This window comes from Equus caballus, chromosome 20 (genome assembly GCF_041296265.1).
Source record: "Equus caballus isolate H_3958 breed thoroughbred chromosome 20, TB-T2T, whole genome shotgun sequence".
Lineage (NCBI taxonomy): Eukaryota > Metazoa > Chordata > Mammalia > Perissodactyla > Equidae > Equus > Equus caballus.
The window spans coordinates 14,884,451-14,956,539 of record NC_091703.1 but is presented as its reverse complement, the minus strand read 5'-3'; the positions used below and the strand labels follow the sequence as shown (position 1 = coordinate 14,956,539).

General features: G+C 42.7%; 1 protein-coding gene and 1 long non-coding RNA gene across 2 annotated transcripts; both read left to right on the top strand.

The window, feature by feature from the left end:
- The first annotated feature begins 33,376 nt into the window (after positions 1 to 33,376).
- MCUR1 (mitochondrial calcium uniporter regulator 1) lies at positions 33,377 to 53,609 on the top strand. The gene is made up of 9 exons (XM_023624473.2): positions 33,377 to 33,901; positions 38,678 to 38,797; positions 41,916 to 42,019; positions 42,535 to 42,636; positions 43,538 to 43,579; positions 44,862 to 44,933; positions 47,157 to 47,210; positions 49,315 to 49,429; positions 50,288 to 53,609. Exons 1-9 carry the CDS (start codon positions 33,496 to 33,498, stop codon positions 50,341 to 50,343), a joined length of 1,071 nt encoding a protein of 356 aa, XP_023480241.2. The 5' UTR covers positions 33,377 to 33,495; the 3' UTR covers positions 50,344 to 53,609.
- A 10,117-nt stretch (positions 53,610 to 63,726) lies between these two features.
- Positions 63,727 to 71,715, top strand: LOC138919359 (uncharacterized). The gene is made up of 4 exons (XR_011429513.1): positions 63,727 to 63,999; positions 64,215 to 64,340; positions 64,424 to 65,775; positions 67,580 to 71,715. It is a non-coding gene; the product is annotated as an uncharacterized lncRNA (long non-coding RNA).
- The last annotated feature ends 374 nt before the right edge of the window (positions 71,716 to 72,089 follow it).

Here is a 72,089-nt window from a genome sequence, read left to right as displayed (position 1 = left end):
TAGCATAAATATTACCTTATCCAAAACCCACTTACATTTCAATTCTTTTACATCCAACTAGATGCAATGTGCTTACACTACTGGTCAGAACAGGCCATTTTCACCTGGAGACTGAGGGGAAGACATATGACAAGCCATTTGTAAGTTGTGTCAAAACGTTGCGTCGAAATGAAGAAACACTATTTTGATTGCTTAGCAATATTTCAGACAAACATCCCTGGCACTTAACCCACCTGATCCTCACTCCGTGTCTGAGCCTTCCCCATGCCCTTACCCCACATCAGAATAACTGCATCAAATTGTAAAAACTCTGTCATCATCAGTTTTCACCACAGACATGCAGCTATCTCTCATCTTCACCTCAATGTCCACCCCATCCATTCCTCACACTCACTCTCCCCACGATGATGGAAAGAAGCTCAAGGAAAAGTGTGTGTCCAGACAGGGCGAGACATCAGGTGTCCATATTAACAGGAAACTGTAGCAGCCACTTGGTGCCCCGTGTCCCAACCCCTTGACGCAGCTCTGATTTTGGTCACAACTGCAGTAGATAGTTCCTGCTAGGTTAGACTAATACCACGGAGCCCACCCAAGCCCTCAGCGCCAGTCTCCATGTCTTCTCTCAACTCTTGGAGCCCACTTGGCCCTCTTGAAAATGTGGCCTGGACACACAGGGCAATGAACACTCCTAGCGCAACCCTCAGCCACTGGAGCATGACAGAGCTGGTGGTGAATAACGCCCCACGGTCTCATCCTGCAGAGAGACGATGCTGGGAGGCTGCCTGTCCTCCGCTCAGGTCCGGGTGGAACTGAACCCCCATCACCTGGATAACTCGCTCCTGTAACAGCTTTCTCTCTTTCCTGGTCCACCTCTCTCCACCCCTTCTTTCCTGTTTCCCAGAATCACTGCTCCCTCAAGTCTTTGATTCTGGCTCAACTTTCAGAAGACCCCAAACTGTGATGGTAATTTTTTTCAAAACCTGCATGTTTTGTGTTAGCTTTTTTTTTTTTTTTTTTGATGGTAGTAGCCTTGAAGGCTGTGTCAAAATGAGTCTACATCAAAATGGCCAGGCCGAATGGCCTTGTGGAAATGTTCTAGACTCATATCAAAAAGTCTTATTTGTAAGATGTTGGGTTGTTTTGGTTGTGCCTGTGTGTACTTTAGGCCACACAACACTAGTTATTTTCTGCAGTGTGGTATCGTTGTGACCTGAAAAAGAGTCCATACAATTTTTATTTTGCTCAGTGGTTCTGCATCAGCATAGGGACGGTAAAGTAAATCCCACAATAAAACGTGTGCTCATGTGTGTATTTGTGAGTGTATGTGTAGATACTACTAGTGTAGTTTCAGTACTAGGACAGGGGTTTTTTTAAGGTAGCTCTAAGTTTTAGCGGAAGTCATAAAAAGAGGCAAATAATATTTGCCTTGAAAAGTCCTTGGATACCATCTTATCCCATTTTATAGGTGTGGAAGCTCAAGCCCAGAGAAGTTAAGCAACACACTCAAGGCATCTCATAGGAAGAATGATAAAATTGGGATCAAAACCCACTGATTCTGAATCTAAGCCCAGTGATTGTTCATTTATACCACATTATAAAAGACTTCAAACATAATAAAGGGGCCAATTATTTAAATAACGATGATAATAACATCACTCATTGGATGCTCACTGTGCACTTTAAGTACTTCACCTACGCAATTTCATTTAGTTTGCACAGTCTTAAGTACTGATATCATCCCCATTTTGCAGATGAGGAAACTGAGGCATAGAAAGATTGGGTAACCTGTCCACAGGCACAGGACTATAAGTGATAGGATCAGGCCTCAAACTCAGCATGCCTGGCTCTAGAAGTTTAACCCTTATGCTCAAGTGAAAATTCATCCCATAATTCCTTAGTTTTATAAACGTATATTTTTTCATATATAATCAGTCATCGTCTCTGAGAGAACAGGAAAAAGTTTTAAAGTATAATTATCTTTTCTAGTTTCACAGAACTATGGCAGTGACGTGCTTTCTTGGGAAAAGGCCAGGGCTGAACCACCACACAGATGGTGCCTTCTCTTCCCGCCAGTGTGGTGACAGCAATTCTGGCCACAGTCACACCTCCATCTGGAGGAAGGGCTGGTGCTCTTTCTTCCTTCTTCGCACAGACTCCAAAATTCCTGAAGTTTCTTAGAAGAGATGCCTCATTTAATACAGACTTAATGTCTGATGCCTACAGTGGCTACTTCACAGAGATCTTCTTTGATGAGCAACTGCCAAAAAAGGCATTTTATGAAGACAAAACATAGTCAAATTTAGGAAATGTGGTATCCAGGTTCACCAGTATCAAATGGTTACAGTTATGTCCACCTGGATTATATTCTCAAAGCACAATAATTTATTCAGATTCCATATAGTTCTCTAAATTATACACCTGAAATAGAAAAGACACAAATATCCCGGAGTCTATTACAAACATGTTGATAAAGGAAAGAAAAGCACGAGCAAAGTATAATCTATTCTTTTTCTAACCATATTACAAGCCACTAAAGAATGCATTTATGCTACTGATAATAGAAATGGTAATAATAATCATAAAAAAACAAGCTTGAATATACACAAAAAGGAAAAGTTCATCCATGGCCAAATAAATGGCTATTTCCCCACTCAGTACTGCAAAAAAAAATCACTGTATTAATCAAAGAAGATTCCTTAGTCTGAGAAGCACAATACTGCAGCAGACAAGGGCACAAAATGGCAAATGAGGCGTCATTATAGTTTTGAAAGAGAATTTTATGGTGACTGAAATCCCTCACCTCCTTATACAACAGCATAATATTAAAGAATGAACAGCTTTGCTTAAAAAAAATTGTTGAGTGGGCAACACAATTACCATACTTAAAAGTGTTTGTGTTTTTGGGTTGACCTGGTGGCATAGAGGTTAAGTTTGCACACTCCTCTCTGGTGACCCGAGGTTCACTGGTCAGATCCTGGGTGCAGACCTACACACCACTCATCGAGTCATGCTGTGGCAGCGTCCCACATACAAAGTAGAGGAAGATTGGCACAGATGTTAGCTCAGCAACAACCTTCCTCAAGCAAAAAGAAAGAGGAGGGTGAGCAACAGATGTTAGCTCAGGGCCTATCTTCCTCACCAAAAAAAAGAATTTGTGTTTTATTTATCATAACATTGAGTGATAAGTGTGAAAAAAGTATCTAACTTTTGACTTATAACACATTCAGTTAATTAAGAAATAAAATTTGCAGTAAGCATACCACTGTTGATTCAACTGTATCACTAGAAACCCACATAACAGAGTTACAAGGCAGTTAAAAATTCAAGGAAAAAGTTCAACAAACAAAAGTAATTGAAAATAATTCCAGGTGGTATTTTTATAGTTCCAAGAACAAGAAAGAGGTTCCATTTCTTCTTCTTTCTAATTCTTTCAAATTCCACAGCTGCTTCCATGCCTCTCATCTTTTTTTTTTTAAGATTTTATTTTTTTCCTTTTTCTCCCCAAAGCCCCCAGGTACATAGTTGTATATTCTTAGTTGTGGGTCCTTCTAGTTGTGGCATGTGGGACGGCGCCTCAGCATGACTCGATGAGTAGTGCCATGTCCACGCCCAGGATTCAAACCAACAATACACTGGGCCGCCTGCAGCGGAGCACGAGAACTTAACCACTCGGCCGCGGGGCCGGCCCCCATGCCTCTCATCTTCTTCTCACTCCCCATTTTCCCATGAAAGTCTGCCAGACACCATTCCCTTAAGGCGTGTCTTTCCTCCTTCTCTCCTTGTCTAGAAGCTCCTCCTTCCTGGCCAAACCCTGCCTCCCACCAAGTTCCTTGGTAAAGAATATTCTTCTCTCGTGAGAATTTTCTGTTGAATAAAATTCTTCACATACTTACAACATCGTAATAAAAAACTAATACTACTGATTTTTTAAAAAAACTATTCGGTGAGCAATACAATTATTTTACTTAAAAGTATTTGCGTTTTCTTTATAACATTGAGTGATAAATGTGAAAAAGGTAAAAATTATGTATAAGGGAAGTCTTCCTAATGATAGAGTAATAACCATCATAGGAGTAGAAAAACATTTTTTTAAACTGAAAATTAGATATAATAAAATATTGGATTTGCTCAGTGGTATTTTGTTTGTACAACTAGGCACTTATAATAAAAGCAATATCTTGACATTGAAATGCCTACAGGAAAAGCCACTTTTTAAAAATTGTTCTTCTATAACTCTGTAACTCCTAACCTTCCTTTTCTCACTAAACTATTATAACTGTGTAGGATTTGACGCCTCTCTATTTGCATCTTGCTGTCGTGTAAAACAGAGAGATATTGGGGATATCAACTTGCTGCCATCTGGGACTATTCGATATGAGTGGTCACTCAGTCTGATATTTTGGAAATATATGACTTCTCCACAATAAATCTGGGTTTAAAAATGACAGACAATGGTTGTGATCATCGAATGAAGCAAATTTTTGTAGCCTGGAAGCCATCCAGGTGGTTTTTTCCCATCAAAGGAACATTTCACAACTTGTCATTTCTCTTTTCAAACTCCAAAACCTCCCTCTCAGATCCGCACTCTCTGAAGTGACCTTGTTTCCCATTTTACCGAGAAACAGAAGAGTCAGAAGACTTCCTCCTGCTGCCACCACAAGGACCTGAGTCACGACGTCTGCTCTCTGTTTCCCTCCTCCTGTTGTGAACAAACTTGGAAGGGTGACCATGCCTCCTGCCTGCCCTGTGGATCCTCTCCCTTCTCCAGCGTGGGGGCCCAGCATCTGTCCCATATCACTCCTGCAGCTGCCATTTCTCCCTCTCTAGAGAATCTTTCTCATTCACTTACAAACGTACTGTCATTATTCACATTTAAAAAAAATTAAAAAGTTTCTCTTGACCCCACTTAACCCTCCAGCTTCCACCTCATTTCTCTGTTCTCTTTACAGTATGACTGTTTGAAAGTGTTGCTGTAATTGCTGTCTCCAGTTTTTCTCCTCCCCTTCTTATGAAACCCCCTCCAATCTGGCCTTTGTCTGTCATTCCACTAAAGAAGAATTCTTGTCAATCTCATTAATGACCTTCATGGTGCTAAAGCCAATGGTAAATTCTCAACCCTCACCTCGCTTGACCCATCAGAATGGTTTGACCCTGCTGATCTCTCCCTCCTTGACACTTCCTACAGTACGCCCTCCTGGTTCTCCACCTCGTTCAGGCTGCTCCTTCTCAGTTTCCTCGCCAGCTGGCCTGCCTCAGAGCTCAGACCTTGAACCTCTCCTCTTCTCTGTCTGCATTCACTCTCTTGGCCATCTCATGAGGCTCATAGCTTTAAAAGACATCTGCTGGCTGTCCAGGCCTTTCCCTTGAACACCAAACTCATATCCACCTACTTCCACAGCATCTCCACTTGACTTCATCACAAACTCGACAGATCCAGAAACAACTGCTACCCCACATTCCTCCAAACCTGCTCCTCTCACCATCAGCCCCGTCTCAATAAAAAGCAACTCCATCCTACTTTTTCCAACCTTAGAGTCGATCTTGACTTCTTTCTTTCTCTCACAGTACTCATCCAAATGAAGCCAACAGCCAATTTTGTTGCTCCTACTGTCAAAATACATCCAAAATCTGACCATTTCTTACTACATCCACTGCAACCTGACCAGTTCTCAACAGCATCCTTTCTTCCCCGGATTACTACAGTATCCTGCAAGCTGGGCTCCCTGCTTCCCACTACAATCTATTCACTACCCAGCAGACAGGGAGCTACCTTTAAAGGTGAGTCAGATCATGTCATCCTTCTGCCCAATACCATCCAGTGACTTCCCCTCTCACTCAGATGAAAGCCCAACTCTTTGCAGGGGTCCACAAGGGCCTCTCTAATCTGATCTGCTGCTAACTCTTCCCTCATACTCTCTTCCCCTCACACCGGCCTCCTTACTGTTCCTCACACAAACCAAGCACTCTCCTACCTCAGGGCATTTGCACTTGCTGTTCTCTGAACTTGGGATTCTCCTCTGATATTTACTAGATTCTTTCCAACACTGACCTTAGAGTCCTGCTCAAAAGCTACCTCATCAATGTGGCCTTCCCTGATTGCTTTCATATAAAATAGCAAGTTTCCTCCCCACCTCCCAGGATTGTCTATTTCTTTTGATCATCTTTATTTTTCTCCACATCTGTCATCACCTGTCATATTTGTTTGTCTATGGCTTCTCTCTCTCATCTAGAGTGTAAGATCCATCAAGGCAGGGTCTTGTCTATTTTGTTCACTGATGAATCGTTAAGACCTAGAACAGCTCCTGACTGGTTGTTGAAAGAATGGGCAAAAGAATGAAAGGATGAACCATACATTTTCCTAATAACATAGAGAAGAAAAATTGCTCTAAACCAATAAAAATGTGCACCACTAGGGTGATGTAACATGATTGATAAAATAATAGTAAATTTTTAGAGAAAAAAAAATTTTATGGTTTTCTTTCTTTCTTTTTTTTTTTTTGCTAAGGAAGATTCACCCTGCTAACATGTGTTGCCAATCTTCCTCTTTTTGCTTGAGGAAGATTCACCCTGAGCTAACATCTGTGCAAAACTTTCCCTCTTTTGTATGTGGGTCACTGCCACAGCATGGCCACCAACGAGTGGTGTAGGTTCATGCACAGGAACTGACCCTGGGCTGTTGAAACAGAGCACATCAAACTTAACCGTGAGGCCTTTGGGGCCCGACCTTGGAGAAAAATTTTTGAAAGACTGATTAACGTCATTCTAAAGCTGTCCAGAAATTCACTGACTATAAGAATGGCACAATAAAATACACAGAAATAAAAGATAATGAATTAGAACAATATACAGTGACCTGAAGATTTGTCCATGATATAACGTTAAGTGAGAAATCAAACTATAAAGTAACAAGGTTAACATCATTCCATTTTTTTTTTTTTTGAGGAAGATTAGCTCTGAGCTAACATCTGCTGCCAATCCTCCTCTTTTTGCTGAGGAAGACTGGCCCTGAGCTAACATTTGTGCCCATCTTCTTCTACTTTATATGTGGGATGCCAAACGGTGCCATGTCCACATCGGGGATCCGAACCAGCGAACCCAGGGCTGCTGAAGTGGAATGTGCGAACTTAACTGCTGCACCACCGGGCCATCCCCCATCATTCCATTTTTTTAAGTTTCAACGACTACAATACATAAATATATGATTTTTGACCATAGGGAACATAACTTCAAGACGGTAGAATTAAAGTAGAAAATCTCAAACTTGAGTTATAGACCTATATTGCTTACCTTATTGAAGTAAGCATTTATTATTTTCTTACTTTCTTTTTAATTCAATAGGGCCTTTTAAAGTTGTAATGTCGAAAAGAGTTCGTTGAGCACAAAGCTTTTAATGGCACACGATGTAGGCACTGAGCTGCTTTTGGATTCATGACGTAGTTAAGTCTTAAGATGCAAAATTAAATTATTGAATGCTGGAGCCAAACTTGGGAAAATAACTAAATAAATTAAAGAACCTCTATATTTTTCTTTCATTGCTTTTGCAACTCACAATATTTTCAAACAGTTCAAGTAGGTTTAGTATGCGAAGACATCCAAATTGCAAAAGATCCAATTTTTTGCAGAAAGAAAGAAACAGACATCAAGGAACCATTTCTTGATTTTGTTGCTATGGAGGATGGTTCAACCGCTGGAGTTATATTAATTTGGGGACTCTGTTCATTTTAGGGCTCTGGAGCTTTCAAATTGCCACAGGTAGGACTAGGGTGGAATAAATACAATAAATGGAGTAGATTCCCGCATAGAAGCAGGCTTTAAAGAAGGGCGGCACGCCCCCTGATCTGAATCTCAATTTCTTTAGTAACGAGGCAGTAAGCACGCGCCAGAAGCATCTAATTATCCTGACATTTTTCAAAATACACCTTTTTTTTTTTAAAGATTTTATTTTTTTTCCTTTTTCTCCCCAAAGCCCCCTGGTACATAGTTGTGTATTCTTCGTTGTGAGTCCTTCTAGTTGTGGCATGTGGGACGCTGCCTCAGCGTGGTTTGATGAGCAGTGCCATGTCCGTGCCCAGGATTCAAACCAACGAAACACTGGGCCGCCTGCAGCAGAGTGCGCGAACTTAACCACTCGGCCATGGGGCCAACCCCTCAAAATACATTTTTACCTACTGTGTCAATTCTTGAGATTTGCCTCAAATTGCATTCCAAGCAAATCAGATACTATATTAAAGAAATTAAATTCTGAACAAATTGGTGGTCCCTTTATACCTACAATTGCTATAAAACTGAGTTTTCCACACTAATAAAGGTGCTGTCTAAAATCTTGTCTGAATTAATAAAATGTAATAAAAGTTCTTGGGCTCGTTAGATTAACAATAATACTCAAAATTTTTAATTTTTTTCTTTATACACAATACTAATGGAAAAATCTTATCGAGCATTAATGCAAAAGCAATGATTTTACCAAGAAAAGTTATAACTGATGTTTAACAAACTTTATCCTACCTAAAAATATTATATAGTCAAGTGTTTTGTTTTTATTTCTAATTATTTTGTCTTCAGGCTGGGTGTCTTCATGCTGGTTGTCCACATTTACACCAGGAAAAAGAAGAAAGGGCAACACCAACCATAATCAAGTTTTTAAAATAAACATATTTAAAAATAACCATTAATGAAGCAACATCTACTGCAGTGAAATAGAGCATAAAATGTCAGCTCTTAAACAAACAGTGAACCACTGCAAATCCCCCTTTGACAAGCGAGTAATGCAGAAATGTATATTAAATCAACATTACCCATAACTCCCCAACTCCCCAAGCCATACGCAAGATACAGCTGATGATATATATATATTTCTCACTCCAAAATAAATGGGTAAAAAGTCCATTGTGAGAAATTTAGAGCAATACAAGAGAAAAATCTTGGAACTTAGAGTTATTACCAATATAATTACAGCTTTGTGCAACATAAATCAAAAGCAATATTTTTAAAAAGAATATAGTACGCATTTAGGCTTTCCCAATTGCTTCAGTTTTAGGTAAATAGCTATGAAAAATCATTTACAAGTAAAGAAAACAGACATTGCTTTAGAGCAGTGGTTCTCAAAGAGAGGTCCCCACTCAGCAGCAGCAGCAGCATTTGGGAACTGGTTAAAAATACCATGGAATACTACTCAGCCATGAAAAAGATAAAATCGTGCCATTGCAACAATATGGATGGACCTCAAGGGTATTTTGCTGACCGAAATAAGCCAGACAGAGAAAGACAAACACCGTATGATTTCACTCATATGTGGAATATAAACAAACATACGGATAAAGAGAACAGATTAGTGGTTACCAGAGAGGAAGGGGGTTGGGGGAGGACCAAAGGGGTAAAGGGGCACATACCTATGGTAACGGATAAAAACTAGACTATTGGTGGTGAAGAATAGTCTACACAGAAACTGATATATAATAATGTACACCTGAAATTTACACAATGTTGTAAGCCAATATAACCTCAATAAAATAATTAGGAAAAAAATACAAGTTCTCACCCCACCTCGTCTTCCATGTGCTGAATCACAAGGGAGGGGAGTCCAGCAATCTGAGCTTTGGCAAGCTCTCCAGTGATTCCAATACATGCAACAGTTTAAGAACCACTGGGCTAAATAAAACAATCCAAAATTATTTTATGAAAGCTAGCCTACAGGACAACAGCCAAAACCAGAGTGAGTTAGCGCTTCTCAACATAGAAATCCAAAGGGATGAAAAAAATTGGAAATTAGACAAATGGTTGATATTTTCCTAATGCCAAATGATATCAAAAGCCATTGTTGTATTGGCAGAATATTGTCTTTATCTTGTTGATTTTAGATTTGAAGTTTTAAAGTTTGTTCATGTAATAAATGTTTTATTTCATCAAATAGGGCTATTTGTTTATTAAGAAATTGATGTGCAAATATACCGTCAACCTGAACTCATTCAGCTGTGCAAGGCATTGTGGGAGAATATTACTTTCGAATTGGGGATTACTTCAAACTGGGGCCCATTTTGCTAATCGAGCTGCTGGTCAAGCTCTTCGTTGGGACCTTTTGACCTGGTACATCCTTCAAATCAGTGGTCGCGAGTCTTCCATCGCAAGAAAAGGGATACCTTCTTTATACATAATTGTAAGAGCTAGTAAATGACCGAGTAGAGCCAGGTTTCTTTGATTCTCTCTAAAATTTCCCTTTATTATTTCAAGCTAGAGCTCCCTTGATTTGGACCAGAAAGACACTTCAATGAAGCAGTGGTCTCCAAAGCTGGAAGAAAATACTAGAACCCAATAAACATTTATTTTTTTACCTTAAGGATAAGAAATAAAACCTTACTAATGTTTATATACGGCTTGACTGTGCTCCATCTTGGTCCGTTGGTAGCATGGTCACACACTACACAGAGTAGGTGAGAGGTCCTGAGGGAAAAGCAGGCATTCCACCACAATGAGGATTTGCGCTGGAACCTCGCCCTATCATTCCCTTCCAGAGGATTGCTGTGAACTACAGTTTACCAGCGCTAATTAAGTCAATTTAAGGATTATGTAGTGTTATGTAAAGTAACCCTTACTGAATACACAAGTGTCTTAAGAAGATACCCTTTGTTATGGATTGAATTTGTCCCTCCAAAATTCATATGTTGAAATCCTAACCTCCAGTACCTCAGAATGTGACCTTACTTGGAGATAGGGCCTTTACAGAGGTGATCAAGTTAAAATGCGGTCACTAGGGTGGGTCCTATCCAATATGACAGGTGTCGTTTTCAGAAGGGGAAATTTGGACACGGACAAACACAGAGGGAAGACCATGTCGGAGAAGGTGGTATCTACAAGCCAAGGAGAAGCCCTTAGACAGACCCCTCCCTCACAGCCGCAGAAGGAACCAACCCTACCGCCACCTTGACCTCAGTTCCAGCCTCCAGAACTGTGAGACAATAAATTTCTGGTATTCAAGCCACCCAATCTGTGGTATTTTGCTGCAGAAGCCTTAGCAAACTCAGATACGCCTCCATGAATAAACCTCCAATGGAAGATACTATTTATCACAGTAGAACAAGAGAATAACGAGAAAATGGTGGAGCTGTTGCTTTCCTTATAGAAGTTCTTCATTAGCCATAATACAAGGTAAAAATAATAATGTAATCAGATCTGACAAAAAATGCTCCCCCCCCCCAAAATCAGAATTACGAAAAAAAAAAAACAATTTAAAGTATGGATGTTGAAAATTTGGATGATTCTGAGTACTTGAACCTCCAAAAGCTCTGAGTCTGCTTCTCCAGGAGGAGCACCCATCCGCCCCATCTCTTGAGGAAGACCCCGGAATGACCTCCTCTGAGAAGGTCTTCTGGCGGTTGTCCTCATGCCCCGCCCCTCTACTGCATCCCTAAAGCTACGTGGAGTCGGATCCCACTGTGCCCCTAGGCGTTAATTAAAAAGACAGTTCCAGGCCAAAGCTAGCTCTGCATCAAAAGGAACGCCTGGTGTGTGGATGTTCCAAACCCCTGGGGAATGCGCGTAGGACGATTCTGAAGAGGCTGGGCCCAGAGGGCAGAGCACGGTTAGACGGCGCCGCCATCATCTCCATGGTGAATATACTCACCTGAGACCCGGAACACGCAGTGCTCACGGTCCCTGCAGCTGGAAGGGGCTCTCGCTGCTTGCTCACCAGCCAGACTAAAACCTGAACCCAGTGGTGGGCTCAACCAAGGGAAGTTGAGATGCCAGAAATTCGTTGCTATAATGTAGAGGAAGGAACCTGGGGATCTAGCAGGATAGGAATGTGCACGGAATTTATGCTTTGTGACCTGCTCACCCACCCGTAATCATGGCCCTCAGTGGGCCCAGAGGACACGGCCTTCTCCAGAGCTTTGAGAATTAGAATAGTTTGTGGCTGGCCTGGTGGCGTAGTGGTTAAGTTCACACGCTCCGCTTCGGCAGCCCAGGGTTTGCTGGTTCGGATCCAGGTGGGGACCTACATACCACTCATCAAGCTATGCTGTGGCAGCTTCCTATATACAAAAAAATAGAGGAAGATTGGCAACAGATGTTAGCTCAGGGCCAATCTTCCTCACCAAAAAACAGAAATAAAATAAAAAAGAATTAGAAGAGTGAGGGACGCATGTGCCCCTGTGAAAAGTATGGTGGAGACCGTCCTCTGCAGGCATGGGGCTGAAGGTGGGAGAAGGACCTGGATTTGGATTCCAATTCTCCAACTTAGCAAATTCTAAACTGCTCCAAGGTCAGTTTACTCAACTTGAAACGGGGAGAGTGGAACCTTCTGACAGGGCGTGTTGAAATGTACTCGAGATTTGTTTTAATCAGATATGGTAAGACATGCAGACACAGAAGTCACTGTAATGGAACCAGAAGTTTTATATTCACAAATCCCTAGAAACGGGTGGCACACCACCAGGGGACCCAGGGAAGCAGCAGGGACAGTCGGTGGGAGAAGAGGGGTGAGCAGGAATAGCATGGCTCAGGGCCTTTATTGGGGTTCTCACAGGAAGGAATGGGCAAGGCAGGGTACATAGGCTGAGAAGCTTAGAACTGGGTAGTTTGAACAATTTCAGTGGGCTCTCGGTTATGGGGCGGTCCTAGTTGTCTGGTACCCGCCCTGGGGTGATTTAGGGCAGGGGATATTGGCTCGCTGTTTGGTAAAGGAGACGGTTGTGGGTGTGGGCTCTGGATTTCTGGATTGGTTGGTTTGTCTATCACAGACATGCCCACAGAGGAGTTCTTCACTATCTCTAGGAATTAGCTAGTCCTAGGAGGAACAGTCTCTCCAGGATCAAGCCCCAAATGCCAGAACATCAAGAATATAGAAAATATAATCAATACCCAGGGCTACTGTGAGATTGAAATGGTGTGATGTTCATGATAGTAAAGAAAAAAAATTAAGACCATTAGAGACCAAAGACTGACCATTGAGTAAAAAGATCTATGTTCCCACGGGGTCTCTGACCATTGAGCCATGCAGGTTACTCTGCTTCATCCTGAAGATGTGGCCTCCTGGGACAGTAAGCCCTTCTCAGGGCACTCAGAGAAGGATCTGGGGAACCTGCGGTATGTCATTTCATGCCGCTCATTCAGAAAGTCGTCTCCTGCATCTGCTCCATTCCTGTCACAGCTGATTGGGGGTAGGAGAACTCGGCCAGGCCCACCTGGGAAATGCAGCACAGCTGTCCTTCCTGCCCTCTGAGAGACTGACTATACCTACAGACCATGGCCAGACCATACACAAAACCAGAGCTCAGGGGCTGGCCCAATGGCGCACCGGTTAAGTTCGCATGTTCCGCTTCGGCGGCCCGGGGTTTGCTGGTTCGGATCCCGGGTGCGGACATGGCACCGCTTCACAAGACATGCTGTGGTAGGCATCCCACATATAAAGTAGAGGAAGATGGGCACGGATGTTAGCTCAGGGCCAGTCTTCCTCAGCAAAAAGAGGAGGATTGGCAGCAGATGTTAGCTCAGGGCTAATCTTCCTCAAAACAAAAACAAAAAAAAACAGAGCTCAGACCCACAACCTGCACGGGGAAACCAACCCGTTATCTACAATAACTCATCCAGGAAGCCAGCCTGCTCTAAGTCAGAATAGCAGGAAGTCAGATCACTATCTCAACAATCCAGGAAGCCGAACAATAACCTCTTTAACAACCAGCCCCAAATGTCCAGAACTTGATTAATAACTGACAACTTCCCTAATTTTTGTCCCTGCTTCCAACTCAAGACCAACCAGAGAAAGCCAAATATGCACCCCTAACTGATCACTTAGGATGCCCACTTCTAATTAGCCTGCCTCCAGTTCCTCTGTGCCAACGGCCTCCCATCAGCGCACACTGAAGCCTTGCCTTCTTTCCACTATCAACCCTTCCCACTCTTCTGCCCACCAGTCTCTGCCAAGACGCAAGTCATGGTACCTGACTGCCCTGTATGGCAAGCTCTAAATAAACCAGCTTTGCTTTCCTCGTTTGGTTGGTCTTTATCTATTTCCACCCCTCTGATCCCCAAACATATTTCGGGATCCTATTGCCACACGCCCTCCACTGGCGGTGGCGGCAGAGGAGACCAGGAGCAGGCTTGGAGCCCTGCTCAACGACAATCACTAACTCAATCGCCTTCCCATCCAACTTTCACCCTTGTCCCAGCTCCCAGATATTTTCAATTCCTCTGAGGCAGGAAAAAAACCGGTTCAGCAAGTATTCCTCCACATCTGCTTTTTATAGTATAAATACTATACTTTGAATGCTTTGAAAACAGGAGCTTAAGACTCAAAACATTCAGGGTCCGGCTCCGTGGCCGAGTGGTTAAGTTCGCGCTCTCCGCTGCGGCAGCCCAGGGTTCGGATCCTGGGCGCGGACATGGCACCGCTTGTCAGGCCACGTTGAGGCGGTGTCCCACATCCCACAACTAGACGGACCTGCAACTAAGATATACAACTATGTACAGGGGGGTTTGGGGAGATGAAGCAGAAAAAAAAAAAAGAAGATTGGCAATGGTTGTTAGCTCAGGTGCCAACCTTTAAAAAAAAAAAAAAAAAAAGATCATTCAAAAGCTTGACTCAAAACACTTTCTCTCAGCCCCCATCTCCACTGCGATATTTAAAAGTTTATTGTGAAACTCATAAGATGAAACTTGACATCCCATCTACTGTAACACCCCTAAGGAAGCGAATTTAGAATGAACAGAGACTTAAGTGACATATCAACCAAATACAACGCATAGACTTTATTGTATCCTAACATGAACCAACAAACTTTGAAAAATATTATGAGGCACCTGAGGGAGTATCAGCGTTAACTGGATAGCTGATGATAGTAAAGAATTAACGTTAATTTTAATGTATGGTAATAGTGTTGTGTGTGGGTTTTAAAAAAAAGAAAGTTCTTTTCTTGTAGAGAATAGTGAAGTAGTTATGGGCGGAATGACAAGACCTCTGGAACTTGCTTCAAAACAATCCAATAGTGAGGAAGATGGAGAGTAGGAAGGGGTGAAACAGGGCTTGTTGATAATTCCTGAAGCTGGAAGATGGCTAAATGGGGATACATTATACTGTTTTATCTATTTTTTTCCATTTGAACATTTCAATAATAAAAACGTTTGATATTGTATTAGTCGTGCCTTTTCATTTTCCATAATTCTGATGCTTTGACATTTGGGGGCCTTGCTGACTCTGGAGAGACTGTCTCCCCCAGGATGAGCCAGTTTCTAGAGATAGTAAATGATTTGCCTGGGAAACCGCCTTTTATACACAAACCAACCAATCTAGGGCCCACACATGCCACTACCTCCATTAGCAGGCTCACACATACAGGATCACTACTCCCTTGCCCTAATCACCCAGGGCTGGGTACCAGACAACTCAGGACAACCCCTCCACCTCAGAGCCTGCTGAAATTACTCCAGCTAGCCCCTCTTAACCTGCATACCCTGCCTTGCCTTTTCCTTCTCATGGAAACCACAATAAAGGCTCTTGCCCATGTTTTCTCCTTATTCCCTCTGCCTCCCAACAGACCCTGGTGCTTCCCCATGTGGCCCTGTCTGGCGTGCTCCCTCCTCTTGGAAGCTGTGAGTATAACAAACTCAGCATCTTTTCAGCGGCAGTCATCTCCTCATCTGTTGGCCTCACCATACCTGACTAATAACGAAATCTACATTTTAAAACAGTAGTCTATTTTGACACCCTAAGGCTAAGATTGGCTCTGATTTTTCTTTGTATTGCTACTGTAACTCTTCCCTAAGGGACCGAATTTGGAATGCCCTGTAGCCTGAGTTGGATGAAGTAAGCATTAATGGGAAAAACCATATCAGGAATTATCTCATGATGATAATAATGATAATTTCTATTCTTAAGCACTGAATAAGCACTCAAGAAATATTGTTCATTAACCAAGTAATTTGAGTAAACTTTTCTTCATTAACGGATAAAAGTAAATATACTTTTATTTCCCTCTTTTTACCCCCCCACTCTTCAGGTGCCCCTGAGTGTTTTGAACAGACTGAAATCTATTTTGACCCTTTTATTTCTATGGCATTTGTGGGATTCTTCTCCCATGCTCTATAAATGGCTCACTGATTTCTCAGAAGAGAAAATATTTACACTGAACTTTGTGAATGTGTACTTATTGGATTTGTATTGTGCCATCTCTTCCAAAGGAGAAATTCAAACAAGGACTATTTAAGTTCAAAATAGCCATACAGATAAATTTATACAAGATTATTGGTTTTGGTAGAGTAATTTCAACTCCAAAGCTGGCTGAAGGAAAGCGTCTAGATAGACATGCTTATTTAGAGATAAGAGCTGGTACACAAGATTCAAGGCCTATGTTCCAGGGATAAATGTTATGTAAAGTTATACAGACAAAACGTAAAAGTTGCATCGCTGCGTTTCAGGGGTCTTCCCTATTTCCTAGAAGTGAAAAAGAAAAAATGGGAGTATCTTCATTACATAAAAGGCACACAATTTAAGGACATACTAGTTTTCTAGGGCTTTACCACAAACTACGTGGCTTAAAATCAAAGAAATTAACTCTCTCACAGTTCTGACGCTAGAAGTTCAAAACCAAAGTCAGCTTTGGAGTTGAAATTACTCCAGCAGGGTTGCTCCTTCTGGAGGTTCTGAGGAAGGAGCTGCTCCATTCCTCTCTCCTAGCGTCTGGGGGTTGCCAGCAATCCTTAGTGTTCCTTGTCTTGTATCTCTGACTCTGTCTTCACATGCTCTTCCCCCTCCGTATGTCTTCACATCGTCTTCTACTCTCCACCTCTGTGTCTCCGTGTCTCTGTGCATCATTTCTTATAAAGACACTAGTCACTGAGTTAGGGCCCACCCTAATCCAGTATGATCTCATCTTCACTATTTATATCTGCAATGACCCTATTTCCAAATGAGGTCACATTCTGAGATTCTGGGAGAACACGAATTTGGGGAAGACACTATTCAACCCAGTACAAGGGGGAAATATAGATGAGTGAAAATACCCAGAATCACATTTCATAACATATGGATATGGGCTAGGTCTATGCCTGGGATAGTTATACTATGTATGATGCAGTGTTCAGCCTAAAATATTTTCCCAAAGTCTGGGTTGCTTATCTACATGATCCAAAATGGAATTAAATTTTGGCTCAAATCCATGGCATCCACTTTCCCAGTTTACCTTCTAAGAACCTGTTTAGTCAATCAATTTTTTTAAATATGGCCAATTTATCTATTGTTGTTGTTGTTGAGGGAGATTTGCCCTGAGCTAACATCTGTTGCCAATCTTTCTCTTTTTGTTCGAGGAAGATTCACCCAGAGCTAGCATCTCTGCCAATCTTCCTCTGTTTTTTTTATATGTGAGTCACCACCACAACATGGCTGATGAGTGGCGTAGGTCTGTGCCCAGGATCCGAACCCACGAACCTGGGCTGCTGAAGTGGAGTGCACCGAACTTAACCACTACACCATGGGGCTGGCCCCCACTCAATTTTTTAGAAAAAGTAATTGATCATCATTTATGTGATAGGCACTATACCCAGGTGCTAAAGATAGAGTGATAAACAGGACATGGCCCCTGACCTCCTAGAGCTGGCATTCTAATGGAAAGGTGGATGTTAAATTGTTATATATATGGTGGATGTTACAATGTGACTGAGTTTTTATTACCCTTTGTATTGGGGAGAGTCCCAAGACCACCTCAGTTTCAGTAATTCACAAGGAAGACCTCAGGACTCATCATACAGTGGTGGTCACAGCTATGGTTTATTACAGCAAAAGGATGTTGAACACAATCAGCAGAGGGAAAAGGCACATGGGACGAAGTCTGGGGGAAACCAGGCACAAGCTTCCCAGGGTCTTCTCCCATTGGAATCACACAGGATGTACTTAAGTCTCTGAGCAATGGGCTGTGACGACATAAGTGTCTACTAGGGAAGCTCATTAGAGACTCAGCGCCCAAGGTCTTTTAGAAGGGGCTGGTCATGTAGACAGTCTCTGCTTGGCATGTATCAAAATTCCAGACTTCCAGAAGGAAATCACGTGCTCAGCATAAACCATACTGTTTGTACAAACAGCTTAGGCACAGTGAACCACTCTTGTCCCTTAATGGTGGGAACACTCTATAAATCTAAGTTCCCAGATGCTACCCAAGGGCCAACCTAGCAAGCAGTCCTTTTCAAGGACAGAAGTTCAGGCTTGCTAAGTTGATTCTTTGCTGCACACCATGAGACTCAGCAGGTTGTATCCAGGATCAGGCAAGCTCCCCAACAGATCAGGATACCACAGTCAATGGGGGCTTAGAAGTTGCTCTCCTGAAGCCACATCTATCCCACTACACAGTCAGCTTCATCCCTGACAGATACTTTTACTTTACCTTAAGAGAGCAGCAGTAAAAAGAAGGACAAACTGGGGTAGACAAACAGAGCAGGAGCAGGTTCCTCGTCCTGAGCCCAGCCCGGTGTTAGAGGAGTTGATGAGTCAAGCAGACATGGTAATTGGGAGTGCGGGTGGGGTGTGTCCTGGCAAGCTTGCTGGGCTGGGTCTCTCCTGGGCCTGTAATGGAGGCAATGACTTACTGCGAGTATCTCAGACAGGTCATCATGAGGCAGGTGAAATCCACTTGTAGTGATGCAATGACTAGTCATTTTCGTGATGTATAATCTTTAAAACAATATAGCAAAATGGTACCAATGGCATTATAAGAAATGGTGCATGGGACCCACATATTAGATCCAAACGATGTGGCTTGCAATCCTTTAGGACGATTGTGCCAGGGTTTCACAATGACTCAATGGGGCTATAGGAGACTTGGCAAATCCCCACTCAGGGCTTCTCATGACTTGAAGGACCTGGCCCTGGTTAGGCAGGATTGCATGACCCCCAGCCTAGGGCATCTCTGATGAGAACACTGGGCACTGGAGAAGCCATGTTCATGAAATATACTCCAGCCTGATGTCCTCTGAGCTCTGTGCTAAAAATATGTCACATTAACTTTAACACTTATAAGATGCACTGTTGGATGCTCATTTTCTCCAGGCCTCAAGCCCCACAGGTGGTGACACCTGGGAAGTCAGGAACTGGGTAGGCTCCTGCTTAGATCTTTCTGAATCTGGAAATGAAGCAATAGGCGGGGGCATTGAAATGGAATTGATCAGCACTGGGAGGCAGTAATGAGATTTCCAAACTTAGCTTCAGTCAATTATTAGGATTTTAAAAAACGGATTGTAGTATTGTTCACTAAGGAACTAAGTACGTGTGTGTGTTTTCTTTTTCTGGTAATATAAAAATCTCTCTCACACACGAATACTTCCAAGCAGAACAGACCTTCCTTTAGGTAAAATAGTTTTTCATATTTCACAGATGAGTAAAAGAAAAAGAAATTTAAAAGACCTGCAGGGCTGGCCCAGTGGTGTAGTGGTTGGCTCGCGCACTCCCTTTGGCAGCCCAGAGTTCACGGGTTTGCATCCCAGGCGCAGACCTACACACCGCTCATCGGGCCATGCTGTGGCAGCATCCCACACAGAAGAGCTAGAATGACTTACAACTGGGATATACAAGTATGTACTGGGGCTTTGGGGAGAAAAAAACAAAAAGAGGAAGATTGGCAACAAATGTTAGCTCAGGGCCAATCTTCCAAAAAAGAAAAACTTGCCATATACTATAAAAATGATTTGCTAAAAAAAAAAAAGTAAAAAATTAGGAAGGCCAAAAGTCAATAGGATATACATTAAACAAACATTTTATCATAAAAAACTTCCTACTTTATACTTATTTTTCATAAGTATGAGAGTGTGAAGCCAATCTGAATAAGTATTTGAAGGTGAGAGAGGGGTTGGCACCTGTTCCCTGACCTTCTTAAGTCATTTAAGCTCTGAGTCTCAGTTTGCCCATCTGTCTAATGGGGAAAACCAAAACCACAAACTGAACAAGGCAGAGCAGGAAGACAGAAGGAGTCTGGGTCCTTCATGACATTGCAGAATACTGAATCAGTCCCCAACTGCCAATCTCGAATTGTGTCCTGTAAGTTAAGTAAACTCCTAATTGAGCTACCATAGGGCAAGTTTTGTGTTATTTGCAACCAAAGCATTTCTAAAAAATACACTACACTGTGGAGGTATAAATCTCTTATTACCTCAGATTCCTTCAATTCTTATACAATATTAATAACCAAATAGGTACTATTTGTTGAGCACATACAGACAAAGCTTGGGAGTAAGTTTTGACCACTCATTATCTCATTTTAATCCTCACCTAAAAAGTGGGTATTATTATGATGCAGTTCTCTTTAAAAATGGGATAATTCAAGGGTCAGCCCAGTGTCGCAGTGGTTACGTTCTCTGCTCTACTTTGGCGGCCCTGGGTTCACCGGCCTGCATCCCAGGCATGGACCTACGCACCACGTCTCAAGCCATGCTGTGGTGGCATCCCACATATAAAGTAGAGGAAGATGGGCACGGATGTTAGCTCAGGGCCAGTCTTCCTCAGCAAAAAGAAGAGGATTGGCAGCAGATGTCAGCTCGGGGCTAATCTTCCTCAAAAAAAAAAAAAAAGTGGATAATTCAGTGTGACAGAGATGCAGAAATTCACCCAGGGTCACATAGTTAGTACATGTCAGAGTGGGCACCTGTGCTCTCAACCACTGTGTTACTCTGCAAATAACTCTAGCCATCAGAGCTTAATTTGGGGAAAGTACACAACATTCCAGGCCTAAAGCCTTTCTGTTATCTGAGAATTGTTAATACCACAGAGCTCGGCTCGTAATGAGACACACCACCCGTCCACAAACAGAACAAGTGTAACCACGTGAAGCAGTGTTATTGTGAAGAGCTCACGGAAATTTGGGCGGCTAGCCTTTTGGAAAACACCAAAAGGGGGGCTATCTGGCTTTGAAATGCAAGGCAGCCTGGGCACAGTCTATATGGAAAATGTGTAGACAAAACACATGATAAACTCGCAAGAAATCTTGGAGTTGTCAGCTGACGTTAGGACGGGGGAATTGGGCTCTGGAAGAAAGAAGGTGGAGGAGGAAGGACACACGGTGGAGGCAGGGCCTGCTGCAGGGGAGAGCCTCCCCCTAGTGGAGAGTGGAGGGAAAACTTGCAGCGGGAGCGATGAGTGATAGACAATTGGGAGTACCAGTTTTCCAATTATGCTATAGTTAGCTCTGAAACTTCATTTAAAAATCTGTTAGTCAAAATAGTCTTGTATTAGCATTGTTTTGGAGAAAGAATGAATGAAAGAAAAGAATGAAAGGGGCAGCAGTTTCAGAAATCCACACACAGTGACCAACCACTCCTGAACTCAGTTCCCAGGAATGATGAGATGACAAGTTCCAGCCCTGAACCCACCTGCACGTGGATTGATTCTGTATTTGTCCCAAATACACCAAATCCAGTAGACCCTTGGAAGGGGCAGAAAGAGGAATTAGCTGCTGTTAGTACTCAGGGTGAGGATGTGATACAATAGGAAATGTGTAGGTGGTCTTGGCACGGAGCACCTAAAACCCTCGGAATCTCAGGAGTGAGAGGAGTGCCTTCTGCATGCTAATGGGACCACGACTAGTGATTGGGGGCCCCTAGCTTCAGGATAGGGGCTGGTCTCCAGAAAGACCAGGGTACAGTCTGCCCTCTGTATCTTCAGCTCCGCATCAACAGTTCCGCATCGGCGGATTCAACCAGCGGAGGATCGTAAAACAGCGGACGATCTGAGGTCGGTTGAATTGTGAATACGGAACCGCCAATACGGAGAGGCGGCTAAGGGGCTTCAGCTTTGTGGATTTTGGTATCCGCAGGGGTCCTGGAACCAATTCCCCACGGACATGAAGGGAGGACTGTATGATTAGAGGGTTGGAACTTGCAGTCCCTCCGCCAACCTCCTGGGAGAGGAGAGGGGCTGGAGGTTGAGTTAATCACCAGTTGCCAATGATTTAATCAATCCTGCCTGAGTAATGAAGCCTCCGTAAAAACCCCTAAATGACAGGATTCAGTGGGCTTCCCGGTGGGTGAACACAGCAAAATTCTAGGAGAATGGTGCACCTAGGTGGGGCATGGACGCTTAGAGACCCATCCCCATACCTTGTTCTATGCATCTCTTCCATTTGGTGAGCTGTGTATTTTGTGATAAACCAGTAATAGTAAGTAAAGTGCTTTCTTGAGTTCTGTTAAGTCCTTCTAACGAATTATTGAACCTGAGGAGGGGGGTCACCGAAACCCCCAATTTGTAGGCGGTAGGTCAGAAGTACAAGTGACAACCCGGGACTTGCCTTTGGCATCTGAAGCGGAGGCGTCTTGTAGGACTGAGCCGTTAAATGTGTGTTGGCTGACACTAACTCTGGGTAGTTGAATTGAATTAATTGATACAATTGAATTACATTGTAAGGCACCCAGTTGGTGTCTGGAGCTGGAGAAGTGGTTGGTGGTGTGGAAAAAAATCCCCACGTATTTGGTGTCAGAAGTTTGTAAATAAAAATGGCTCACAGCATCGTCTTTTTTTTTTTTTTAACTTTTTTTTTAAGATTTTGTTTTTTTCCTTTTTCTCCCCAAAGCCCCCCAAAACATTGTTGTATATTCTTCCTTATGGGTCCTTCTACTTGTGGCATGTGGGACGCTGCCTCAGCGGGGTTTGATGAGCAGTGCCATGTCCACGCCCAGGATTCGAACCAACAAAACACTCGGCTGCCTGCAGCGGAGCGCCCGAACCTAACCACTCGGCCACCGGGCCAGCCCCACGTCAAGTCTTTTTATTGGATAGTACAGAAAAGGGTGACACTGGAAAGGCAGAGCACTTGAAGTCACTTGGTTATCACTGATTTATTAAAAGTTGGATGATATTCCACATCAGCACTGTCCAATAGAAGCATAGCCACAAATGCAAATGACATATGTAATTTTAAATTTTCTAGTAGGCACATTTTAAAAGGCAAAAAGAAATATGTGAAATTAATTTTAATAATATATTTTATTTAACTTAATATATCCAAAATTATTATTTCAACATGTAACCAATGTTAAAAAAAAAAAAAAGCTTTACTTTATAGTCTTTTTTTTGCACTGTCTCCGAAATCCATTTTGTATTTTCCACTTACTTCATCTCAGTTTGTACTGGCCACATTTGAAATACTCAATAGCACTGAAGCTTACATATCAAGGTTTAAAAAAAAAAGCAAACCTGTTTAACAATTTTTCATGGCAATTTGCATAAAATATAGTACTATGTACTTCGATGTCTCCCTTTTCTGCAAATTTTTTCTATTATAAAAGTGATATATGTTCATTTGTAGAAAAGTTGATAAATACAGAAAAGTACAAAGAAAAGAATTAATTCACTCATAAACTCCCTTTCAGAAATAACCACATTTAAATATTTTAATATGTGTGCTTCTAGAGTAATATTTATAATTATTTATAATTATATATAGTATATCATACTATATAATAGTAATTATGCTATCATTATATTAATAATATATTAATGATATATAATACTTTATGTTATATTATAGTATTATGTATAGTAATAGATATATAATAAATTGAGATTATACGATATATACAGTATTATTTGCTTTCCTTTTCACTTTTGAAGGAGTTGTATACCCAAACTGAGTTCATCTTTTTCTGCACATTCAAACACTCAATACAGTTTTCCGCATGCAACACACAGCATTATTAATCTTTCAGTCCCCAAGGTTAAATAAATTTCGTCTATTCCCTATCCTTCGTTATCTGTGTCTTTTCTGTCAACGTAGGTTTCCGGGTTTTCTCCCACTCCGAATGTTTTACTTTTCCCCTTCATTCTCAACATTTTCACCCTAATTCGTTTCTTACCAGTATTACCATGAGAGTTGCCTCTTTGCTCTGCCTGAATTCAGTCTCTCCCATTTCAATCCATCTTGACCATTGGTGCGAGACCTATCTTCCAAAGTGCTATTTTCCAGCTGTTGGGGGAAGGCAGGTAAAATGGGGGATAGAATAGCCAGCTTTGACTCTCTCTAACAGAAACATACACCCCAGGGAAATTTTCCTTCCAATAGAAATAGAATTACCCCTCCATCACCTTCTGTTCATCATCCAACCCGTTACGGTGAAGCAAAGTCTGCTGCAAGATACTCAACAAAACCTCAGAAAGACCTTAGAGTTCAGTCTCTCCGAGAAAGCCTGTAGGCAATTGCAGCTGGGCTCTCCCCTTCCATGCCATAGCTTCGGGCTACAAAAAAAGCAGACAGAGCACAAGAACTACCCTCGCAAGCTGCCACTCAGAGGTTAAGACAGACAGGTCTGACCTAAAAATGAGAAAAGATCTGAGGAGAGTCACCCATATCCAATTAATTGAAGGTCTAGATCGAGCCGCCTACGCTAAGTATTAAGAAGATGAAACCGTACTGTATGTGTCATGAAAATATATTTTTTAAAAAGAGGAGAAAGAAACAAGCAAGATTAGAAATAAAGATACAGAACCCAGTGTCAAAGAAAATATAACTGAAAGAAGAGAAGAGAATTCTCTAGAAGGGTTTCTCTATAAAACAACTCAATAAAAATATGAATTCTATAAGTAAGAACTCAAAGACAAGATGAAATACAAAGCAAGGATATGAAAAGAGAAACTCATCATTCCAAGTAAACAAATTAAAGACAGAAAGAATATCTTAACTAATAAATTCTGTTTCATATATGCATATATATACTTATATATAGATATATAGATGTATCTCCTTACACACAAGCAAAAGAGACTCCTGCCCAGGGCCCTAATTTTTGGAGGACTGGTGATACCACAAATATATATCCCAAATACCCCAGAAAATAAACTTATTAAAGAACACACGGACACCTCCAGTGGTCTGCTCTGGCACAGTGACACCCGTAACCCTAAACTCTGCCTTCATAATAACACCTCTCAGGCCCCAAGGAAACATTTCTTCAAAGGCATTGAAGAATGCCAAATGCCATGAAGGTTTTTGTGCCTCTGCCAACATCAGAGATGGACAGTGCTGGGGAGTATAAGGATTTGAGCTGAAGTCTTTAGGAAAAACAAAAGACCAATTCATTAACTTGCCAAATACTTAGTCTCAGCACAAATACATTAGATTCTTGTCGAACAAAATATTGTTTCCCAGCAGGCCAAGCATCCATTTTGTCATTTCTCTTTGTATCTAATTCATGGGTTTTGGAGATATTAAAAAATTAGAGCATTATTCACAATTGTTGCACATGGCATCTGAGGAAGATTTTGCAGCATTAAACAATACATATTACATAGGACGTATTCTTAAATGTGTACACACATACATTTGAGACATAACATATGTGAAGCATGATTCTAATTCTTTACCTTGGTACCTATGTGGACATTAAACACTAAAACTACAAATTGTTTTTCAATATAAAAATATTTACTATAGTGGCTTGCTCCGTGGCCAAGTGGTTAAGTTCACATGCTCCACTTCAGTGGCCCAGGGTTTCACCAGTTCAGATCCTGGGTACGGATATGGCACCACTCATCAGGCCATGCTGACGCGGCGTCCCACATGGCACAACCAGAGGCACTCACAACTAGAATATACAAGTAGGTACTGGGGGCTTTGGGGAGAAGAAGAAAAAAAAGAAGAAGATTGGCAACAGATATTAGCTCAGGTGCCAATCTTTAAAATATATATATATTTACTATAATTGTATTAAAATTTTAAAGTATTAAATAAAAATGTCAACTTTAATTTTTACTTAAAATTTTGATTTCTGTTCATTGTAATTCTTTTGTTTTTAAATAGAGAAATTTCAATATTTTGAAGAAAAATATAAAAATCATTAAAACAATTTAAGTTTTTAAAGTTTTTACATTTACTTTATGTTTTTGATGTAAATTATTCAAACTTGGTATAATTTGATTACTTTTTATTTTTTAATCCTTTAGGTCTTCCCTATTCTAAGCAAACAAATTATGTGAAAATCATCATTATACCAGCATTATGTTGGTACATTATATATTAGTTAATTTTGCTGAGATGAAGGAAAGAAATTAACTTTATAGAGTAGATAAAAATGTGTGAATAGGGAAGTCTTTATTTTAGTATTCATCTAAACATTTGATAAATAATTGGCAAGCAATAGGATATATTGGATTATTTGAGGAAGCCATTTGATGTAAAACTAATTTGGTCTGAACTTGTTTTTCCAAAAACGCCTGCTGTGGCGGCCCTTGAGCATGTGTTGTACATCTGCTTGAAACATTTACTATGTCCCAAAGACAAGAATAATGCCCTTAGATATAAGGAAGTCACAACTTCCCCCACATGGGCATTTCCTTCAGGATAAGCATCTCTCCTTAGGCTAGAAACTGACTGTTGGCCTGCTGCACTCACCTTGTGACCACCCACCTCGAGACCACCAAACTCCTGCTTTTCCGGAATTGCCATGCCAACAAAGCAATCTCATGACTATTGTAAGAGGGACATTCCAATCATATGTGATACATGCTCATTGATGGTATATAACCACTCTGTGCACTCCCACTTCTTTGGAGTGCTCTATTCCTTTGTGAAAGGACTCTCCTGGGTTATATGGTCCTCAGATCTGGCTCATAATAAACTCACTCCAATTTTGATTTATAGGTTGGTTGTGGGTTATTTGTGTTGACACATTGCTGGCTCATGAACAGAACATCCAAAGGTATCCAATGGGGGCTGGCTCAGTAGTGTAGTGGTTAAGTTTGTGTGCTCTACTTTAGCAGCTAGGTGTTCACAGGTTCAAATCCTGGCTGGGGACATATGCACCACTCAAACAGAGTAAGATCGGCACAGATGTTAGCTCACGGCCAATCTTCTTCACCAAAAAGAAAATAATAAAAATGTGTCCAATGATAATTACACTTATCACCTTTAATATTTTTCCAAAGTTTAGTCACGTAAAACCATATAAAACCATGAAAAGCCACAGTTTTTACACATATTTTCTGTTTTGTCTGTACGAAAGTATATCTATCAAGTGTAAGGGAGGAAAAACTGTTTTCTCTTCACCCATCTTAGGTTCATTGGCTGGGGAGCCATAAATTAGACTGACAAAAGACAACTTTGCAAGAGACAGACAAACAAGTTTATTAACACACACACAGTGCATACACGGAGTACTCAGAGATGAGTAACACAAAGGAGTGGTTAGAACTTTGACTCCTATAGCATCTTAGCAAAGAACAAATGATTTTGTAGAGAAGTAGAAAGACAAAGGAAAAGGACTTTGAGGTTCCAGGGGCAGCAAATTGTGGGAAGACAAAGATATTGGGAACTAATGGTAGATAAGGGCTATCTGAGCAAGGTTTGTTACGTAGAGTCCACCGATGCTGGCTCTGGGCTGATAAGGGTCTAGGCTTCTCTCTGGTGATTAACTTCTCTCCTTCCCGGTAGAGAAGGGGCGGGGGACGCCTTTACAAACCTATGTCCTGCTTTTAGGCAAAAGAGGGAGAGCACGGAGCTTTTCTTGTATCTATTTCTTCTCAATTGCCTTCAACTCAAAATAATCCTTATGCCAAAGTGGCATATTTTGGAGTGACATATTCAGCTACCCTGCACAAGGAAGGAGGACACAGCATATTTTATTTAATAGTCTCTTTGCTTGACTTATAACTTCTAAATATTTAGATATATAGGTAATGGGACTCCATTTGTTCTCTTGCTCTGATCCCTGTAAATGTAAGAGGCAGGACCGCTTATAAGAATAAGGAACAGAATCGGTAGAGAAAACAGTTATCCCCAAAGAAGAAAGACACGAGATGATCAAAGTGAATGTAAGAGAATAAAAAAAAAAAAAAAAAAGAACTAAGTCATCCAAAAGAATAGAACAGATATGGAAAATAAAAGTGATCCAATATACTGATAGTTATCCATGAAGTAGAAATTCAGCAAAGGTATGAAAAATTATCAAAAATATAGGGGAAAAAATCTCAAAGTAAAAGAAAAATGGAATCTACAGATTGAAGAGAAGTTTCTTCTCTAAGTAAGATTCATATAGAATGAAACACTTACGCAGGAGACATTGGTTATGTCTTAATCTTTCCTTGAATACTCCAAGTTACCCCTATATTGTCCAGCAGTAGTTGTGTTGGCATGCTCCTTTCTTACACTGACTTACACATTAGTTTCTTATTTCTCCTCCCTTCTAACTTGTTGTTTCTTATCTGATGAGATTGGTGGAGGGGCTAATGTGTTTAATATTATATGTAAAATAACAGTAAATAGGCACAGAATGAGTGGCCAGAAGCCTTTGCTGTGGCATAAAGAGCTCAGGTTTGTCAGGGTTACTGATGATGCTCAGAGGCATCCTTTACTTCCAGTTTCAGGGATGTTCTTAAACTCTGAAATCGCCAGAAATCTGACGTCCCTGTAAGGGAAGAGGGAGGAAGTAGCAGAAAGAAACTCACCTACTTCTCACCAGTTCCATCTCAGCACACGTTGGAAGGAACTTGCACAAGATTTCCACCTCCTGGGGCAGTGCTAAGGAGGAGCATTCTTCTCTTTCCTCCCTGCTCTAACCTATGTGAGACCACATATAGTTAAGTAATGGGTTTGTTTCTTTTACTTTCTAAACCATTCTGACAATCTCTGCCTTTTAATTGGTATGCTTAGACGAGAGGTTGGCAAACACAGCCTACAGGCCAAATCCAGTCCACCACCTGTTTTTGAAACAAAGTAGAATATGCAACAGAGACTGTATGCAGCCCATTAAGTCAAAAATATTTATTATCTGGGGGCTGGCCTGGTGGCTTAGTGGTTATGTTCACATGCTGCACTTCGGCGGCTGGGGGTTCGCAGGTTTGGATCCTGGGCACAGACCTAGAGACGGCATCCCACGTAAAATAGAGGAAGGTTGACACAGATGTTAGCTCAGCAACAATCTTCCTCACACACAGAGAAAATTTAGTATCTGGCCTTTTTAAAACTTTGCCAATCCCTGATTTGGATCATTTACATTTAATATAATCATTGTTACCTTTGGATTTAGGTCTACCACTTTATTAATTGCTTTCAGTTCCCTCTGTTCTTTTATCTTCAATTTCCCCTCTCCTGTCTCCTTTTGGGTTATTTGAACACTTCTTATTGTGATATTTGACCTATTGTGTGTTTTGACTATATCTGTTTGGATAGTATGTTTATGGCTTGCTCTCGGGATTACAACATGCATATTTAACTTTTCTAAACCTACTTAGAATCAATATTTTAGCCCTTCAAGTGCAATGTAGAAACCTCACTACCATATGGGTCTCTTTATCTTGCCCCTTTACATAATATTTATATATTATATTTATAAACACTGAAAAATCCACCAGACTGTTATAATTTTTGCTTGCAATCATTAAACGTATTTTAAGGAATAAAGAGGAGAAGACGAGTCTATTATATTTCCCTAGATATTTACTATTCCTTCATTTCTGATGTTCTGGTATCCTTTTGGTATCATTTCCTTTCCACCTGGTGAATTTTCTTCAGCAATTCTTTTAGAACAAGTCTGCTGGCAACAAATTTGCTTAGTTTTCCCTTATCTGAGAATGTCTTTATTTCAACTTCATTTCTGATGGATCTTTTTGCTAGATATGGAATTCTGGGTTGACAGTCCAGGATGGAGGGACACCAGAGGGAAAAAAATGGTAGATTCAACATCAGTTTGGCGGTACTTTGAATTTTTGTTTTCTTCACTGATCTGCCTGCTACTATTCATTTTTGAGAGTCCTCAATTATCTTCTCTGTGCGTCCATCCAGATTTTACAGCTGCATTGAGTTAGAGAGATGGGCGGAGTGTGCTACACCATCTCTCCCAGAACCAGAATCCTCTCCTCATCCTTTTAGTATATTTCCATTAGGAGGAGGAGCTAATCCAATTAGTGGGAGCTGATCTCCCCTGGTCAGTGTTTACTAGTAAATGGGGTTATCATGTTAAAGGTCATACCCCGGCATGCCCCAGCTCCATTGTTCTCTCTTTGACCTGCTTGCACCAGGACAATAGGCCCTTGACCTTTCTGTCACCAGCTGGCAAGTACACATAAGGCGGGCCCAGGGCCTTTTGCAGAGAGAGCTCTGGCCATCTTCTCTTTTCTCCTGATGACCTCAGAACATATGAGGCCTACCTAGAGTTCTCACAGCTGGGGGGTCTCAGAGGGTCTGCTCTGTGAATCCAGCTCTCCTCATGGAAGGTCCCCAGGTCTACATGTGGGAGAGAGTAGGAGGTCCCCACTTTGGTCCCAACTCTGTCAGAAAGTCCTGAACCCTGGGGGCTGTTGGGCCCCTGCCTGTAGCCTTAATTTGTTGATACTTCTTTTTATTTTGCCGTTAGATCCCAGTATCTAGTCTCTCCGTATCACTCAGCATAAGAGACAGAAACCCTACTCTAGCTGGTTTAAACAAAATCAATTTATTGGTGTATGTCCATGAAAATGTCAATTTCAGGCTAAGCTAGAACCAGGAGCATTTCTCTTCATCTTTCACATCTGCTTTTCTCCATAACAGCTTCAGTCTCAGGCCACGTGGTAGCCCCAAGACCTCAAGGTTCAAAACATCCTACACCTGGATATCACAATAAAATAAGACCTTCTCCTTTGCAGTAACTCCTACAAAAATCCTCAAATTGAAGCTCATCGACTCTAACTGGGTGACACGCCAATGCCTGTGGCCTGAAGAAAGATTGGCCTACCCAAACCACAGGGGCTGAGAGCAGAGAAGAGTGGCTCCTCAAGGAAAACTGGGATGCTAAGACCAAAAGAAAGAAGATACTTTGGAAAGCGAGCAACACATGAATAAGCAACCACCTTATTCAAGGAAAAGTCTGATCCAGCCTGTAATTGGAACTGACAATTATTACGCTTTGACTATCTGCCAGGGACTGCGCTAAGCACTTTACATATATCACCCCATTTAATACTGACAATAATCATTAAAACAACAACAACAACATGAAAGGTACTCAACATGATTAGTCATGAGGGAAACGTACATTAAAATCACAACGGGATACCATTCCATAAGGATTGAAAATACCAAAAGTTGGCAAGGATATAGAACAGCTGAAATTCTTATCTATTGCTGATGAGAGTATAAGGGGGCACAGTCACTTTGGAAAACACTTTTTTGCAGCTTCTATAAGGTTAAACTACACTTATCATGTGATTCAGCAATTTGACTCCTAGATCATGTCCCAAGAGGATGACAAAGATTCTCTCATTGACCAAATGCTACTCAGACTCCACTGAGCTCTTTTCCAACTAGGCCTGACTTTTGGACTTCTGTGTTCCTCTCTGCCTTGTCCAATTTTAGCAAGACTCCTGATAAATCAATTTAACCAGGATCCCCCCTCCTCCTATCTGATCACCCTCAGTTTCTGATCAGGTTCCTCATCCTCCAGCGTCCTCCGGGTGATGTCTGATCCCCCTGGCCTGCCTCCAGCAAGAATCCTGTTAGGGTGGTTTAGCCAGAATACCCCTTCATCTTGATGGTTCCTCTTAGTAATTTTCCATCCACTGACTCCCCATCTCCTCCCACTGCTCCTTGGCTTAAATTCCCACCTGCCCACGCTGTATTCTGAGTTGAGCTCAATCTCCCTCCACCACTGCAACATTCCATCACACTGGTCCCTACACCTATCAGATAGTTCCCCTCTTCCTGCCCCCCACCTTGAATAAAATCTACCTTACCATGCTTTAATGGGGGTTATTGAATAAGTTTTTCTTTAACAAGGGATAAATAACATATGTCCACACAAAGATTTATATAAAATGTTCACAACAGCTACAAACTGGAAACAAACCAGTGGGAGAACAGATGACCAAATTTTGCCATAGTCGTACAATGAAATACTACTCAACAATAAAAAGGAATTAATTCCTGATACAAAAACAGGGATGAATCTCACAGACACAAAGCAGAAGGAAGACACGAGGCAATGCTTATTGTATGATCCCATTTATATGAAGTCCAAGAACAAACGAAACTAATCTGTGGTGATTAAAATCAGAAAAGGGTTGTCTCTTGGGGGAGAGAAGGACTATCTAAAAACCTGGAAAGGGGCACAAAGGAGCTCGTCTGGAGTGATGGAAATGTTCTATATTTTGTTTGGGTGGTGGTTATGAGTGCATACCATTGTTAAAAGTCATCAAATTGAAGTAAGATCTGTGGATTTTTATTATATGCAAATTATACCAAAACTTTAAAAAATGACAAAGGGCTAGCATTAAATAAAGCTTGCGCCATAGTTTCCTTAACCAGTCCTCTAATGTTGGACATTAGTTTTTTTCCACTTTTCACAATCATAACTTATGATACAGTGAATATCTTTTTGCATATGTTATTACCCATATTCAACATTCTGACTTAAAAAATGACAGTTCATAGGGTCCAACCTAATAGATTTTTAATATTTTGGATTATTCTCCTAGGTTACATTTTTAGAGTGGGGTGACTTGAGCAGACTTTACAAACATAAGACTGTTGATACATACTGCTAAATTCCTTTCCCTAACAGTTCTACGAAGGTTTAACTCCCACTAAGCTTTTATTAAAGTGTCTACTTGCACCTTAATATTTTTAATTCTTAGTATTTTGATAGCCACTTACATCTCTACCACAATCATATGCACCCTCTGTTCCACCAGCATTTTGTAGCTCTCTTACGGCTCCTAGCACATTCTTCCTACATCACGTACGTGTACACACATGGGGGCATAGGAAAACAATTCCTGGAGGACAAGAACAATCTCACTTTTCTTTGTATCTCCTAGCCTGGCGCCTAGTGCATTTCATTCCTTCATTCAAGGAACATCTACTGGGTTCACCCGATGGACCAGTAACTGACATAGGTGCAACAGGCATTCAGAAAGTTCACTGAACAGCAGTAGGTTCAAAGATATCCTTTTGTTATACCGGTAGGTCTCATTTAACATTCATGCCCCACGTTTTAAATTCCCCGATTGAGACTTTCTCATTTCTATGGTGCACTAATCTGGGAACAAAAGCTCTGAAAGTGTAGCCTTTAAATGTATTGACTATGTAAGCGCTGTTTCCTCGGCCCTGTTAATAATTCCTTAAAACGCACCCCGGCCCCCCACAATTTGGGGGACTTCGGACGAAGCTAGTTAGTAAAATCTAGGGCAGCCTGGTGGCGCAGGGACTTTTCACCCGACTCTGCGGGCGCCGGGGTAGTTAATTTCTTTCTAAGGACCTCAGTGTCATCAAAATGCAAATCGTGGCAGAGCGAGCTCATTCCAGTTCCGGGAGCGCCAGCAACCTCCCCGCGGTCCTCGCATTCGCCCGCCCGGCGGGGCGGGGTCTCGCCTCTCCCGCGGCGTCCTGGAGACTAGCCCCGCCCCGCGCCTGGCGCGCGCCCGGAGCCCGTTCCGCGGGCAGGAAAGGGCGGGCCTGGCGCCGCGCCCACGCTCGCTGCTGCTGCCTGGGACTCAGGACCCGGCCGCGCGGGAGCGGCGCCGCGCCGGGCCACCATGATCGCGCGCTCAGGCCGGTGAGCGCCCAGGGGATGGACTGCGGCTCCGTGGCGGGCAGCAGGCCGAAGCGCTCGCCCGGCCGCCGGCGGCTCCTGCTCTTCCTGCCCGCCCGCCGCTGCGGAAGCCCGGCCGGCCGCGGGGTCCCGGCCCTGGCCGCGCCGCCCGGGGGGCTGGGGGCGCTCCGTTCCCGCGCCCCGGGGGCCCGCGCCTCTCCGCTGCTCCTGCTCCTGCTCGTGCCCGCCCCGCGCCTGGCCGCCGCCGCCCCGCGCCGGCCGCTCGCGGACTGGGAGCGCTCGTGCGCCGCGCCCTGCGCTTCCCCGGCCCGGCGCGGCGGCGCGGGGAGCTGCCCATCGAGCCTCGGGCCGCGCGTCCCCGGGGCCGCCGGTGCCCTCCGCCTGCGCCGCGGCCCGGCGGCCGGCCTCGCTGCCTTCCGGAAAGGTGAGCGCCGGACGGGGCGGCGGGCCCGAGGAGCTCGGCTTTGACCTCCAGGGTGGGGAAGGCCCGGCGACCCAGAGGGCGACGGGTCAGCCGAGGTCACCAGGCTCCTCCCGGGGCGTGGGGACGAAGGTCTGTCTGGTCCCGCCCTTCTGGGCCTCGGGAGCCTGGGCTTCGTCAGCCGAGAAGGTCCGAAGGACTCGGAATCCGGGTCGAAGGTGCAGGGCGCAATACTTTCGGGGGATGCCGGGCGGGCCAGGCGTGCCGGGACAGGGATGGGGCGCGCCCCTGGGTGGCGCTGCCGCGTGGGAGCCTGCGCCCAGGTTAATGGTTGTTCAGGTGCCCAGCTTGTCGCGATTCCGGTGAAGGGGTGTGCGGACGCTTGCAGGTTTAAGGAGCAAAGCTCCGGGAAACGAAGGGATTGTTTCACAGTTTAATTTCAAACTCTAATGGGCTCATTAATTCCTCCTTTAAGCACTGGCTCCTACTCTGTGCGTGGCACTTTTCTAGGTACTTGGGATGGATCAGTCGGCAATATCGTTTCCTCCTTGGAGCTTAATTCTAGCAGAGGAAATGATGTATATATATACACACACAATTTGTGTATGCATATATATTTTACATGTGTATATAATATATTTACGTAATCTGATAAATCCTGTAGGAAAAACTAGAAGGGGTTAGGGTTAGGAAGTGGGGTGGGCCTCCAGTTACGAATTTAAATAGGGTCATCAGAATCGGTTTCATTGAGAAGGTGGCATTTGATTAAATACTTGACGGGGCGGTGGGCAGTCAGGGCCCTGCATGAGATTAGGGAAATCTAAACAGGCTCAACATACTAGATAACAAATTGATAAAAATATCATTTTGGGTAATCTTTCTTAATTAGCAAACTGGCAAAAATATAACTTTGGATAGCCTGTATGTATCCATCAGTAACCACACTGATGGCTATTTTTAAAATATTTTTCTCAACAGAAATGCCCAGGAAAAGTTGGTTGCATTTAAAATTTAAGAATACCTTTGGCTGGGGGAGAATGTTTGCTAGAACAACAAAGTGAACGATGAAGCTTTACATACAAAGGGTGGGAAGTCTGTCAGTGTCCTTCAGTCCTTATGAATTAGAGGCAGCTTTGGGCTTATTTCTTGTACTTTGCCTTTCGTTACTCTTTTTTTGACAAGCTGGTAAGATGTGATTTGTTTTCCTCTCAAGAGTATGGGCAAAAGGGGAGAGCTTTGTCTCATCCGTTTTCTGACATATCAGCAAGGTGTTACTGTTGGATTCGTCTCAGAGGATCTAATTCTTCACAGAGCCATCTTACAGAGTGAGGCTGAATGCATAAATACGGGGAAGCGTAGCCTGCACAGAGTCAAGGAAGGATCTGTGCCCATGAAGCATCAGCAGATGAGCATTCTGTTGCTTGCGTCTTCAGCCCAGTGGCTGGTTTGGTGCACGAGGGTCTCAGTCGGGCTCCTTAGACTTCACATGTTATGAGCAGGAAATGTGTGCTTGGGTTCCTCCTCTAGCCACGGCTAACTTTGGGCTTCTTTTGTGATTGTGTGTTTCTGATATCCTTGTGGTATGCCAAAAGTCTACTAAAAGGAGAATTACATGTCACACTTTGACGTAACTCAGTTTATTGTTTCCTGGTTATTAGGGGGAGTTCACAGTTCTTGGACTTTGTTTTGTTGTCACAATAAAGGAGGAAAAATGACTCAGAGGTGTTCTGAATGCCAGAGTACTGTTGTGTTCGCAGGCCTGTCCTCTGAGGGAAGGGAAGATAGCAGCCCCGTCCCATTGGCAGAGGTAGGAGAGCCAAGTGGGAGGGGGCCTGCCCTTTCCTCCGCTTTTCAGATGGCATATTTCTTTGAAATAAGCTTGCAGTTGAAGTAAGTTCTAGTTGTTTTTGGAAAACAAGAAAGTCGGCAGTATCTGAATTGGCATTAGGTCTTGCTTAGAAAGTAGTCGTGAATGTTTTGTTTTGTGTGTGAATGTGTGTGAGGGGGTGTTTTGTTTTAAATCACGTGAATGATTATTTTGTTATTGACAACAAGGGATTTGAATAATCCCGTCACTCTTGACAAGCCAGTTCTAGACTCAAATGTTTTCAAGCTCCCTGGCTCATGGGACAATCCAGCACAGTTCTAAGAAAGGTGGGGCGGCCTCTGGAGAGCCCCTTGAGAGGTGCATTCGTTCATTCATTCATTCATTCACTCACCCACCCACCACTGTTTCTTGAGCTTCGTCTGTTCTGTGTCAGGCAGACATTCAGGATCTCTTCTCATGGAGGCCAATTTTTGTCCCAGGACTGGAGATAAAGGATGAAAAAAGAGGTATCAAGTTCAAGCGACCTAATTTATGTAAGAAGGGAAGACCGTAGATGAAGAGGAGAAAGGAATTGATCTCAAATTTTCTTTCTAGACAGTCTCATGATCCAGATCTTAGAAGTCATACAGTTGAATTCTCTTAAAAAATCATTTCTGGCCTGCAGGATGCCTGGCCTTCTGCTAGATGCTAACAATACAGAAATGACTAAGGCTGGCTGCTCTTAGGGAGCTGGGACTAATAGATGACACAGATGTGGAAGTACTGCAGTAAACGCTGTGATAGAGCTGCCTGTGCTGGCCTGAGAACACAGCAGGGAGCAGTAAAGGCTGCTGCCTGACCCGGCTGGAGGAGGCAGAGAGGACCATAAAGTGTAGCCTAATGCCTTGCCCAGAACGTAATGCGTGCTTAGGAAATTGTCAAATTAAATGAAGAGGAGTAAAAAGGATGCTAAAATTTACCAGTTGAGAAAGGGGAGCAAGCCAAGCTTCTGGACGGAGTCCCAAGATACAAAAGTGCAGGAAACAGAATGGCTTAAGTGGCTAGAAAGAAAGCCGAAAGGGTGCGTGTGGGCTAAATTAGGACAGCTTTGTATGCCTTGCCCAGGACCTTATAGTATAGGCTACTGTTTCATTAAATAAAAACTTTGTGCTTCAAAAGGTACCATCAAGAAAGTGAAAGACAACCCACTGAATGGGAGGGAGTATTTACAAATCGTATATATGATAAGAAATTTAGATCTAGGGGCCGGCCCCGTGGCCAAGTGGTTAAGTTCACACAGTGGCCCAGGGTTTCGCAGATCCTGGTCGTGGACATGGCACCACTCATCAAGCCATGATGACGCGGCATCCCACATGCCACAACTAGAGGGACCCACAACTCAAAATACACAACTATGGGGGCCGGCCCGATGGCACAGCGGTTAGGTGCGCACGTTCCACTTCGGTGGCCCACGGTTCGCCAGTTCGGATCCCAGGTGCAGACATGGCACCACTTGCCAAGCCATGCTGTGGTAGGCGTCCCACATATAAAGTAGAGGAAGATGGACACAGATCTTAGCTCAGGGCCAGTCTTCCTCAGAAAAAAGAGGAGGATTGGCAGCAGTTAGCTCAGGGCTAATCTTCCTCAAAGAATAGAAATACACAATTGTGTACCGGGGGGCTTTGGGGAGAAAAAGGGAAAAAAAAATTTTAAAGAAACTTACACGTAAAATATGTAAAGAACTCTTACAACTCAGTAATAAAAAGATAACCCATTTTTTTTAATGGGCAAATGGGCAATAAGCACATGAAAAGATGCTCAACATCATTAACCATCACAGAAGTGCAAATCAAAACTACAGCGAGATAAGGGCTGGCCCCGTGGCAGAGCGGTTAAGTTCTCGCGCTCCGCTGCAGGCTTCCCAGTGTTTTGTTGGTTCGAATCCTGGGCGTGGACATGGCACTGCTCATCAAACCACGCTGAGGCAGCGTCCCACATACCACAACTAGAAGGACCCACAATGAAGAATATACAACTATGTACTGGGGGGCTTTGGGGAGAAAAAGGAAAAAAATAAAATCTTTAAAAAAAAACACAAAAAAACTACAGCAAGATTCCACTTTACACCCACCAGCATGATTATAATAAGAAAAGATAGTTACAAGTGTTGAGGTTGTGGAGAAATTGGAACCGTCATACACTGCTGTTGCGAATGTAAAATGGTGCAGCCCCTTTGGAAAACAGTCTGACATAACCTCATGAGGTTAAACATAGGGTTGCCGTATCATGGACCAATTCCATTCCTAGGTATATACCCAAGAGAATGGAAAATATGTCCACACACAAACTCATGCACCAATGCTCATAGCAGCACTATTCATAATAGCCAAGAAGTGGAAACAACTCGTGTCCTTCAACTGATGAATAGGTTAAAAAATTTGGTATATTCATACAATGCAATATTATTCAGCCAATAAAAGGAAATGAGGTACTGACACATATTACAAGGTGGATGAACCTTGAAAACATCACACTAAGTGAAAGAAACCAGTCACAAAATGCCGCATACCTTATGATTCTGTTCATATGAAATGTCCAGAGTAGGTAAATCAACAGAGACAGACGGTAGATCAGTGGTTGCCTGGAGATGGGGGATAGGGAGATTAGGGCATGAGAGCGAATATTGATTGTTTCAATCAATAGGGTTTCAATTCAAACTATAGGGTTTCTTTGGGGGATGATGAAAACGTTCTAATGTTGATTGTGGGGATGGTTGCGCAACTCTGTAGATACTAAAACCATGGAATTGTTCACGTGAAACAGTTGAGTTGTGTGGTGTCTGAATTATATCTCAGGAGAGCTGTTGGAAAAAAACAGATGGGTCCTTGAGGTGGGCCGTATTTTTTCGTGGTGGGGAGTCGCTTTTGTTTGCCATTAGGTCTGTTTTAACCTGACTGTCCTTTCCGCTCTAGAGCTGAGCGTCTCCGCAGGGCGCGGGCAGCTGGACCACAAGAGGGCAGATTTTGCCTCTTCCGGGAGTAGGAAGCTCTACTTTGACACCCACGCCTTAGTGTGCCTCCTCGAAGAAAATGGTAATCCTCTCTCTGGTCCCTCGGTGCCACAGAAACCACTCTGCATTATGACTTCTCTTAGGATTTCATCTAATTTTGCATATTTCTCTTTGACTTTGAAGTCTATACATAATGTTTTAGTCAATCTCCATTTTTTTAAATCCTCATGTTTTGTTTAAGGACGTTTCTGCTTCATCAATACTATTGAGACTTTCCTCATACATTTTCTCTCTGTCTAAGTGAGGTGTATTTTTATAACATCACTCAGGAGGTATAGTGTTACAGATAAAATATAGACACGGGTCTATAGCAGAACTCAGGAATGGTTCCTATGACAACTGTCTGCAGCACACAAGTGATGGTTTTATTACCGTGCGTCTTGTGTCTTTTATAAGTTTTTATGAAATTAAAATGTTGCTGAGCAGCAATTATTGATAACTTCAACTTATTGTGTTCTTTTCTTTTTTCAAGTTCAGACTAGCATTTCCCTTATCGCTGTTGAGTTAGTGAATGTAAAAGATTGCTCTGATAGAAGGGACGTTTATTGAAAGTACACTTAGTATATATATTCTCAAATTCTTATCTAGACAAATACACCAATTATAGTGTGACACATTCTCAAAATCAGAATCTCACATATCATAGATTGTACATTTGAAATAAATGTATGTTTTTTTACTTCGTGGTATAGTTATCTGTCCAGTTGCGCATGTCCACACGTGAAGAGCTACCCCCCGTAGGCGCACTTCACATGCCCAAGAGCAGGTGGTGGAATGAATTCTGTGCTCGTGTGGGGCAGTTAGAAGCTCTGGACTCAAGCTCTGCCAGGCTCTAGCTGCATAGCCTAGGCGGGCCTTCTCCCCTCTCAGCTTCTGTTTCCTCGTTGGTTGCATGGGCATAATATAAATTCCAGACATCCTTTTGTGTATTAAATGACATAGTGTATTTGAATGCACTTTGAAAAAACTGTCAAATGCTGTATTATAATTTTTACAGCTTCTCTTTTCAAACTTGAAACAGTAGGCCTTTTTCACCAAAACGTCTTTCAGCTCAGAATTTAAGAAAGAAAAGTGGAAGTGAAAAGAGAGGCATCTAAAATTATCTTGATAAGCAGAAGTCCTCCTGCTTTTCTTTTTCTTTCTGTTTTTTTTTGTTTTTTTATGGACCTTGTGTTCTTGTATTCGAAGTAACCAGTTGTAAAAAGACAAACTAGAGATGGGGGGCATTTCAACACAGACTAGGTGTTAGATGATATTGAGGGAGCATCGTTAGTTTGGTTATGTGTGACAGTGGCGAGGTAGCTGCCGTGGACTCAGGATGGCCTTCCTTCCTCCCATCAAGAGGTGCAGTTTATTTCCCTTCCCTCTCTTTAAAAGTTTATTTATTTATGACAAATAAAAATTGTAGATGTTTAATGTTTAAAATATGATTTTTTGATGTATGTACTTTTTGCTTTTCTTGATTCCGAACCCTGACCCGTGAGTACTTGCGTATTTCAAGAGCCAGTGATGTGAGGACCCACTGAAGTGTAGAGTGTGAGGGCACTTAGATGAATGATGGATGTCTAAGAGGACTGGGCTAGGATAAGGCCAGGAAGGACCCTTCAAGGAATGTTCTGTCCTCTATCCTTTTTTTCTCCAGCACTGTGTCTCCTGCTTAACAAAACTTCCTATATGTCTATAATCTCACTAACCCTGATTGTGTCTTGCTCTCTCATTCCTACAAAAAATTCTTTTGTATCTGGTAACCCAGTAGGTTTTCAGGCTTAACTTCTGTTTTTCTTATCCCTTTCTCTTCCCACAGGTGGTTATAGATTATAAGCCTTTGGAGTTTGTTTTATTATGAGCATAAGTTCCCTTTCGGTCTTTATTTTTCTTTTCTTCATAATTGCCGAACTTAATTGTGTTTAACTATGAACTCTTCTTAGTAAAGTTTTAAAAATTGTAAAAGTCATGTTCATTTTCAAAAAATTAGGAAGACAGCAGAGAAACAAAAGAAACTATTCTGAATCCCACCCCCAGAGCTAAACACTGTTAACATTTTGGTAGGTAACTTTTTGGGTGATTTTTCTAGATGTGCGTGACCCACACCTTAAAAATTAAAAGATTTTGACTAAAGTGAAGGGAGTAGATCTTCGGAGGCCTTTTTTGTCTCCTTTAAATCTGTATCTTTGGTTTTTTTAAATTATAGTCCCATGCTTAATCTCATTCAAATTGTATCGGTTATAACTGTATTCAAACGAACGTGCCATTAATTAATTACAAGAATCAATAGACTCTTCTGAAGTTCTTATAGATAGAAGTATTTTATAGAAAGAATTACTTTCCAAGGACTTGTTTTGGAGCATTTTATTAGAATTTACAATGAAAATACAAGTTACCATCTAAAATTATTAAAAACAGTAAAGTGCTGAGTTGAAGCTTGATATATTTCAGTACAGCATCATTTATTGAGTACCAAAGAATATATTTTTTCCAGTTTGGGTCCCCCTCACTAGTGACTGAAGAGATTTGTGGAAGAAAAATGAAAGAAGTGATTTTGTCTTTTAACATGAAATAAATTAACAGCTAAATTGCTGTTTATTTTTATTTAGCCAGTGATTTGGCTGATTTATGCTGGATATAAAATAATTGAGCTTTCCTACTTAAGTAAATTATTTTTTACTAACATATACATTTTAAAATTAGGAAGTCATGTTCATTGTAGAAAATTTAGATAACACAGAAGAAAATAAAAATTACCTAGAATCTGTATTAAATTACAAAAGCAATAAATTGTCTCTATAATTTTGAGTCCTGCTTTTTTTCACTTGACATCATTTTTCACTGACATGGCAGGCATGTGCTATGTCATTAGACATTCTCTGAAAACGTGATTTTTGACAGGTGAGACAGGCGTTTGAGATCAGTCGTTTTTACATGAGGAAACAGACTCAGATATGTCATACTTTCCAGAGTGACAGACACATCATTGCCTATGACTCTGGCCTCCTCGCCCTCCTGCCACACTGGGCTTTCTACCTGCTTCTGAATTCGGACAATCACGTGAAGGTGTCAGTTCGCATTTCCTCCCTTTCTATGGAGGATTTCTTTTTCCTGACAACAGTCTCCCGAGTGTGATTGTCTTTGTGTTTGCTTAGGGTTTACTACTCAGCAAGCGGAAATCATTGTGTCTGCACTGGTCAAGATCGTGGAAGCCAACATGAGTATCGTCTACAAAGATATGGTCACCAAGATGCAGCAGGTCAGCTTGGTTCGGGGCACGTTAGCAGATTTGAAATCTAAAGGTGGAATGTTATTTGTAATATATATTTTTTTATAATATTCTATTGAAAAGCATATAGTAATTTTAACCATAGTTGAGAGGCAAATGATTATAGTGGCAAAAAATAAATTTATTCAAAGCTATTTAGTTAACTATTACAGAATCATTAAACTTGAAAACTCCCTATGATTGAAACCTAACTGTTCCAGTCAACCATCCTTTACTAAATGGAGAAGTGGCCAGAATTACAGCAGTGTGTTCTTGAGCTGCTGGTCCTCAGACTGCCACCCTTTTCGCTGTAATTCACCTGATGACGATGCTGGACTTGAGTTTTTATTCTTTTCCTTTACTCCTTTTGGAAGAGAGGATGGCCTTGCTGGACCTCTTTTCTCCTGTCCACCTTCTTCTAGTTTCTCATTAAGATGAAGCAGGTTGAGACAGTGGAAGGTGGACTTTCCAGACTGGCCTAGGTTCTATGTTTTTTCTCTTCCTAGGAGATCACTCTTCAGCAAATAATGTCTCAGATCGCTAATGTGAAGAAAGATATGATTATTTTGGAGAAGAGTGAATTTTCAGCCCTCCGAGCAGAAAATGAGGTAAAACTACAGAGCCACTCATGCTTATAAAATGCTTTATGTTAAGACATTGAGATATAATATACAGACGCAAAAGTGCACAAGTGTACATCTCGATGCGTTTTCACAAAGCGTACACTACCAGTCAGATGAAGAAGTGGAGCATTACCAGCACCCCAGAAGTCACTCCTCCCACAGAGGAAGCTGCTATCTTGGCTTATATTGCCGTTGACTAGCTTTGCCTATTCTGGAACTTCATCTGATGGAGACATAGCGTGTCTTTCAGTGGTAGATCATTCTTTTTCCTTGTCTACAGTATTATGTGAATATGCCACATTATTCTACTGTGATGTGTATTGGAATTGTTTCTAGTTTGGGTTACGATGAAGAAATGCTGCTATAAAATATCCCTTAGTTTCTTAAAGTGTGGCATATGGGATCACATTTAAATAATGCTATCTTTGCACTTTTGTTTTCAGTCCTGTTTAAAATCCCATAAAAGAAGTTCATTTATTATCTGTTGATCTAGTCTTATAAGAAACCTTCTAGCCAAAGACGACTCCTTTGGCTAGAAAATGGTTAAGTTTGAAACTCAAAGTTGTCCTTGAAGTGTGCTATTTCGGGGCAGAATTAGTTAAAAGAAAAACTGAAGGAGGTATTAAAGAAAGCATGGCCTCTGAAGACAAATGTGCATGTTAAAAGCAATTGTAGCATCCCGCGTGAGAAATAATCATTTCCGGTACTGAGACTGTTCAGTTAATGCTGTGTTCTGAATGTAGGCAAGCTTGTGTTGAATGAGGAAAGAATCTGAACAACTTGTGCATAAATACATGTTCTAATATTTGTTTATTACCGACTTTTGTGTTTCTCTTCTAACCTTCGAAACACATCCTTGACTTGTTTCTATTTAATGTATTTTTAGAAAATAAAACTTGAACTGCATCGGTTAAAACAACAAATGATGGTAAGAGCCTCATTCCTGTTTGTTTGCTTGTTTGTAATTACATGAGCTTAGTAATAAATATAATGTCAGAAATACTTTATATGTTCTTAAACACTTAATTCTTTTTTGTTTTTTTCCAAGGAAGATTAGCCCTGAGCTAACATCTGCCAATCCTCCTCTTTTTGCTGAGGAAGACTGGCCCTGAGCTAACATCCGTGCCCATCTTCCTCTACTTTGTATGTGGGATTCCTGCCACAGCGTAGCTTGCCACGTGGTGCCATGTCCGCACCTGGGATCCAAACTGGTGAACCCTGGGCTGCTGAAGCAGAGTGTGCGCACTTAACCGGTGTCCCACTGGGCTGGCCCCTAAACACTTAATTCTATGTTAAATATTTGTGTAATATGTCTCAAAAGTACCCATCGGAGGATTTAGCTAAGAATACAGCTAGTGAGGGCCAGCCCTGGTGGCCTAGTGGTTAAGCTTGACGTGCTCCGTCCACTTTGGTGGCCTCAGTTTGGTTCCCGGGCACAGACCTACACTGCTCGTCTGTCAGTGGCCATGCTGTGGTGGTGGCTCACATACAGAAAGGAAGATTGGCAGTGGATGTTAGCTCAGGGTGAATCTTCCTCAGAAAAGAATACAGCCAGTGAATATATTACTGATGTCTGTAACCAGATTCATTAAGAAAATTGTGTTCTAAGAGGAATTACTCATTTTTAAATAAATATTTTTCTGAAGTAGCCACATGGAACCCTTAGGTTCTCTTGGAGGAGACTGGCTTTAGAGATTTACATGTGATTTTAAAATGCTTACCATGCCAGCTGTTTGATTTTTTTTTAAGTGGAAAAGGCATAGATGTTAAAAAAGAAAAAGTTTTGATGAACGTCAAAAAGAAGGCTTTATTTATACCAGAATTTAATATTTTACTTCTTTGGGTCCATCTCTGCTTCCAGTGTTGTCCAAGGAACAGCTTTATTCATAAATTCCAGAAGGAGGTTATATTGGAAGTCTTGAGGTTAAAAGCAACAATAACCCACTCTTAAGCATAAAAGGGATTATTTGTATGTGTGACTGGGAGGTCCCAGGATAGACCTGGCTTGACCAGGGTCTCCCAACCTCCTAAGTCCTAGCCCCATTTCTCTGAGCTCCTGGCCCCGCCCCTTCCCACATGGCCCCGCCCCTCCCTGCCTGGCCCCCTTAGGACAGGAGCCGTGGAGGCTGCAGTTCAGGCTTTACGTCCTCAGAGGGTTTGGATTTCTTACTTTGGATTTTTTCTTTCTTTGTTCTTTGCCGTCCTACTAGGATGAAGTGGTCAAAGTCCGAACAGATACCAAATTAGACTTCAATCTGGAAAAGAGCAGAGTAAAAGAATTGGTATGTTCCTTTATTAAAAATAGAGTATAAATTCATTTCCTTGCAGGCCAGAATGCTTGGTCAGGTCTAAGTTTCTATTCACTTAACAAGTACTGTTAAATATTTACTTGTATATCATTGTTAGACACAGTTTTTTCTTTATTTTAATTATATTTTGGATCAGGGTTTAAATTTGACACTTTCGAAAGTAACTTGAAATGAAGATCTTGGTCAAATCAAGTTTGAATTTTTTTTGTTTGTTTCAGAGATACTATATTTACGTCCCTTAGACATTAATAAATTAAACTCAGTCTTGATCTCCTTGATACTGACTTAAACCTCCACACGTCCTGATTTTGCAAAAGTTGTTGATTATCTGACTTGTATAATATTAAATTATTGATTTAAATAATATTAAATTCTACACTGAAATTCAAGATTAAAAATATTTTCATAGTCTTTTTTTTAATAGAGAAATCTTAATGACTTTTATTGTTTTGAAATGTAAATTGTCAGAGATTCTTTAAGTTAGGTTAAATTGACATTTTCACTTAGGAAAAGTAGTGGTATATGTTTGTTACCAAAAAGATACCACAAAACGTAGGTTGTAAGTAATTAAGCTGAAGGCTCTATATCTGGACAATTTGTGGGATTGTGCACAGGACCCAAGAAAACTGGAAATACAGCTCTGCTGCCCTTGCTTTTTCAAAGATGATGCATATAAATAACAACTAGAAATATATCTAGGAGACCGGGAAATATGGGATGTTAACATGGATTAAAGCCAGTGAATTTATGTGATTTACTAACGTAGCTGAGTTGTTCTTGGTAATTAAGTTTAGATTACTCTGAGTACAGCACGGTAGTATATTGTTATGCATGTATTTAATTAACATGTATTTAATGTGCATTGATGAAGATGTGTTATTGACCCTCTCATTCCCTTATTTAATGAAGTTAAATATTGTTTCAATTAAATTAACTGGTGATGTTTATAGCCAGTTTCAAAAGCAATATGGTCTAAAAACTGCTTTGTGGTGCAGAGAGGAGGAGCCACATAGATGTCCTAAAAATCATGGTAATGTCAAGATTTAGGCTTCTCTTTTCTCTTGTGGCTGAGCCAGCAGTGGCTTAGTGGAGACGAGTTGACAGGTGTGCAGAAATCCAGCTCCCCCTGCCCTCTGGTGGTGATCTGATGTATAGCTCTCTCCTGGTCTGAAACCCTGACGTTTGAAAGATGGAGACGAGCATTTGTTGTCCTGTGACTAGTCTTTAGTTTAAGGTTTGGGGTTTTTTCTTCTTTTTTTACTTCTAAGCAATGCTGTTTTTATACTCTATCCCTCTGGTAGTCCCAGGGGAACATTTTATAGCTAGAAAGTTTCTAGATACTTCAAAAGTGTTAATTGTTTCCCCTATAACAATGCTAATGTAGTGAAGAATTTTTAATTTTTCACTTATCGATTTGCATTTGATTAAATGCTATTGCCCACTGCTAAGGAGATATGTCTGATCTTGGTCTCAAGGTCAACAAAATGGTGCTAAATCTATGCACAGACATTAATAGCCAAAGTCAAGATACCATTTTAATTCTGGGTGGAACTAGTCCCTTCCTCTAGGAGCATTGGATTGTGACTCTGCCCAAGTGGGTTTTTTTTTTTTTTTAATTAAAGCGACATGTATTGGTTTAGTATACTTGTATCTATGTATTTACATTGTGTTTTATAATCACAAGGCAACATGTATGTCACAGAATAATATTCCTTGAAACTATTTTTTTCCCAACTTTATGTCTTTCCTGTCTTTTCTCTAAGCCTCAAGTAGTGACCGGTTTTCTTCATAGTTATGATGGGAGAGCTCCTAATTTAAATTATTCCCCACTTTTTTCAACCCTCTGAAAGTCAAAAAGCATACAACTCAGCATCCATCTAAATTGGTCCCAGGTTATCATATTATAATAGAGGGAGAGACCTAGAGACATCACAGCGAAGAGATGAAAAGAGAAAAACAGCAGAGAGAGTGAAGGATGACAAAAGGGAATCCGGATATTAGAGCGATGAGTGAAGATAAATAAGAAACCTCAAAACAGATCTGAAGGAGAGGGCAAGTAGGCTGCTTTCTCCCAAAGGTGATGTCTAGTGTGACATATTCTTGGAAGTGCTGAGACCAGAACATGTAAGGCACCGGAGGAGGATGCAAGAGAAAGAAGTAAGTCAGAATCTGACCTATGCTACATGTTTGTTTCAGTATTCATTGAACGAAAGGAAGCTGCTAGAAATGAGGACAGAAATGGTGGCATTGGTAAGAAATGAGACCGACTTTTCTTGGTCATTTTATTCATCTTTGCTTCATCCCATGCATGGTTACTGTTGTTAGTAATGATGTGTTATAGGAAGATACATGCAGGTTTACTGTCATAGGATTTTTTTTTTTTTAATCGTGGTAAAATACACATAAAAATGACTATCTTGGGGCTGGCCCCGTGGCTGAGTGGTTAAGTTCGCGTGCTCCACTGCAGTGGCCCAGGATTTCAATGGTTCGGATCCTGGGCACGGACATGGCACCGCTCATCAGGCCATGGTGAGGTGGCATCCCACATGCCACAACTAGAAGGACCTGCAACTAAGATATACAACTATGTACAGGGGGGATTTGGGGAGTTAGCGCAGGAAAAAAAAAAATGACCATCTTAACCATTTTTAAGTGTACAGTTCAGTGGTGTCAAGTGCATTTACATTATTCTGTAACCATCACCACCATCCATCCACAGAACTCTTTTCATCTTGCAGAACTGAAATTCCACCCATTAAACCCTAATTTTCCGTTCCCTCTTCCCCCCAGCCCCTGGCCACGACCGTTCTACTTTCTGTCTCTATGAATTTGACTATTCTAGGTATTTGGCCTTCTGTGACTGGCTTATTTCACTTAGTATAACGTCCTCAAGGTCCATCCATGTAGTAGCATATGCTGAAATTTCCTTCCTTTTTAAAGCTGACTAATATTCCATTGAGTGTATATACCACATTTTGATTATCCTGTCAACGGACGCTTGGGTTGCTTCCCCCTTGTGGCCATTGTGAATAATTCTGCTATGAACACAAGCAAACAAATATCTGTTGGAGTCCCTGTTTTCAATTCTTTTGGGTATATACTCAGAAGTGGAGTATCATAGGATTTTTTGCACTTAACAAAATACTTGATTATCTCTTTTTTTTTTTTTGAGGAAGATTAGCCCCGAGCTAACATCTGCTGCCAATCCTCCTCTTTTTTGCTGAGGAAGACTGACCCTGAGCTCACATCCATGCTCATCTTCCTCCACTTTATATGTGGGACACCTGCCGCAGCATGGCTTGCCAAGTGGTGCCATGTCCACACCTGGGATCCAAACCGGCAAACCCCATGCTGCCGAAGTGGAACGTGGGAACTTAACCACTGTGCCACCGGGCCAGCCCCAATACTTGATTATCTTTTTGAAAGTTTAAATCTCAGTAATTGAATAGTAATAAGGAAAGGAGATTGTTATTATATTTTCAACTTATGGCATGCGTTACTTCTTTTCTCTCCTTTATTACCTGGGGCCTCTGAAACCTACAAGAGACTTCCATGAGAGAATTTTGGAACACTTTTCTCCTCATCAGGCATTTATTTCCTTACTCGTTACCTGAATTGTTAGCCATAGGGAACTACTTACTTGCCCTAGGATTTTTAGTGAAGTATTTCCAGTGTTTTTTGCATTAAGGAAATATTAGAGCCCCTTTATGACATCAGCCAAACCCACCACCCTTTGGGGGATTAACTGTGTATTTTGTTTAACTATCATATTTGGGAAAGAAGACAAATAGGCCGTTGGTATAGTCAAGCCTCCTGATAATAAAACACTTCATGTTTGCACTATAAAAGAAGAAAGCTTTCAAAAATGTGAAGAGAAATAGTGCCAGGGGAAGTCCTGTTGCTTTCAGATTATCTAAGATCCGTTTTTTTTTTTAAGGCATTTTTTTGTGTTCTCTAGGAGGAATTTAGAAGGACGAGACCCATTCGTTGTCACTGAGCATAGACTGGCTTTGTGATATTAACCTTATTTGTAGAGCAATCTGTAATTTACAAAAGCTTTTTTTACATAGGTTATCACATTTCATTCTCTAAATAGCCTGTGTGAAGGCAGAGCCAAGGGTATTTTTTTCCCCTGTTTTCAGACAGAAGGAAACAGGCCTACAGACGGTCAAGGCCCTGACCAGTGCCACATAGCAAGGGGATAGTAGAGCGAAGACGAAGGCCCGAGTTCTCCTCAGTTCTACCCCAAATGTCCCCTTGACAGCGCCCTGTGGGGAAGGAACTCTAGGACTGACGGAGCAGAGGGGCTGGTGTCCAACGTGGTTTAATGCTGTGAATCTCTTGTTTTTAAAAGCATGCCCAGCAAGACCGGGCCGTCACCCAGACAGACAGGAAGATAGACACTGAGGTTGCTGGCCTTAAAACCATGCTCGAGTCGCACAAGCTCGATAATATTAAATATTTAGCAGGTAAGCTGTTTTGTATCTTGGTAGTCAAAACAAGCTGAAAATAAAATAAATAAAATTTAGAAAATAAGTCAAAGACAGATATTGCATTTCGTTGATTCTAAGACATTTTTTTTTCATGTTTTAACATCTCTGAAATTGGAAGGCATTGCACAGTTTCCAATAGATGGAGTTATCATACTATAATTGGCATTTTTTCTTTCTTAGTAGGAAATAAAGTGATGTACTTGACAATCGATGGAATCTTAAATTTGACAAGATGCTGTCATTGAACTGTAGTTATTTGGATTTTTTTAAGTGAAATTCAAGACAGGGAATATTAGAATGAAGGGCTTTTCTGTGTTGTGATCCTTCTGCTTCAGTTGGTGACACTCCTTATAAGGAGTTAATTCGCTTTTGTAATTTTTGAGCCAAAAGAGAGAATCTCATGTACAAAGAAAAGAAAATCACTTAGCCATTATTTTAACTCAAATTTAACATTTTGGATTACTCAGTGTTTTAAAGTCGTAATAGTATTTAGAAGTGAAATTTTGCTCATAAAGTTAAAGAATGTGTCCCTGTATAGTATCTATACGTATGCTTAGTGACCACAGAATTTTTGTGATTCTAAACTTTTATGAAAGGTTTTTTTGAAATTTGGATACATTTGTACTCTGAAGATGATGATTTCAGGGTGTGGGGTTTCTTAATAGGCAGATGATTCATGGGATGTGGGACATCAGTGAGCAGTCTGTTTCTTGGGTTTTTTGTTGTTTTTTTTCTTGCTGGATAAGCGTCTGTATGTGTTCTTAATAAAAAAAATGTCCCCTCAAGTTACTGTTAATAGAACTAATACTGTACTCAATTATTTTGTTCTTACAGGCTCTGTATTCACGTGCCTGACAGTAGCTCTGGGATTTTATCGCCTGTGGATATAATAAAGCGTGTATTTAAGGAAGTCTCTATTGTTTGGCCTTAAGAATTCCACATTGTTGTGCTTTTTTTTTTTCTCATTTCAAATTTTAACCTTGATTTTGATAAATGCATGTTATTTATTTTATGCAAATTATGGACATAGAACCAGAGCAAAGAAGTCAGGAATGTCATAACGGCTCCTCCATCTTTTCTGTTGGGTTGACTTTGTAACGCTGAGTGGTGGTGGGCAAAGCCGGGAGACCACTCAGCTGGACCAGTGAACTTGCTCTCACCTGTGGGGCGTACCAAGAGTAAATATTTGTATAATTCTCGACACTTTCAAATCTTTTGTCACACAGGATTTGGGGTCTCCATTAAAAGGCACAATGTCTTTACTAAGAATCATTGACAGCAAAGCAAGAATACCAAATCCTCTTTATCTAGTGACCCAGTCCATAACGTCAGCCAGCCCGTGTTAGAGTACACTCATGCGCCGACAGACCGCATATACGACAGCGGCCCCATAAGATTGGTGCCATATAGCCTAGGTGTGTAGTAGATTATACCATGTAGGCTTGTTTAAGTGCACGCTATGATTGTCGCACAGCGAGGAAATCCCCTAACAACGCATTTCTCAGACGGTGTCCCGTTAAGTTAAGCGATGCATGACTGTATTGTTTTGACCGGAGTTGATTGATATGTTAATGACACAGCTGTACTTTACACCCAAAGGAGACTTTTTTCTTTTAATTTCCATTATCTTAGTAAGTTCTCGTTATGGTTATTTGTATGTGCCCTCAAGCTAGAAAATCTTGTTGCCTAATGAAGTGTTGTAATTGTGATGGGAACTCTCTCTCACCTCTTAGATGCTGGATTTCCCTCCCTGCCTCTTGCTTCATCCCTGTTCCTCTCCCTTGTGGTCTGAGAGCTCTAATAATGCTCCACGTGTGGCATTATTTGCCTAGAAACTTGCTAACTCTTGGCGTGGAGCTCTTCGCCAGTCTGGGGACAGGGTCTGCTTCCTTCTGGTCTTCACCTGCTTTTTATACAAGGGAGGCACTCAGTTTCCCCTCTCTAGTGATATCTAGATATCTAGGTAGTGTGCAAGGTTTTTGGAAATGAAAGTTGGGTCTTTAATGAAACTTGTGTCTTTGCCCCTTACAGGCTCAGGTCATAGGCTTAGAGAACTGTCATGCCAGGTTATCGTCCTAATAATCTAAGTTGGCTTCTTTGGTTGTTAAAGGCATTCTCATACCTACCTTACCTCTATATTTAAAACAAGTAAATTCCTGGGCACAACTGGGGTTATTTTGGGGAAGCACATTTGTACCTTATTTGAATAACTGGCACCTGGAAGAAAATAAGCAGTGATGACATTGGTGGCCCTTTTCAGTCTTTCTCTGCATGCGCACATGTGCACATAATCTGGTACAGTGGAGAAACCACATAGAGACTTCTTGATCAAACTGGTAGAATAATTTACCCACTGTCCGTGTTCCAACCAAGGGTAAATCCAATAAGGAATCTCCAAGAGGAGAAAGTACCATATGCAATTAAGTTGCAAAGCAAAGTGAAGTGAACTTACTTCCTGATAAAATATTTTTTAAATAACATTCAGCGGGGTGACATTCTTTCCTCTGCCGAAAGTATGCCAAATGACATTCTTCCTGGTGATTGTGGGCTGCACCAGGCTGTCACTTAATTTGGGCCCTTGCTTTTGCTGTAGAGTTCTTCCCAGTACAGAATAGCCTTTTTTCTTTTTTAGCCTTGGGAACAATGAACTCTCCTTTTGATGGTGTGGATTGCACACATGTATGGAGGATGGGCGGGCTCAGGACTGTGTTCCCTTTATTTAGTCAAATGTATTCTATTTGAGAAGCATATGAGCTAAAAATACAAGTGCACCTTCCCCCTGCTGGCCCAGCCGCCTGAACAGTGTGAGCGTGCTGTGACCAGACAGGATGACAGCGTCCTGACTTAGAAGGACTCCCGTCACTTTAGGAAATGAGGCATTAGCACTCAGAAGGGAGAGGTGCCTGGCAGAATTTCAGATAGCCTATGTCTGGCACAAGGGAAGTGAACCATAGCTAGACCCTGAAGACGTGCCCCCCTAGACACAGGCGCCAAAGCAGACGTCAGATACACAGCCTCTCTGTGTTTCTTTCTCACACACTAATCTCTCCATTCTTCGAGGGCCCCTCTGCATTCCTTTCCTCTCCCTTCCTCTGCCCTCAAGAGCCTAAACTCTAATTCCAGTCCTTTCCTTCTCCATAAATAAGCAAAACTTGTTGGCATGTATGGTTCTTCACAGGAAATGGATTTTGATTTGTGTGCTTGCCTCCCTCCTTCAGCTGGATTTCTAGTTTAGTATCTAACAAGACTCAATCGGAATGGATTCATTTTTTCCCTTAAGTGTGCCAAGTGCCTCTGTTGAGAAGTCACAAGCTCAAGAAGAAAGGCTTGACTCAAACCAGACATCTTGCTTGAATTTGTCTCTGAAACACTTGAAAAAGAAAACCCTGAGCCTCAGCGAGCACGTCCCTGCCTGGGTCGTCGGCTCGGCTTCTGCTTGCCCCCTTGTAGCTGTACTTAGTGACATGAACTTCCCTCTTATGTCCTAGTCTCCTCCCTTCCAGCCTCTGTGCCTGTTAAGCAACCGGGCCAGCCCCGGCAAGCGTCTCTGTTCCTCTCCCCTGCTCTCCTGTGTTGATGTGGTTGGCGTCATTTCTGAGTAAATACCGTATAGACGGTACTGCAGGACTCACTCAAGGTCTGCAAACCCTTGGCTTTAGCATACATTTGTTAAATTTGTTGTGGCTTTTCTGACCCGAAAGCAAAAAACATGTTAACCAGACATAATTTATTCTTTATGTATATAAAATGTTTGAGATAGCCTTTTATTGGAATTTTATTTGGAAAATATGTATCTTTCTACAGATTTACACTTTTATGTTCCTCTGATAATAAACCAAGTCATTTCTTAACCCTTTTATTACTTAAGCAAATATTCAATGACATGTTTTTTATGATAGAGTAGGTATCATATTTTTGTCTAAAATAAAAGTACTTAATTCTATTTGACTAATACACTTTTCTAATCATTCCAATGGAACATGAAAAATTAGAACAACTGCGTACACTGTATTTCAACTGTTACTCCCTCCATTTGTATGTGATAACACTGGTGTATTATAAGAAAATCTAATACTTAAAAATTTGGATTTACACAGAAGATACATTTGAATGTAATTATTTGATTTACGAAATAAATTTTTATAATCCAAAACAATTCTTTTAGCATGCTTGTGTAAAATATTTTAACTACTTGTTTGAGGGGAAATGAGGTTTATACATGAGTTTGTAGAAATAGCTGAGGATTCAGGTTGCACGTGGTAGAAATCCACATCAGGCCGGGTTGGGCAAAAAGGGATTTGCTTGTTTTGGCTTACCTGATCAAAGTTCGGGAAGAGTGAAACTGATGCCATCAGAGCTTGTCTCTACACCTCTTACCTCCGCCTTTTCTTGGGTGGGCGTAATTCTCTCAGACCAACTTCAGGTGTGGAGAGCCGGGAGCAGCCAGCGTGTGCCCTACAGCCTGGCGATGGGAGAGTTCCACTTTGAAAAAGCCTGAAAGGGCGACTCCAAAGCAAGCAGCTGAGGTATCGCCAGCGGAGGGGCACGACCGTTCACTCGCTTAGCACACTTCCCTGAGGACCTGCTGAGCAAGCGTCCCACCTCTGACAGCTCACGCTCTTCTCCAGTCATCCTGCACAGGCTGATCTGTGTAATGTCTGCTCAAGAGGGAAGCGAAGGAACGCCTTGGGAAAGCAGATGAATGACATAGCAAGAGAGCCTGGAAATTGATTTTAGGTACATTTCATTTTCTCCAACCAGAAATCTTGAACCCAAGTTAGAGAGTCAGATAAACTAACTGGGTTTGAGGGTGAGCCCTAAAGTTTCTAAAAGGCCCTAAATGATTTGCAAACCCTGCGTTTGTGTTTAAAAATGGCTTGCCGTGGATGTTGTAGGTGGTGGCCCATCCACGTCTCCCCTCAGTCCTGCTTCACACCTGTGTGTGCAAACTAAATACCTTTTCTTTGCCTTGCGTCTTTGATTTCCTTAAAAACAAGAAAACTGTTTTAAAGAAAGACATTTTTGGGGCTGGCTTGGTGGCGCAGCGGTTAAGTGTGCACGTTCTGCTTTGGCAGCCCGGGGTTCGCCGGTTCAGATCCCGGGTTAGGACATGGCACTGCTTGACAAGCCATGCTGTGGTAGGCATACCCACGTATAAAGTAGAGGAAGATGGACATGGATGTTAGCTCAGGGCCAGTCTTCCTCAGCAAAAAGAGGAGGATTGGCAGCAGATGTTAGCTCAGGGCTAATCATCCTCAAAAAAATAAAGATGTTCTAGAAACAGCTTTCTGGAATCTAAACATCTGCACCTCACAGCAGAGCTTTGCCATTCCTTGTTCTGCCTTGTTTTTGCAGTTTCCACAGGAGGACCACAGACTGTAGGACCGTGGAGAGGGGTCGGAGTGGCCGCTGTCAACCACAAGGCTCTAAGCATCGGCATCCTTAACTTAAGTCGAGAGCAGCGAGCTTTTGGTCTTTTCATAGCACAGATAAGCAGATAACGATTTTGAGGCCAACACTCCCAGGAATAAGAAGTTGAAATATGTGGGCATTTTACAAGGTCCTAACTTCTTTCAGTTTAAACTAATCCTTCTTTTTTTTTTTTTTTTTTGCGTCTATTTTTCGGTAAACCTTAATCAGTTGTTCATGACTCTGAAGTTTCAGGTCAGCTTAACAGTAAAGCCCAGGGAGCTGGCCTCACGGTTGCAGCTCAGCGTGTTATTGCTGCGGTCGCTGTCCTTCAGAGGTTTTTTAATAAACTTTCCCCTCAGACTCCATGACTCCCATTCTCCCAGGGGAAAAGAAACAGCTGTGTAGCGGCCTCTTGTCCCTCACAGCATGAAAGCCAGCGTCTGCCGGATACAGAAGTATTCTTTACTATTTCTCTTACTTTTATAGTAGTTTACGGTTTGCCTGAACCTCACAGCTTTCCGAGAGGCGCTGTGTCCTTCTCAAACCTCAAGAATTGCTGCCTGTGAAGACCTCAGTGGAAGACTTTGTGAGGAAAGGTGGAAGGCTGGGGGATCAACATACTCTGAACCCATGAGGGCACTTATCTTTTTTTAATATATATTTGTGTCAGATGCTTTCAGCTGCAAGTAACATAAAACTAACAGTGGCTTTTAGCTAATGACTTTTATTACTTACTTGAGTCTGGAAGTAGGCAATCCTCAGAGCTGGGTTGGCAGCTCCACGTTGCCTTCAAGGAGTCAACTTTTCATCTTTCCACTCTTACCTTCCTCTATGTGTTAGCGTTCCATTTCAGCTTTGGGGTTACTAGTCACAACATGGCTGCCACAGCTCCAGGCATCACATCCTCACATGGCGGTATCTAAAGCAAAAAGAGAGAGAGGTGCAAAAGGGCTCTTCTTATATGTATCTCTCCTTTTAATCAAGAAGAAAAGTCTTACCCCCTCCCACAGAAATCCCCTTATGTCTCACAGGCCAGGATTAAGTTCACATGGGCACCTGTAGCAAGACAGGTTGCAAAAGGGAATGTTTAGCATTTTCAGCCCCTCTGGCAGGGGGTGGGCAAGGAATAAGGAGGCTGGAAATGTTGGGTTGGCATTCAACAGTGTTGTTTACAATGTTCATGAAAATAAAACACAAGCTACACACTAAAAAGAATCATACAATCAGCTTTGTTACCAGCCTTTAGAGGCTAGAAACACCTCAGAACGTCCTTTCCCATTACTTCCAATAACGTGGGTCATTTTATTTTATTCTGTGTGATGTAATATTTTTACTGGCTCTCCAACCAAATCTTTAATTCTTTCCTTTATAAACTGGTTCCCAGGATTCCACCACTGTTCTGGATTAACTTGCATGCTTGAGGGGAAAAAAGTTAATTAACAAAGTCACATGTACGCTTGAGTATTTCTCAGAACTCCTCCTCAATATACAGGCTTGTCTATCCTCAGCTTTGGCAGCTTTTGGTTTTAGCTCAACCACGGCACACCCCAGGCACCGCTCCCTTCCCCTTCAAAGGAGCGGGGTGGACTTGCAAAGGCACTGCCCTCCTCAGTACCCTGAGCTTCGTTTTTCCCTCCATTGCCTTAAGCTTGGTCAAAGCATGCGTCCTGTGCTCCATCTCACTTCTCAACTTCGAGGTTCCCTCTTTTCTCTCTCCTACAAGAATAATGCAGGGCATATATACTTGATCTGAAATTTGCATGGCTGCAGGAAGTGTAAAAAGTCAGTCTAGGGTGCCAGCCCCCATGGCCGAGTGGTTAAGTTTGCACGCTCCACTTTGGTGTCCCAGGGTTTTGCTGGTTCGGATCTTGGGCATGGACATGGCACCACTCATCAGGCCATGCTGAGACGGTGTCCCACATGGCACAGCCAGAGGCACTCACAACTAGAACATACAACTATGGACTGGGGGGCTTTGGGGAGGAGAAGAAGAAGAAGAAGAAAAAGATTGGCAACAGATGTTAGCTCAGGAGCCGATCTTTAAAAATAAATTAATTAATTAAATAAAATAAGAAAAGTCAGTCTACATTTGGTAGAATTCGAGGTTGGGAAGGGGTGACCTGCGTGCAATCGGTGGCCCTTGGGCTTGCTCAGGGGGTGGTGGACCTAGAAGGCATCGTGTTCTTTACTGAACAATCTGTGCTTTGTGGGATGCTGCAAATTACTGATGTATCCAGTTCCTTCATGCAACCGAGGACAGCTGCACCTGCAGAAAGTCTGCTGATGATGCGTGTGTGCAATTAATCACAAAGTCAGGGGAGGACAGGAAAGCTGTTGACCCAAGCATGGGCGGTTAGTTCTGCATTTTCTCCATTAAGGTTGATGCAAACGCCTTGGCTTGGTTATGAGCACCAGCAAGTGCTGGGACACTTAGCAGCAGCAAGTCCCCAGAGCTCAAGAAAACTCTAAGGAAAAAGTTAAACATTGAGAAAAATTTATTAACTTCTTCCTGCTAATTAATAAAGCCATGATTATTTTGTTTTAGCAACACAATATCTTGGTATGGTTGCTAACCACCTGTTTTTACAGGCAGGTAATTTCACAACTGACTGATGAGTCAGGAGCCCTAGGTTCATCTCCCAGCCCTGCCACTTGTTGCACTCTTGGGAAAACCATTTAACCTTGCCAAGCCTTAGTTCCCAGATTTCTAAAATAATAGCAACAATAATAATGATAATGGGGATAATTACAGAGCATGTGTTTGCTGTTTTCCAGGCGCAGTTCTGAAGTCTTCACACGCTCCCTTAGTCTTCACCACGTCCCTATGAAGTAAGTACTATAATGGTCCCTATTTTACAGATGAGGAAATCAAGACAGAGAGAGTTGAAATAACCTGCCCAAGAGCACCCAGCTGCTGATTGGGGACTCCAGACTCAAACCCAGTGGTTCTGACTCCGAGGATTAGAGACTCTACCCAACTGATAGCACTTGGTAAGGATCAACTGAGGTCAAATACATGAAAATGTTTTGTAAACAATAAAACCATACATGCATAGAAAATGTAACGCGGCCCATGTGCAATAACTGGACTCACTTACAGTAATTACAGCTAATCTTGCTTACACCAGCATCCGAACAAGTACATTTCCCTCACTATGCTCCTAGCAACTACCCCGGAGTGCCAGAGCAGATGAGCTTACTGAGAAAGATGCAGAAGAACATAATCCTTTGACCAGCGAGGGTATAGATTGTGGTAGGTATTGCAGGAATATAGATAACCTACAGGAAACGAGCGTAAGCTCTAAGTATTACACCATGCCAGCCCTTCCTATTAATCCCGGGGTGGTCGTGAATGACCCTCATTCTTTTTGGAGGTCTTTATATAAAGGGATTGGTGTTGACGCGGAGGCCACTGTCTAAGCCTTAGATTCATCCAAAGTTTAGGTCTTGAATAATTCTGTATTATTTAGCTCAGTACCCTTTTTTTTTTGTGACACGGTCATTAACTAGGATATTTTATTCTTAATCAACCAACTCTACCATCTGTAGCAGTAAATGAGAATATAAAACAAACTTCAGACACTTGTCAAAAGTTCCCCAGAAAGCAGGGCTACCCAAATCTTGACCAGGCCCTTGGGAACATTCACATCTCCTCCAAATTCTGTTTTATTTGTATAAAATTCTTCTTGCCTACTCTCAGCTTTCTGTGGAAACCACGTGTCTCTAGTCTTCTCAAGCAAAGCAGGACTTCAGATCTCAAAGAGGTGTGAGGAAGAACGGGCACACTTGCAGAGCACACACACGGTTCACCCCAACCTCTTGTGTGTTAAAGCATTATACACATACACACAAACACACACACACACAACTTCACCAGAGTAGGCAAATCCACAGACACAGAAAGTAGACTGATAGTTGCCTAGGGCTGGGGATGGGGGTGGGGAATGGAGAGTGGGTGCTAATGGTACAGAATTTCTTTTTGGAGTGATAAAAATGTTCTAAAAATCGATTACAGTGATGGTTGCACCACTCTGGGAATATACTGAGAACGGCTGGGTGACACACTTTGGATTGGGTCTGTATCCCAATAAAGCTGTTTTTTAAAAATCGTGTGTCCATGCTGCACCTTCAATTGATGAAGAACCAAACCAGAGAGCCGCGCGGTTGGCGGGATGGACCACACAGCTGCCTACTGGAGGCCCAGACTGGGATCTGAGGGGCCAGCTCCTCCTTCAGTCCCCTCCCTGCTCACCACGTCACTTCTGACTCGTCCCCGGCTATGATGCTATAGTTGCTGTTAAATCCTAAGTTACTTTTTATTAGGATTCAGGGATAACTAAATGAAATAGTCTAGTCATCATCCCTGTATTTAAAATGTTTTATGAGGAGCACAGCCGACTCCTAGTCAGCACAGGGAGAGAAACTGAACTCGGCAATTATGAGTTTGTCTCCCCAGCGCCCCGGGGCCGGGTGACGACTTGCTCATCTCTCATCCCCACTGTCATCTAGTGGCAGCAAAGGAACCCAGAGGCCGCCCTTCCTGACCACAGAGGCCTCTTTCAGGGAGCGAGTCGGCATGGGGCCAGAAGGGGGCGCTATGAACAGGCAGGAAAGCCCAGAGTTGGCCGTCCAGGGAGCCCAGACCACAGAAAAGTCCTCTGACAGGACTTCAGGGGTTCCCTCCCCCATGTACCCCAATTCTGGACTGCCGAGGCCAACATAGGCAAGCCAATGTGCCTCAAACTCCCCAACTGTGAACTGTCTTCGCAGACTTCCAGCATCATCTGAGACATGCCTGTCCTGCTCTGCTCCCGCTGTTCCAGGCCCAGCCCATCTCAGGCTGCCGCCTCCAGGAGGTCGTGTAAGGGAGGGTGTGTAGGCTGGTGGAGAGGCCTGGGCTGCGAATCAGAAGCTGGAGCGTGCTGGTCTGGGCACCATGGAATCTCTGTGAGCTGCAGTCTCCTTGTCTATAAAGTAAGGTGGGTGAGCCTGGTGATTTTATCAACCTTTGCAGACCCACAACTCTGATTCTAAAGCACTTTAGTCTTAGAACTCGGGGCAAACAAGGCTCCCCATACCCAGTACTCATGGAATGATCAAATTTAAGTATTTTAGGAAGAGGGCTTCCATTAAAGGATGTCCATTACAATCCTTAAAAGTAACATAGGTCAGCAAAAAGGGGAACCTATTTTTTAAAAATCTAACTCGTCTCTCATTTACCCCCGACGTTGCCCTGAATCCCCATCATTCTTTGTCAAAACCTACCTCCCCCAGGCAGCTATTGGCATCAACCCCATTCTCCTCTGTGTTCCTCCCTATCGGCGTGCTGTGGGTGGTTAGGAGCTGGGCTCCAGAGCTGGGCTGCCTCAGTTTGAATCCTGGGTGACCTTGGGCAAATGACTTAACCTCTCAGTGCCCCAGTCTCCTTATCAGCAAGATAGGAATAATAACAGTACCTACGTCCCAGGATCCTTATGAGGATTAAATTAGTTTATATACGTAAGCTCCCAGGACCTAGAAACAATTTTATGTGTTAGTGCATCATATTATCTTGAGTGTATTATTTTCTCCTCATTGACATGTTGTTTTATAGATGTTTCCAAACATCATTGGAAGGATTGTCCCCTAACTGGTGTCCTTTCCAAGGAAAGGACAGAAATAATGCTCTGCTCCCGGAAAAGTCTTTGATAAATGCTCCTCTGTTTCCCAGAGCAATTGGCTTCAAATTGGGAGAAAGTCTTTCATCAGAATTTTCATCAAGGATAATCAGCCCTTTTTTTAAACTCAGTTGAGTGTTGGAAAGAAGAGTCGTCACCTTCTCGTTTGCCTTGTTTCTCTGAAGACTTGTTTTCCCTGAAAGTGTCCCCTTGCTGTAGCCACCCTGGTACCTTGGGATTGCCCTGTCCTGGGCTTCAGATTACAGGTTAAAATTAGCTGCCTCCCTCTCTAAAGGGGGTGCTGTCCAAAGGAGGCAGGAATGTGTGGGAGTGGATGAAACAGACCCGCAGTAGAGGCAATGATGTAGTGAAACAGAGGCAAGAGCCCCCCTCCAATGTTGGTGTCCACCGAGGGGCCACAGAGCATAGGATCCCCAAGGGAATAAAAATCCTGAATTTGTGCCATGGCATATGTCTCTTGTGCAAGGTCTGCTGCTGCTACATTCTAGCTGCACTGACAACTGGAATCTTCCGGATTGTTCCTTTTGTGATAATAAACTGTCTTTGGAGTAGTTTGGTGTGGGTGGATGCAATTTATAGACCTACTTGGACCCATCAGCCTACTCCTCAAAGGAACATTTGCTTTACACTCTTCCAGTGTCGTTCTTGCAAAAACAACATAACATGTCGATCTGTTTGGAGGAAAAGGAGAAGGGAAAGGATGTCGTTCAGTTTAAGGACCTGCAGAAATCCCAGAGCATAAGCCAGCCCTGAGTAGAATTCAGAAGGAGTCATCTGTCTTTTATGCATCCTCTCTCCTCTCTCTGGACCTTTTCCTCGTTTCATGGTATCCCTTCTTCTGTCAGATGTCCACTGCCTTCATGTAGTCTCAGTACCCTAACCCACAATAAACACAGAACTCTCTACCCTCAGGAAAGGAGCAAATCTCACTGTTTTATGGCTTCATTATGGGGTGGGCTTTGATAGCAAAGAGACCAGGGTTCCAATCCGAGCTCTTCTGCTTCCTAGTTGCCTGACCTACTGCACATTACCTAACCTCTCCTAAAAATATAGGTATAATGCTCGCTGTACCTGGTAGTGTGCTTTCAGCCACAAGTAACCAAAAAGCCAACTCAAATGGGTTTAACCAATGAGAAAATGTATTGACCCACATAACGGGGAGTTCAAAGATGTGACAGGCTGATTGAACCCTGATGTTGGGCTCCAGGTTCTTTCTGCATCTCTGTCTTTGCTCCTCAGTGTCAGCTGCATCTTAAGGCTGGCTCCTTCCACAGAGTCGGAGAAGAACTACCGACACCAAGGGAATGCTATGTTCTGATTGGCTTAGGCCTGGGTTCCTAAACCAATTGCTAGCCAGGTAAGGACAGGATTACCATGATTGGTATATGGGCAGTGGTTCTCAAACTGGGCATACATCAGAAGCACCTGAAGGACTTCTTAAACCACAGACAACTGGGCCTCAGCCCCAGAGTTTCTGATTCAGCAGATCTAGAGAAGAGCTTGAGAATTTGCCTAACTAGTTCTGAGGTGACGCTGATGCTGCTGGACCACACTTTGAGAACTAGTGTAGACTGATCAGGGGTATCCCTGGCCTGGGGTCAATTCCCCAAATTGGACAGTGAGGAAGGGATGAAATGGATGTTGGAGAATTAACTATGATAGTCAAAATCTTGCAGAGTAAAGGTGGAGATTGTTTCAGTAATCTATTGCTGTGTAACAAAACACTCCAAAACTTAGTGGTTAAAACAGCAATTTATTACTGTTTCTAATGGTTCCGTGGATTGACTGGGCTGAGCTGGGCAGTTTTCACTTAGAGTGTCATGTGTAGTTGTAGTCAGGTATTGGTTGTGGCTAGAACCATCCAAGGGCTCCATTAAGCTGGATGTCCAAGATGACTTCTTCATTCACATGTCTGGTACCTGGTACAGATGGCTGGAACAACTGAGGGCTGGCCAGGCTTCTCTTTCTCCACTCAGCCACTCCACATGGCTAGCTTGGGCTTCCTTGCAACATAGCAGTTTCTGGAGAATTGGATTTCTCTTATGGCCATTGACTTTCCCCAGAATGACCATTCCAAGAGACCAAGGCAGAAGCTGTAAGGCTTCTCCTAATCTAGCCTTAGAAGCTACAGAAGGGCATCACTGAGGGGCCCTCTTGGGGACGAGCTACCCCAGGGATTAAAGGAGATCATTCATGGAAAGTCCTGAGTATGAATTTAAGTAAAGTATTTACCATATTTAAGTACCCAGGAAATGAGCGTTATTATGATTGCTGTTCTTTTCAGGGGACTTTGCTTATTATGCTTTATCTGTGATTGAGGAATTTAAGCCTTTCTCAATCAGTAAAGGATTTTCAAGAACTAGCCAGCAGGTGAGGCAATTATTTTCTTGGAGTATGAGACCTGCACACCCAAGTATATCTGCTCTACAATGCAATTGTTCCTTTTCTGTCAGCTTCCGTGTGTCTCCTATATTAGCATGTGGTCTTTTGATGGGAGATTTTTACTCAGGCTCCTATACATTGGCTGATTTTACTAATAATTATGACAACTCTTTTATTCTGTATCAGTACTTAGGTAAAAGCCAGGCCTCCAATGTCCTCATTCACATTTCAGTTATGGAAAGTCTCTAGAACAACAACTTAGCAGATTACTCTCTGTCACTCCCATTCAGCCACCTCCATTCTGAAGACAAATACATCTTCCCAATTTGGACAATACTACACATCACTTAGTTGCAGAATGGCCTCGTAGATACAATGATTTTTTTTTTATTTCTGCCAAACATGCACATATATATCTTAGCTTTCCACTCACTGGTTTTTTTCTTTCCTTTAGCGTGTGAGAGTGAGTTGGGTTTTTACTCAACTGCGTGACCGAGAGAAACTTGAGGGGATCTCAGTTTTTGCATGCTGTCGGAGTGGGGGAGGAGCAGGCGCTATCTGTAAGAAAAATCTCCTGGTTCAGAGGAAAAGAGCAAGGACAGCCTGAGGAACTGGAATGTTCTGTCTGTCCACGAAGGTACCCATGCAGCCCAGCCAAGTTCTGCTGTGTTTAGACTTGAGCTTCAAGAGGAAGATTGCACAAAAGCCAGTTCCTGGGATTTGTGCTGAAGTCTGAGTGGGCTGGGGTGTTCTCACCAGGCTATTTCTGTATAAAAAGCTGTCTGGAACCATCTGAGAATCCACTAACCACTGTGGTTTACTGTAATATACCTTCTCGTCACTCTCTGTTGCATCATTTCCCCTCCATTTTATGCTTAAGAGGATGACTGTGTGCGTGCGTGTGTATGTCCGGGTGAGTGAGGGTGTTGTGTGTGTTCCAAAGTTATGTTACCATGGAGAGTGATTTGGAAAAGGCATCTTAGGAACCACTTCAGCTGAACATAGAAAAATGCATTTCAAAAATCAAAGCTCCTCTTCTATGCATAGACTCTGGAAGAACACACAAAAAAATTGGTAACAGTAGTTGCCTCTGGGGAAGGGAACTGGGGGGTCTGTGGGCTGAGGGAGACTTGCCCTTCACTGCATGCTGTTTAATTTTTCTTTTTTTTTTTACCATGAGCATATAATATATTTTAAAACTGAAACCTGGAGTTTAAATGCCAAGGCTTCTCTTGGAAGACATTCACCGACTCAAATATCCCCCTTGATTCCTGCACTCAACTCCCCAGGAGGAAATTGAGAATCTCTGAAAAATCATGGACTGACTATGAAGAAGGGATCTGCCTGCCTTCTTGGATGCGCACCGCGTGTCCTCCAGGATGCTGTCTTCACGCCCATCCCTTGGGATGGATGAGGTATGTTCAGAGATTCAATGTCTCTCTTGTCTGTCAGATTCAATAGTAACCAATAATGACTTTAAACACGTTTTTCCTGGCAGTATCACAGAGAAAACACAGCTGGCGGGGAAGGTAGCCGCCGCTGACTGCAGGGAGCTAGACATACGCGTGATGCCTGAAGTTGCCTGCCAGGCGAACATGAAACAGCTCATCCAGGTTGGACAGCAAAGCTCCGTACCTCGGCATGTGGAAGAATATGAAACACTTTCATGATGTGTCTACACATGTTCTGATTCCCCAAGAGATGATGGCTCAGACTTCAGAAACTGTGGTGACCCTATTATGTATTTTTATATTCTCTTTCCTGAGCTGATGACCCACTTCCAAACCAAGAGTATGAGTTACAAATGAACATCCCAACAGCATTTTCTTTTCCATCTTTACTATACTGAAAGTCCATTAGAATAAAGGACGCCAACACAGCACCGCTCATTGACCCTGGGTATTCAATGTGGCCTAGCTGGACTGTCCTGGACAGAGTCCTATTCATTGGAAATCATTAGCCAACTCAAGAGGGAGGAAAACGGAATAAAAAAGAAAAACATTGCCCATCACGAAAATAACTCGAGAACTGTGCACTCTGCCAACATTGGTCATTTGTGTCGAACTTGCTTTCAGCACTCTGTTAAAAATACCACACCCTACCGCTGAAGCGACTGCTCCCTTCCTTTTGAATAGCAAAGTAATGGGAACTAGAAAAGCCTCTGTGGATTTGGCAAGGTTTAGTATAAATGTTTCTATTGAATCTGGCAAAGATGAGGATGGGATTTATTATGTTTTAGTGCTACCTGTTCCTTAAAGGCTGCCTTTTGGAGGTGAAGCCATGCTTTCCTGTGCGTGAGAGAATGCCTGGACCTAGTACACTTGGCTGACAATGTAATTTTGCTGCACAAGTTATTGTTGTATTGTTCCAATACGCTTGAAACCATCATGGAACTTCATGTAATGCTGAATGTTTTCCCACAGGAAAGACTTTATTTTCCGCATAGAGCTACCCAGTTTTACAGTTGCCTGCTGAGGACGCGCTGCTACTCCCTTGAACACAATGGAGCAGATGTTTCAGAGGATTTCAGTGTAGTCAGGAGGAATTTGCTGACTGCCAGCTATGTGCTAGACACTTTCGTACATCTTCGTGTGTTGTTGACAGCCACTCTGCAGGTCAGTGGCTGTGTCTTACAAGGGAGGAAGCTGGAGCACAGGGAAGTGAGCGACTTGCCCAAGGGTGCCTCGCTGTAAGTGACAGAGCCGGGAAGCACACCCAGGCCCTTCTGGCCCAAAGTGAACTTCTCTCCCTACAGCTGTGACACTGCCCTTGCAGGCATCTCTGATGCTGAAGGTGGAGGTGTGGCTCCTCGTTTGGACATGGCTTACAAGGAGGCTGATCAAACAGCAGGTGGGACATTGATGAGAATGGGGACTTGGTTTGGGGGAAGGGGTCCAGTAGTTAACAACACAATGGCATCTGGAGACTGAGAGGTGGGATTCCTGGTCATCTAACAGCGGGTATATGGGGACTGGGCCACAGGGGCAGGATTGCAATCTCTAGAACAACTGAGGAGGCGATAACAAGGGAGCCCCTTGTCATGGAGGATAAAAGCCATGAAGCCATCGACTTGGAATCAAAGGGATCAAAGGGGTCCAGATGGAAACCCAGAAGGCAGGACTTTCGTCACAAGAAATATAACAGTGGCCGATGACTAGAATCAGGTCAGAGCAAGGCCAGCGCCAGCCTGACCTGGCACTAAGTCTCTACTAGGTGGCAGGCACTGTTCTAGTTGCCATGGAAATAGCAGTGAACAAAACAGACGAAGTCCCTGTCCTTACGGGGCTAGAGTACAGTCAGAGAAAGTAACCAAATCAACAAGGATATTTATATCAAATGATGACGAACACTGTAGAAAACAATTCAGCCGACTAAGGGGGACAGTAAGGCTGGTGATGGTGGTGCCTGCTATTTTCCGTAAGGTGGTCAGGAAGGCCCGCTGGCTATGGGACCTTAGAGCAGAGACTTGAAAGAAGGGAGGCAGTACGCCGTGAGAGTATCTAGGAGACAAGCTTTAAAGGCAGAAGGCACGGAAATTGCAAGAGCCCTGAGGCAAAGGGTATTTAGGCATCGGAAGAATAGCAGAGATGAGTTTCCCAGGTCGGGATCCCCAGGAAGCAGTTTCTGAGGTGGCGATCAGCACAGCAGATGGTTATTAAGGAGTGGACTTGGGGTCAGGCTGTGGAAGTGAAGGGAGGAGAAGGAAGTGAGACTGGGCAGAAGAAGATGAACTTTGAAAAAGTCCCAACAAACACCCTAGACACCCATGGGGAGTTCTGAAGACAGGTGACTCTTCAGAGCTGGCCCGCATTGGGGACAGGGGCCGGGCCCTTGGGCCCCTCTGCACTCAGCCGTGGGAAAGGGGCAGAATGGGATGTCGGGGGAGGCAGGTCTGTCCTCAGGCCATCCTCAGCGCCTGAGGGCTGTCAGCCAGCAGCACGACCAGCAGTAAGTCCCCAGTTCTCAAAGGTGATGTGAGCGGCGCCTCCCACCATCCGCTGCAGGTTGTTGTGATTAGAGCAGAGTGAGCAAGGGGGCAGTGATAGAAAACGAGCTCCGAGAGGTGTCCAGGGGCCAGATCGTGCAGGCCCTTGCAGGCCTTGGTAAAGACTTGGGCTTCTATTCCGCTTGAGGTAGGAAACCATCGAAGGTTTTGAGAAAGGAATGCTAAGCTCTAATGTATGTTTTCACCTGATCGCTCTGGCAGCTAAGAGAATAGACCACAGATGAGCAGGCTGGGGAGAAGGAAGACTTGTTAGGAGGTACTTGCCATGCAGAGGGGATGATGGTTTACACCAGTATGGTACTAGTGGTGGTCATGAAAAGTTGTTGGATTCTGGACATATTTTGAAGGTAGAGCCAATAGGATTTGCTGATGGATTGGATGTTGGGTGTGAAAGAAAGGAAAAATAGGAACAACTCCAGTGTCCCTCTGGAGCAACTAAAAGGATGGAGTCAGCATTTACTGACATGAAACTTGTCTGTATTAGCTTCCTATTGCTGCTGTAACAAATTACACAAACTTAGTGGCTTAAAACAACATTAATTTATTCTCTTACAATTCTAGAGGTCAGAAGTCTAAAGTTAAGGTGTTGGCAGTGTTATGTTCCTTCTGGATGCTTCAGGGGAGAATTTATTTCTTTGTCTTTTCTAGCTTCTAGGGGCTGCCTGCCTTTCTTGGCTCATGGACCTTTCCTCCATCTTCGAAGTACATCCTCCCATCTTCTGGTTCTGTCATCACATCTCCTTTTTCTCTCTCTGACTCTGATCCTCCTGCCTCCATCTTACAAGGACCCTTGTGATTACACTGGGCTCACCCACGTAATCCGGAATGATCTCCCTATCTTAAGATCCTTAATCACATCTGCAAAGTCCCTTTGCTATGAAAGGTAACACATTCACAGGTTCTGGCATTAGGACATGGACATATTTGGGAGGTCGTTATTCACACTGCAGAAAGAGCTGGTTTTGCAAGATGGAATCAGAGCTCAGTTGCAGACATGTTGAATGTGAGATATCTCGTTAAATATCTGAGTGGAGATGTCAAGCCAGCAGTTGGATAAATGAGTCTGAAGTTCAGAGGAGAGGTCCCAAGTGAAATATGAATTTGGTAGTTTTCGTGATGTATTTGAAGCCACATGACCGAAGATTTCTCCTAGCAAGTGAATGCAGAAGAAGGAGAGAAGAAGTCTGAGGACTGAGTCTCATAATGTTCTAATGGCTAGGGACTGAGGAGGAACCTGCCAAGAGTGACAAGTGAGGCAGGAGGAGAAGCATGAGAGACTGGTGGTCCAGAAGCCAAATAAAGAAAAAATTTCACAGCAGAGAGAATAATCAGCTGCTGAGAGGTCAAATAAGATGAGGACTGGGGCTGGCCCTGTGGCCGAGCGGTTAAGTTTGCATGCTCTGCTTCAGTGGCCTAGGGTTTCGCTGGTTCAGATCCTGGGTGATGACATGGCACCGCTCATCAGGTCATGCTGAGGCGGCATCCCACATGTCACAACTTGAAGGACCCACAACTAAAAAAAATGTACAACTAAGTACTGGGGGGGATTTGGGGAGAAAAAAAAAAAGATGAGGACTAAGCAGTGCCCATCAGACTTGGTTGGTGACCTTAACAAGAACGCTTTCAGAGGAGTGGTGGGGTGAAAGCCTGACTAAAATGAGTTCCAGAAACAACGGGAGGAGAGGAATTGGAGACAATTAGTATAAACGACCTTCTGAAGAGTTTTGTTGGAAAGAGGAGCAAAGAAGTGGGGCAGTCGCTAGAGTGGGTTTGGGATCAAGAGAAGACCAGTGAGCCTAGGGTCTTCCAAGGACAGCTACAGTTCCAGAGTCTGGGCTGGGTGGAGTCTACGGGTGAGCACCAAGGGGGCACCACTCACGGGTAGAGATGACGGGGTTACAGGAAGAGGAGGCCAAGCAAATCCTGGTGGGATGAGGGGAGAGAGGGAGAAAAGAGCAGTACGGATGTGCCCCACTTTATACAATGAATATCTTCCTCCAGAGGCCGAGAAGTTGGACATAGATTGAATTTTTTTTTTTGAAAGTTTGATCTTATTTAACTACACTGGGGAAATTATTGAGAGGAAACTAGTGGTGATTTTTTAATAGGAAAAATCCTCTCCAAATATAACTGTTATGAGAATTTCCATGCATCAGTTTTTCCAAAAACTGGGTACACGTATAATTACACTTTTGGTTGTCTGCTACATCTAGTATGAAACTAAATATAATTATATAACATTTTCTTCAAAGGATCTTAAACTTTTTTTTTTTAACTGAGGCCATCACAATATGACTGTGGGATTATAGAATGGCATGTAGTCTCAAAACACTAAAACACGGAGCAGGAAAGTTATTTTCCAGATGTCACTGAATAAGCCTGGCCAAGCCTGGCAACGAAGCAGGAGAACAGGAATTCAGGGCCAGAGAGCCAGTCACCCTCAGGACCCAAGGGACATAGATACACATCAGGAACCATAAGGAATGGTTTCCAGGCTTCAGCGAGGACTTTAAAAATTAAAGGACCAGCATCTAATATAGAAGGGACGCTAGATAGCAGCATGGGGCAGGGGGCCAGAAGACATGCACACCCCAGAATGGCTGCAGAGCGGATAGCACTAACAGCTCTGGCTTGTGCTAAGGAGAGGTGCCCACTCTGTGCTTAGAGGGTCAAAGCTGTAGGATGTCACCTTGAAAGTGACATCTTCAAGATGAGCAGGCCACCTCAGGGCCTTCGACATGCTGTTCCCTCTGCTTGGACTACCTGGCCCCTCCCTCCATTCCTAGCTGACTCTTACTCTCCCTTCAGGTCTCAGCTGAAATGTCACTTGGTCAGGAAAGCCTTTTCTGAATCTCCCAGCCAGCCTCATTCCACCTTAAATCCAGTTGTGGGGCCAATTAATTTGAAAGCTACAAATATTTCTTCTGGCATAACTTTAGAATAAAATGAAAAAAAGATTTTTAAAAGAATGGAAGCATCTGATTAAGTAAGATATCGTTGAGATCATTACAAATGCTCTGTGAGCTTCGCCAATTGTGCAGATGCTAAAGCCCAGTGGTAATATAAGATTCTAGGCCCTTCCGGGTCTCTTGTGATTAAGGTCTATATGTTTCTGCCTAAAGTGCTCTTCCTACAGAGGTATGGACAGCCTGCTCCCTCCCTTCCTCTAGGTGTCTGCTAACCATCATGAAAGACAGTATTTCTGAACACTCTATGTAAAACAGCAAATCCACCACCATCCGCAGGCCACATCGTCTCCATCCCTCTTACCTTGCTTTATTGTTCTCCATAGTCTCTGCTGACATTTTCACATTTATTTGTTTATTGGCCAACCTCCTTCCCATGAGAGCAGGGAGTCTGTCTTGTTAACTGTTGTATCCTCACAGCGTGGTGAATGGTAGGTGCTCGGTTAATATTTGTTGAATGAATGAGCAGATCAATCAACGTCAGAAGATGGCACTGACCTGTCCCATTAGATTGTAGCCCCAGGACCGCCAGGGCTCCAGACAAGGAAACCCTCCTGATTCCCCCACCTCCTTTCATTTCTCCTTCTGTAGAACAGATGTGGCCTCCTGGCTTCTCCTCCATTTCTTTTGAGCTTTTGGTGCACCTGGCGCCCCAGTCCTCCTCCACCTTGTGCTGGCTCCGCTTTCCTGGTTCCTCTTAGATTAAAGCAAGCCCCTGACCAACAGCCCATTCACACGCTGCAGCCTTCAGCTGCTCCACTCCGGCTCCAGCTGCCCATTTGAGGTCAGCCCATCTGTTTTACGGGACAGAGGATTTCAGCAGCACCATATTCAATTCCTGAAAAGATGCTCACCTGCTTGCTAATTGTGCTAGGGAAAATGTTTTATGGGGACTCCTTAATATCTGGACTAAATAGTGACTATCAAAGGCTTTCCTGTGGATAAATATTCCAAACAATGATTGAGAAGCCGTTTGATTTGTGTTGAGGTGGCCCCTAAAACTTCCCATTGCTTCATGGCAACCTTGTTGTGTAGGATTTTGAAGAGGTTCTGCCCCAGCAGAGAATGAACATATGGGAAGACTCCACCAGGTCCCACATCATTTACTGTTTCAAATATTCAGCTGGAAATGGGAGGAATGAGAGAAAGAAAACTGGAGGTAAGGGTGTCACCTTCTGAGGCTGCCCAATCAATGCTGTTTGCTGTCCTTCACCATGATCAAGACAAGCCGCGGGCCATGCGTGTCATTAGAATGCCCTACTCCAGAAACAGGCACCCAGCTTTCCTAGGCCTGCAGCATTTCTACCACGTTTTCTTCTCCCAAAAGACAAACAGGGCTGAGACCCTTCAGACCCTACTAGCCAAAGACTTTCCATGGCTTTGGATTTGCGGTCCTAAGGCTGCTTCCTGAAAGGCCAGGGAGCCACAGGCCACTGCTTGCTACCACTTCAGATGCAGGGCTCAGCCACGAAATGCCAGCTGCCACCAAGCCATCCTTTGTTTACTCCTTGAGAGCAATGCCATCCACGGAAATGAAAAACAGGTGAAGATGCCCTTGCAGGTAATGAGGAATTAAGAACTCCCACCCCTGCTTCTGAGGCTGTATCTTTACCCTGGTCCGTGTCAGAAGCCTCCTTCCTGAAGGCCTTCAATACAGGGCCATTTAGTCAGCACTGGACATTTTTCTGGGTGAGCCTAGTCTGAGGACACAAACTCTCTTTATTCATTGTTGTCCATCCAGCATATTGCAGGGTACCAGGCACAGAGAGACCTGACAAATATTTGTTGAATGAGTGAATAAATAAATGAATGAAAATTTCAGAATGGTCTTTGGTGATAGGGCAACTTACTAGCTGAGTGACTTTAGGAAATTTACAGAGCATCACCTAGCCTCAGTATCCCTGTAGCTAAATGAGGATGACAATAGTACCTATTTCGAGGTTGTTTTCAGAGATTAAATGAGATTGGACAATATGGCATGTAACACACTGGGCGCAGTGTCTGGCTCGTGGTAAAACCTCAATACAGCATCCTCATTATTTCGCCGTTTCACTTTCCACCCTATTTTCTTCATAAGGCCTAAAATTCCTGGATATAGATTCAGGAACCAAACAAGAGGAACCACTATCTTGTGTCTGTCTGGGGCACTGTGGTTCAATGTTATATAACTATTCCTTTTCAGTTCCTGTAGG

Excerpts from the sequence above, each read along its gene's own strand:
- MCUR1 (XM_023624473.2), top strand. The coding sequence starts at position 33,496 with ATGGACTGCGGCTCCGTGGCGGGCAGCAGGCCGAAGCGCTCGCCCGGC. Across the intron at positions 42,020-42,534 it reads TGGTCACCAAGATGCAGCAG|GAGATCACTCTTCAGCAAAT; the intron begins GTCAGCTTGGTT and ends TTCTCTTCCTAG. Across the intron at positions 43,580-44,861 it reads GGTTAAAACAACAAATGATG|GATGAAGTGGTCAAAGTCCG; the intron begins GTAAGAGCCTCA and ends CCGTCCTACTAG.